Raw genomic sequence first — 71,480 nt, 5'->3', positions numbered from 1 at the left:
TATTTAATATTATCTATGTCTTTAAAGATTTCAAACTACATTACTCTCCTTACAATTCAACCAACCAGAGTGTGCCAGATAGGACCATTAAAGTGAGGTAGGGATTTGACACGCAAACCGAAACGGGCACTTGAATGGACAGAAAGTGAGGCTTCGTTTGTTATCGACCTCGTGATTCAGTGAAAAGAATGCACGCCTCCAAACGGTGCTTCATTGAAAATTGTGTTGTGTGCTCGATACACGCATCGTCTCTTCGGTTTCATATGTAACATAAATAGTGAATACCCTTGTCTTGTCTTGCCTTGTCTTGTCTTGCCTTGCCTTGCCTTACCCTTACCTTGCCTGTTTGTTTAGACATTGTGTCGCCAGTTGTTTTGTTAGTTTATTTTTCCCCCTCATGGGAAGTGTTTTGTTTGAGTTTTTGTTTGAGTTATGGTGTCTTGTTTTCCCCATTGTGGATTGTTAATGTTTTCATTTGAATACATCTGTCTTTTGTTAACCCCCTTCAGTCCGGTCTGCATCTGGGATCTTCCTCACACAAACCGTGACAGAATACTATTTAGGATGGATAGCATGTGAATTAGGACACAGCAATAGTGAGCCAAGCAACAAAAGAATCAACACAAATTCAAAATAAGAGTCCTTGACAGAACAGGGGAGATGACATGGCTTATTTCAGGGACTAAATTAAACTGGTAGCATACACAGAATTTTTTTTTTTATAGGCACATATCATTGTTGGTTTGCACCATGCTTGCAAAGATTTACAAAGAGACTAAAAGGACCACAAAGCATCTTTTCACAATATAAAAAATATTTTGATAGCCTTTATTTGAGAAAAATTACATTTTGTTTGGGTTGTAAAATATTGTTGGGCACATGGTTATATTTAAAGCGACGCTATGTGACATACTGTCTGTGCTTAAAGGGTAAATAACCCCAAAATAAAAAATCTTTCACCCTCACCTTCTTTAACTTTATCGGTCAGTAAAGCTACCATGGGTTGTTTTGCTGTGTATATTGTAAATGCAGATATCGGATAGGTGTCACTTTCAAACAATAATGTAAAAATAGGAATTGGTCATCAAGATCTGCAGTTTAAACACGGTATTAGTATCTATGTCGTTTTACTAATTTTTGGACAAAGACTGCAAAACTCTAAAACCTATTGAGAGAGTTTTTGTCTTAGGCCTACAACAAACACATTAGACACAACATTTAAAACTAACAGCATTTATATTTAATTTGGAAAAAAATCATATAAAATGTTGTATATAATAAACAAATAAATAATACAAACAGAGCAATTAAAAATACACTGTTCATTATTTACAGATTCATATGGTTCATTGTCTCCACCTATATAAAATCTCTGATTAAGATTTTATGACATGAAATAAATATGTCACATTTATTGCAATTATGTCAGTTGATTTTGTACATTTAATCTATGTTGCTAGATTATGGCTTTAGGAGTGAAACAGTCTCAAATAATATTTTATGCAATGTCAGATGTCATAAAATAGTCAGAATACATTAAAAACATATTTTTATATTTCATAATGGCAGTTGTGATGCATACTAGGAATTGGAAAATGAAACTACCTGGGTGTGTGATTCATTGTTGAGAAGTTGCCAAACCAGTGGAAACATTTACTCTGAAAACCACACCACATTTTTTAGCTACAGAGAAAAGTGTGTCTAAACATCATAGCAAAGTAAGAAAGCTGTTTGTTAATTTTGTATGGCATCATGACAAAACAAGTTCTATTGTACAGTACAATGTCGGATGATACAGTATTTATTTTTGGATTTTATATGATGTTGGCTCTGGTAGAAAAGCAGAGAATCTGTGTTCAGACTCTTCACACATTGAAGAAAACACCACTTCTGTATACTGAAAGAACAATGGAGGAAGCAATATTAACATTTGTTCATGTTATATCAAAACAGTGCTACTGTATATAAATATGCACAGTTCTGAACTTAGAAAAAAACGTTAAGTTTATGAAAACTTGAAATACCAGTGTACAGCTCTTTAGCTCTTCAAGTTGTTTTAATGGTGTGAATCTAGTCGTCTGTAAATCTGCATTTTGAAAATGTTCTCGAGTGTAGTGACATGTACTGCCTACCAGAGAAAAGTATGTTAATATTTCTGCTTACAGAGCAAAAATAATGTAGAAATAACATTATTATAACATCTTATGAGCTTACCAATGGCTACAAAGACCAGAACACCAGTCAGCACACCTGATATAATGATAATAGTCACCCATTGTGTGTGATTCTGTTCAGTATACTTCACCACAGTATGATTCCGCTGAATATAACTCACTATTGTGTGATTCTGACACTCTGTGAACTCAGTTAGTTGAGTTGGTTCTGTAAAAAACAATGAACACATTTACAAAGTCAAACATCTTTTTATAACATTAACTAGTGAATATAAATATAATCACCTGATCGGCGAAGGTAAGCTTACCGATAACATATATTCTGATGCCGTCGCTAAATATTGGGTATATGCCTGTGTTCATACAGAAATAAACTCCTAATTCATCCTTGGTGACACTGTTTATTATGAGATGTTTAGATTGCAGTGAATATTTGTGTCTGAGTGTCATATTGTAGTAAAAAGGTGTTTGAGAAGTTGAGAAAGAGCGCAGTATCGTCACAGGAGGATTCGGTAGATTCAGTAATAACCAATAAACCTCATCAAATTCATCTAGATCACAGTTTATGGTCACACGCTGTCCCAACTCTGTTATTTGATGTGTTAAAGTCTGTACATTTTGATAGCAGGTGAATAGACCTATAAAATACATGCATCGAAATTAAATGATGATTATTAATTCATTGTTACTCAATACAAAACATGCAGTAAACTTACAGATTAGAAGCGGCATCATGTTGGTGTCTTGGTTAAACTGCTTTAACGTGATGGACACTTTTTGATAAAGGTGTTGCATCTGACATGCAACTGTTCATGAACGACCTTTAAAACTAAGAGAGGGGCATTTGGCTCAAACCACCGGAGGAAGTCCATCTCACCACATTCAAGTTGTGTTTTGATCACTTGCAACATTATTCTCATAAAGCTTGTAAAATCAATGGCTCACAGTGTTTAAGTGTTAAGTACTTCATCTGTACTTTACTTGAGTCTTTATATTTCAGCAGACTTTTACTTTTACTTCACTACATTTCCTGAACAAAATGTATACTTTTACTCGGAAACATTTCCCCTAGGCATGTTCGTTAAAACAAAATAAAAGCATAGAAACAGAACTGAAATAGACAAGTCGGCAATCTGGTCACCATGACAATGCTTAACTAATCATTGGTTAAAGCTCAATGTGAAGGTGCAAAAAGGTGCTCTCTGCAATTCATTTCAACACAAGGTTTTAATGTGCTGCTGCTTTTAAAGATAAACAGCAGCTTTTCCAGTTTCAATGAATTATCAAATGACTGCGTTGTTACTGTGAGGGAAAAGGAAGGAAAGAAAGAAGTAAGGCACAGACAGATTTGTTCTAAATTTTCTTCAAAGTTGTTCTCTTAGAGGGATAATATTGGGGTTGGAGGGAAATATCCTTTTATAAAGTTATAAGTTGTGAAGATGTGGTTTCTCTGTATTTTGATAGTTTAGCAATTTGGAAACGTGTTATTCCAGATGAAACACTAAGCCTGAGTACATTTCTATGTAAGCACCTTCTTTATTCTAAAAATATAAACACATTTGCTTTAACTTAAATTATTAAATTACAGCTGGGGTGGTAAAATTACTGCCATCCAGCACTGGTTTGTTGAAAATAAACAACATTTTTAAACTTCTTGTTGAATATTGAGTAATTATTTCTTTTTTCACCGTTTTGGTATAAATAAGTGTTCACCCCACTTGGTATTAAAAAAAGAAAGTATATGATGAAAGAAACCTATAATAAGTAGCTATTTTTTAACATATTAAACATATTTTCCTATAAACTAAATGATCTTATACTGGATTTATAACCATCTTTAAACCATATTTTTACATTTGTAGGTAACGTCAAAAACACGCACCATATTTGCTTCTAAATGCCTCGTGAGAACTCGTAATCCAAGATCACGCGATCACAAACGGAACTCAATTCCTTGAAGTGACCATGGCATGTACCCTTAGCACACAGACTTTTGAAAGGGTCCTTCGCGAAGGGATTCAGATGTACACTTTTGTTTGGAACGCCCCTACAAATAACGTCCCCTTCGCAAAGGACCCTTCAAGGGTGCATAAATGCCTCTTGGAAAATGCCCTCCTCTAGTTAGTGTAGTTATTACTAAAAAGTATTTGATAAAAAGTATTATTCATTATGTTGATTGAAAACTAATTTGGATGACATTTATATGGCTATTTGGGACACACTCACAGACTATTTCTTCTTTTTTATTTGTCCAATTATAACTGCTTAGTAATGAATTATGATGCATTTGTATATAAGTTATTATTGATTGATAAATGCTTTACAAAGGGAATCGTAATGCAAAGTGTTGCATTATTGCATTGTTGTTTCCTGTCAGGAGTTTTCACGTTCTGTGGACAGGGTCCTGACAGTATCATGTCTTTTGTGCTTGTTCTGTTTTGTGTGGAAGCCCATAGTCCTTGTTTGTTATGATGGCCACATGCTATCCTGCGGTGTTTGGAACCTCCCCTCGTTTCCTCGATTAGCTTCCCGCAAGTGGTCATTAAAGCCTTTGTGTGTATTTTTAGCTTGAAATGTTTATATTGTGTACAAAAAGGAACAACACTATGAGTTTCAGTGCTGTCTCAATGACGGTCCTACTAATACTGAGAACTGAGACTTCAATTTTCTTTCTAAAGAGTAAGTATGTACTGCCCAAAATGCGTTAAATTCTTGGCTAAGTATCTTAGTGAGTTGTTTACACTAGACAATTGAACACTTCTGGATTAACCAGGTCCAAAAATGGGGAGAACATGGAAAGACAGGTTAAGAGACTGAAGTTTTAGCCATATAACACGCTCTTTTTAAACTCAATGAAAAAGTCCTACTTACTGTAAATACAGCGTAATTTTATGCATTGAATTTAAAAATATAAAACATGTCCCTATTTAGAGTCCCACCTGTGAATCTCAGCCATTTCCACCATTGGTAATAATATAATGTATACTTTACCCTGTCAATCAAACCAAGTCAATATACCTAAAACAGGTTTTCCTCACTCCTGATGAAAAATATCATGAAAATTGCAGCAGATGATTTCTCACATGTTCTCATCCCAGGTATATATATATACTGGATGTATTATCAACCTGTGATTGGATGGCACAGTGCTTGACTGTGATTCGTCCAATCGTGGAAAAACCTTGGAGCAGTGTAACATGTTGATGTGAAGGGTAAACAGCGAAACACATATACCCTAAAGCAGTGGTCACCAACCTTTTCAAGCCAAAGATCCCTGACCTCAGCCGTAAGTAAAGGCAAGATCTACCTATCGAAGAATATAAAGTAAAAGACAGTCCAAATTGTACTTTCAACTTGAGGCTTTTTATTTATTATTCTAATTTTATTTGAATAACATTCATTGTTCTTTTTTTTTAAACTTTAACGCTGATGCAAACCAAGAAAATGCTGTATCAGTGTAGCAACACTGTAACACTTGCAGTATTCCGATCATATGAAGTGGCACTGAACTGAAAAAAGTGCCTCTCAGTAGTAACGTGAGTCAATAAACATTTTATAACTAATCTGTACTAATAAAATTCTAACAACAATCACAGTTAAGTGCAGCTTACAGTGTGTCCCATCTTAAGCAACAATCACTTTTAACAATGCCATCAGAAGTAAAAAAAAAAAAATTCAGTGTGATGGCTGTGACTGAATACTGTCTGTTAGTTCTCTAAAGTTTGGCTCATAGCTGGAGACAGCCAGTTTTAGGCAGTCTTTGAGGTGCCTGTCAGTGAGGCGGCTCCTGTACTTTGATTTGATTATTTTCATCTGTGAAAACGCCATTTCACAGAGGTAAGTTGACCCAAAGTAGGCACTCACTTTTAGTGCAGATGTAGTGAGGAGGGGAAACTTCTCCCTGCTGACAAGCCCCCAAAAGTCACTGTCCCTTGATCTGGCTTTCAGCTCGATGTTATTTTGCAAATCAACTATCTCCATGTCAACTCCACTTGACAAAGAAAATACTAGCTGGAATTTGGCTGCAAACTGTTCTATATCAATGAGCATGAATGGGTTTGAGACAAATGCAGCAATGCATTCCATTTCGTTCAACTCACCAAAACGCTGATTGAACTCTGTAGCAACTTTGTCCAGGTGAGCACAGTAGTTCTCAGGATGAAAAACATCTTTGTCATTAATGCTCTGTGACATTTTTTCCAGGTTGGGAAAGTGTGTTAGCCTCCCATTCTTTAGATGTGTAATCCAAACACCGAGCTTAGACTTAAAAGCATTCACTGCACTGATCATATGGGCCAGATGTCTGTCTTTTCCCTGGAGCTCGTTGTTGAGTGTATTTAGTTTTTCAGTCAAGTCTGTCATAAACCCCAGGTCCAGCAGCCACGCATCATCTGACAGTTCATGGTGCTCCTCGTTTCTTGCAGACAGAAAAGTCTTTATCTCAGGCAGTAAGTTAACAAACCGCTGCAGCACTTTCCCGCGGCTCAGCCACCTTATATCAGCATGAAGTAGTAGGTCTCCGTACGCTGCATCGAGCTCATCCAGTAACGCCTTGAATAAGCGATGCTGAAGTGCTTTTGCTCTTATCGAGTTTATCAGTTTGACCACCCGTGACATTACGTGAGAAAAGTCCACGACTTTCCCTACCAAGGCCTGCTGATGAATCACACAATGGTAATTCTTGAAGTCGGGAAAATCAGGGTCATTACGGCACAGTGCTATAAAACCAGAGCGCACACCACGCATCGCCGGTGCTCCGTCGGTGGTAATTGCTACCAGTTTATGAATAGGGATATTGCTGTCTCTTACATATTTTTTAAACTCATTGTAAAAATCTTCCCCTCGCGTTCTCTCCTTTAGGTGCAAAAGAGTGAGGAAGTCCTCTTTCGTTGTAAAATCCTGGAAAGCCATTCTGACAAAAACAACAAGCTGAGCTGTATCCACTGCATCCAGAGATTCGTCGAACTGTAGTGAAAAACATTCACAGAGTGATAAGTCCTTTAACACCTGTCGATCAACGTCCTCTGACAGTGACTCGACCCTCCTTGTCACTGATGCTGGACCGAGCGGTACATCGCGGAGTGTGGCTTTTATGTCGTCTTTGTTTTTGAAATCCTTAAAAACAGTGTCTGCGGTAATGGCCATTGCTTCCTTGATTAATTCGCCATCTGTGAAAGGTTTTTTTTTTTTAGCCAGCAAATAACTTACACGAAACGATGCTTCAGTAGCAGCCTTATTTTGAACAGCAGATTTTGTAAAAAGTGATTGCTGTGCCTTCAACTCCGATTTCAGCTCGTGAACTTTCCTTGCACGGATCGCGCTCTTTGGCGGGTAGCTGTCTTTAAATTTTTGGTGGTTGGTATTGTGGTGCCGCTCTAGATTTCCTCTTTTGCAAAATGCTTGTTTTTGGTGGCACAACATACACACGCACTTTTCTTTTATCAAGGTAAAAAGGAATTCCTCTTCCCATTCTGGATGGAAATTGTACGTTTTTGCCCTCTTTCGTGGAGCCTCTGCCATGACTGGTCACGTCGCGGGTACGGGCTTTTTCTTCTTCTTTTGGTTTAATGTCGGTCTATCACCACGGAGAGCTCTTTACTGACTTTTGCAACAGTTACGTGCTCGTCTCTCATTGGTCACTTTATTTAAAATAAACGCAGCAGTTGCATAAATAAATATCAGTTACTGATGCTTGCAAAATAATTTTTAATCGGGCATGATGTATTTGCTGTACTTATTTCTCTTTGATTCTCGAGATCTACCGGGATAGTGATAAAGATCTACCAGTCGATCGCGATCGACGGGATGGCGACCACTGCCCTAAAGGACAATAAAGGATCCAAAATGATGTTTTTTCATTTAAATATCACATCTGAAAAATTTCACTTAACATGCTTCAGTGAAACATAGTGCATTGATAAAAATTGCAGATATTTGCCATGTAAAAAAGCATATTTACAGAACTTTTACAGAATTCACATTAATTAGTCAATATGATTATGATTGTTAATCCTTTTTATTTTCCTACAGCATGTCTTATTTTACCATATCACAGGGGTTCCCAACCCTTGTCCTTGGGGCACCCCTCCCAGAATATTTTAGATTGTCTCTCTTTATAAAATACCTGATTTGACTCCATCTGTTGGAGTGGATGTGTGCTCCATTATAGGGCACTCCCAACTGCACCTGAACTGTTCACATTGTACTACATTTCCCATACACCACAGTCACTATGCTTAATCGCTCACAGGTTCACTGTGCTCTCTGACTCAGGCAAAATGGCCACTCCTGAGCCTCACATGCTCTCTGCCTCAGAAAAGATGGCCACTGCAGAGCGTTTCAAGTTTCCTGTGCTCTATGGCTCTGCTCTGGCTCTCTGTCTATGAATGTTCTCTGCCTGGCCTGATTTTTGCCTGGTTTTCAGGACACTGTTTATTAAAGCTGCATTTAGATCCTCGTGTATCAGAGCAATATCACACTTCATACACATATTATGTTGTAATACTGATGGAATAGCTACAAGAAGGTGTGTGCCATCATAGATGCTGTTGAAGGCAATGTGTCTACAGATTTAGGAGCTGACTTATTTACACAACCTACACTTATAAGGGGAATTATCACATCATTTACTCTCCAACCTGTTTTTATTCTTGTTTTAAGCTTACACTTATGTCATACTGAATGTGTTCTTCACATTGTGCATCTTCAGTGTTCATGTTTGTTTTACGTATCCCTCTTTTGACTATCCTATTTGCCTGCCCTGGTTTTGCCTGTCTTGCCTTTAGTCCCCAATCTCATACTTCTGTCACACTCGCACTGTTTGTGGATGTCTGAGCTTGGTTTACTTATTTATTTTCTTTATTGCAACCAGGTTGTCAACTTTGACTCATCCTGAGGGGTCCATTAAAAGTTGAAGCTGTTGGTTACAGCTTTTGTGGGTTTTTCATAAAGATGTTGTGTTATTTTTAAGGAATTTTAATGTAAGTTTCCTCAAGACTTAGACCATATCCTTTCTTTTTGAATGTTCTGTTTAGCTTCATTATTTTAAGGGGGCATGCCAGTTTTAAGGGATGTTCTGGAGGTCCTGGATTTTCACTTGGATGGTCACTTGTTCTAAAAAAAACTCATCAGGAACATGAACAGTATTTGATCTGGTGAGGACTACATTCAGCAGCTTAGAAACACCTGGTACAGAGGACTTGTGTGAATCAAACAACATTTTCTTTAAAGAAATCAAGAGGAGAGCATATTTTCTTCACCAGTCAGGAACAGGAGAACCGTATCAAAAGGTAAAAATTGAAATCAGTGTTTATGTCTCTAGTTTTATATAAAGTAATTATGTGTAGCCTACTATTCAAGCATTACTACTATGGTATGGTTCTGAAATTATACTGATGATGATGATAAGACTTTTAAGCTGTCATAGAATATGATGCCGTCAGCGGATGCGTGTCATCACCACGCCACGAGTCTGTAACCTGACGCACTTCGCCATCGTTTCTTCAAAGCAGAATACATTTACTAAATTTTGTAATCAGCTTACCAAGTTACTTTATTTGGGTGGTTTCAATTATAAGCTAAACCAAGATGTCTAAAAGGTATGTTCAATATCATCAACATCATATAATCAGTCGTCTAAATGGACAACGGCATGCGTTCACCTGTAGCTAGCACCTGTCGTTAGAATCTATTTATTTTCTTACAAAATAGGCATCATTAAGTGACAATAAGAGTATATTTTAGACTAAAGTAGTATGGTACAGTCTACCCTAGAAAATGTATTGGTCAGGATACGTTTTTTAAACGTTTGTTTGGTTACTTGTTAGCATTAGCTGGTGTAGGCCTTGAGAACGATAGGTGCACAACGTGAATTTTTTTTTCTTCGTTTCCTATTATATACTGATAAACACCATTTATTTAGAATTAATGTATCAATGAAAAGAAGTTTAAAAAATGAATGTGTACTTTTAAGATGTCAAGCATTACAGAAATGCTGTACAAAATATATTTTTGGCAAAATATAAGAGAATAAGAATATTGTCAAAATACTGCTTCATGCTGTAAAATAATGTTGCTAATTGTTCATGAAAGTTACTGCATGAAGTAATGTTTATAAATGAGACCTTTATTGTAAAGTGACATTGATGTTGAGTGATGGGGGTTTGGCTCACAGTCAGAGTTTCAATCTCTTGGCTATGTGAAGGCCAATCTTCTTTCACATCGGTGTCACCTTGTGCATAGGAAAGTCTGGAGCACGAAAAAGGTCTTCAGCAAACTCTTAGAAGCATATCCTCTCAGGTGTTTTTATATGCAGTAGGATTAAGATTCATCTTCACTGAAATTAGGAGGCTAAAACCACCTGGTTAACTAGAGTAGGAGGAGCATTTTACACTGACACTGTTGTGTATTTCTCAAAATGTGAAAATATTATGGAAGAGTCACCCACCAGACTGATGTCCTTCATGTCCTTCTTTTTCTTTTATTTCGACAGTTGGTACATCATCTGGGTACTCCTGACATTAACTAGAGGTGAGCAATAAACAAACAAACACTGTATAATTAATGCCAAAAGTACAATGACAAACTGTGTTTGCACTTATTTGCAGGTTCTCCAGTTTCCCCAAAAAATCCCATTAAAGAAGTTGAAGGTTTTGTTGGAGAACCACTCGTCTTGCCTTTTTCTTTCAATGGCAACATATCTGAAGTGATTGCTGTACACTGGAGATGTAATGACAAAGTTAATGTATGACATCCATGCCAATGGAACGGAAACAGTTGGACCAGAGTACAAGGAGAGAGTTGCAAGTTTCCCTTTGGAGTATAAGAATGGAAATTTCTCCATCCTAATCAAAAATCTTCAAAAGACAGATGCAGGAAAATGTCAAATTTTGATCACTGGATCGCAAGATTCTGCAACCATTAAGCTTTCGGTTAAGGGTGAGTAAAAGAATAGGCAAGTCTTTCAAGAAAATGAATGTTTAAATGTTTGCTGTATATTGTTTAGAATTGTAATGTTGCTATTGATTGATCAAGCCAAACTAGTGTTAAGTAATGTTTTATCTAATTTCATTTGTTGTTTTAACAGATAGACCCAAAGGAAATGAACAAACTGAACCAAAATCAAGCTCTTCTGGAAATGACCTTTCTGCTGCTCTGTTTGTAGTTTGGATAATTCTTCCCTCTGGTATTTTTGTAAGTGCTATTTATAATGTTTTAAACCGTTTTTTGTTATAGCCTAATAATCTGCTATTTGCAGCGATGAGATGTTTGTATAAGAACAATATTGGGTCAGTAATTGTTCTGTTGTCAGTATGTACTCTATTTAGCTGCATTAGAATGTATTAATGCAGGCTGAAATGCAATAGGTGGTGTTATAATGACCTTTGGGAAGTATTGTTTTGTGCATGTGAATCAATTCTTGACAGCATCTCTTAATGTATTAATAATGTTATTTGTGCCTCATTCTGTCGAGTGTGATTCTGACACTGAGGATATGACTGTTACTGCAAACTTACTTGTATTACTATTTTGTGCACATTTACATAACAACCAAAAATATAACAATATAAATATCATTTGGTAAGTTATCAGTTATCTTCCTACTTGTATATTCAGGACATCATTTGCTTTTATTAAGATATCTTTAGGAATGTTCTGAATATTTCTTTGTTAATGATTTATTAAAGTACAAAGCTATTATTTGGTTTGGGGATGAGCGCAGTATCTCTGTAAGGGAATCTGATCGTTTCAGTAAAATCCTATAAACGTCCTCTTCATCTAGATCACAGTCATATTTGTCCCAAATTTGTGAGTAGATCTAAATTCTGCAGCCCGACACAACAAATGAACACATTAATTCACTATACGTGTCACGATCAGCAGTCGGAGTGCCCTGCAGATCCACAAAAAGGGCATCTCCCCATCACCCGGACTGCCATTACGCACTACACTTCCCATAATCCATTGTTGTACTCATGATGTTGATCATTCTCACCTGTGCACCTGTTCCACTCTGTGGATTTAAACCCTGTTGTCACATTTAATCAGTTTGAAGTCTTGCATGTGTTACCTCTGTATTTCTGAGCAGTCTTGTCATGTTGTATTACACAGTTATGATTATTGGATTGCATTTTGTCGTGTGAACCTCTGCTGGCTGCCTTTACCTTTGCTTGTTATCTCGTTCATGATTGTTTGCTGTCTGTACAGTATTGTATACAGTATACAGTATACAGTATTGCCTGTACTGTTTTGGATATTAAAGCTGCACTTAGATCTTCAACCCTTCGAGTCTCTGAGCAGTTTTTTACTGTAATTAACATGTACAAAACATCTGCCAAGTGTAACAATTAATATAAAATATATTCAAATAAAAACTCAAAACAACTGAAAAATACCACCAGTAAATGATTCTAAAATTTTACAAATATATAATAATCATAACATTTAATAAACAGAACTGAACTTGAATGATCATTGTGTAGTTTGGTTGTGATGAGTGTGTTTACTCGGTGCTCGAGTAAAGTGTGGAAAAGCGTAACGATATGATCCTTTTACTGTCTCAGATGTGATCGCTGTAAGGATGGACAAAACAAACATGTCCCTCATTTGAGTTTGTGACACGGCATACTGCAGGAATGATGCTACAAATTCATCTTTGTCATCAAGGGAATAAATTAAATTATTATTACATTATTTTAATTTGTAATAATATTTAGCAGTATTTCAACTTGTTGCCATTATCAAAAGACTATGTTTCAAAATATAGCAGTGGCAAATATAGCTCAAGTTTTGCTTGAATAATTCTTGAATAAATTAAACTTATTAATTACTTAACTTAGTTGAAATAAAACTTCAATCATAATGAGTGGTTGCTTTTGTTTTTTCATTTTATAAATCAGTTTTATTATTTGAAATTTCTTTACAAAGTATGTATGAATCAGAAAGAGCTTTATTGCCAAGTTGTCATGAAAACTCATGGTTAGAACCCAAGTGCAGGCAGAGGCTGAAGGAAGGAGGTAAAGGGCAAAGCCGGTTCCGGGTTGGAGGCCTCAGAGGAAGACCCTGAGGAAGTTCTCCTCCCCCGCTTGCCACGGAGACCAGTCGGTGGTGGTGAAGCTGCTGCGGTTGAGGCGGAGGGCACGGTGATGCCCACAACCCCGACCTGCAGGGTACGACCCTCTGGAATAGCAGCCAGCGGAGATGGATAGCAGGATTGTACTGGGACCCTGGACTCGGACCTGTTCGTGGCATACCGCCACACGACATCGAAGTCCAGCGGTCTCAGCATCCTCATCTCCGCCGGCGACAGAGGTTCCTGGATGCCGCAGAGGAGGTGGTCTTTGGGGAGGCGGAGCTAGCGGTGTTATTCAGCCGCGGCCTCAGGGATCCTCTGTCGCCGGCGGAGATGAGGATGCTGAGACCGCTGGACTTCGATGTCGTGTGGCGGTATGCCACGAACAGGTCCGAGTCCAGGGTCCCAGTACAATCCTGCTATCCATCTCTGCTGGCTGCTATTCCAGAGGGTCGTACCCTGCAGGTCGGGGTTGTGGGCATCACCGTGCCCTCCGCCTCAACCGCAGCAGCTTCACCACCACCGACTGGTCTCCGTGGCAAGCGGGGGAGGAGAACTTCCTCAGGGTCTTCCTCTGAGGCCTCCAACCCGGAACCGGCTTTGCCCTTTACCTCCTTCCTTCAGCCGACCACCAGACGGGTGGCTCGGCTGAAAAAGAAGAGGCAGCGGAGGTCAGCCGGGAACCAGTTGGCCCCGAGTCCTGTGGTCCCGAGTCCTGTGGTCCCGAGTCCTGTGGTCCCGAGTCCTGTGGTCCCGAGTCCTGTGGTCCCGAGTCCTGTGGTCCCGAGTCCTGTGGTCCCGAGTCCTGTGGTCCCGAGTCCTGTTCTACCCAGTCCGGAGCTACCCAGTCCGGAGCTACCCAGTCCGGAGACCCCGAGTCCGGAGCTTTCCAGCCCCAAATATTTTTTGGGGGGGCGCTGTGGGAAGGTGACGGTCCGTCCGGCACCGAGCCCGGCCCAGCAGCCGCCGGAGGTCGCTGCCCAGTCGCCGGAGGTCGCTGCCCAGCCGCCAGAGGTCGCTGCCCAGCCGCCAGAGGTCGCTGCCCAGCCGCCAGAGGTCGCTGCCCAGCCGCCGTCAGAGAGCGCTGCCCAGCCGCCGTCAGAGAGCGCTGCCCAGCCGCCGTCAGAGAGCGCTGCCCAGCCGCCGTCAGAGAGCGCTGCCCAGCCGCCATCAGAGAGGGCTGCCCAGCCGCCGTCAAGTCCGGCTGCCCAGCCGCCGTCAAGTCCGGCTGCCCAGCCGCCGTCAAGTCCGGCTGCCCAGCCGCCGTCAAGTCCGGCTGCCCAGCCGCCGTCAAGTCCGGCTGCCCAGCCGCCGTCAAGTCCGGCTGCCCAGCCGCCGTCAAGTCCGGCTGCCCAGCCGCCGTCAAGTCCGGCTGCCCAGCCGCCGTCAAGTCCGGCTGCCCAGCCGCCGTCAAGTCCGGCTGCCCAGCCGCCGTCAGCACCAAGCCCTGTCCAGCCGACGATCCAGTCGGCCTTCCAGCCCTGGTCCAGCCCGGCATTCCAGCCGAGGACTAGCCCTGCAGTCCTGCAGGGGACTAGGACAGTTCCCCCCAGGACTACCCCTGTCAAGCCTCCTGGGGCTCCGCGCCCTGGCGCGTCCTCCAGGGCTGGGACTTCCCCGCCCGGCCCTGCCCCTTCTGGACTTCCTGTGTTTTCTTGTTTTCCCCCGCCCCCCCCTCCCATGTCTGTTATTTTTGTTATCTCACCCCAACCCTTTTGTTATCATATCTTGTATGCCCCTTGTCATGTTCACCTTGTCTGTCTGGTTTTTGTCTGTTTCCCAGTCAGTCTTGTCTCGTTAGTTACCCCTTGATGAACACCTGGAGGTGCTCATTAAAGGGGGGGCTTATGTCATGATTCCACTATCATGTCATGTTTATTCTTGTTGTTTGAGTGGAGTCATGGCATAACCTATGGTTTTGTGTGAGATTGAGTGATCTTTCTCGTGTCTTGTCATTGTTCCCTACATCTCGTCCCTCGTCAGCTTTCCCTGAGTGCTAATCCCCAGCACCTGTTGCTCGTTTCGATCCTCTGTTGTTTCCCCTATAAAGAGTCCTCATGTTTCTTTGTCTCGTTGCTCGTGCATTGTATGTGTTTATGCTGTTTGATGTCATGCTCTGTAAGCTGTATGCTGTTCGTGTTCCTGTTCCCCGTATCTAGTAAGTCTTAGTTTAGTGTTTGTATCCCAGTGTTTGTTTGCGTAGTTTAGTTAGTCAGTGTTTCCTGTCAAAGTTTATATTTCTTCCTGTCTGTTTTCCCCCTCGTGGGTTTTGTTTTGCTTGTTTAGTTTTGTTCATGTTTTATGTTTAATAAAACACCCTTGTTACATCAATACCGTCTGTGTCTGCCTGCACTTGGGTTCTCAAGCCATGTCTCACCTTGAGAGTCATGACACAAGTATGATGACACACTAGGATAATGTATGAATATTTATAGTGTATATATTGTAGCATACAGAAAGAACAAGTCTTTGCATTTGCCATGTTAGACCAGCAGATGTCCTCTGTGTGCCAAGTGTCAGCTTTATCAACGGCCATTTCACAACAGAAAGTTACATAGCACATAGCACATTTACAAAGAACAGTAAAACATAGCAATCCCTTTGATACTAATTTGGCTTTTTTTAAACAATGGTGTAAATGAAAGCACAGGGAACAAAATGTTGATAAATTACAATTGACCAATTGAATAATTTTCTCTCACTAGAATACATTTACATATTCAATTGTCCACCTTTAGGAGTTTTTCCATTCCATTCCATTTTCTACCGCTTATCCGAACAACCCGGGTCACGGGGAGCCTGTGCCTATCTCAGGAGTCATCGGGCATCAAGGCAGGATACACCCTGGATGGAGTGCCAACCCATCGCAGGGCACACACACTCACTCATTCACTCACGCACTCACACCCTACGGACAATTTATTCCAGAGATGCCAATCAACCTACCATGCATGTCTTTGGACCAGGGGAGGAAACCGGAGTACCCGGAGGAAACCCCCGAGGCACGGGGAGAACATGCAAACTCCACACACACAAGTCGGAAGCGGGAAACGAACCCCCAACCCTGGAGGTGTGAGGCGAACATGCTAACCACTAAGCCACCGTGCTCCACCTTTAGGAGTATGTTAAGGTAATAAGGTAAAGACCCTTGAATATGATGCAGCATTAGCTCTATCCACTTAACTGGTTAGGTCATTCTGCATTCTTCAAGATCTAATGACTCTGCTGGTCACCTTCAGTTCTTGTTCTGGTTTTGCTGGACTTCTGGGTCTCTGTATACACCACAACCCCCTTCCCTGAAGCTCCGCCTTGGCTCCAATTGTGTCTGTCGCCCCAATTTTCCAAGCATCCGTCTTAGGCACAACCCCATTTGTACTCATCCCTGTACTTTCCACTACACCACTGTTTAGCACGTTTGTGTGAAGATGTAAGGTTGTCTCGATTCTCTTTTGGTTGGAGTGGAAAGGGGAAGTGCCATAGAGGCTTTCAAACAAAGATTTTGTGGGACCTCCCTTCAAACTCATTATCGTGTGTGGTGGGCTATTTTTGCCGGAAAAGTCCAGGGTCACTTTTCAGGCTGTTGTTCACAAATCTGATATAAATACAGCTGATAATGCCATCTTTGACTTTTGTGATAAACATCACGGGATCTACTTTGACGTAGGAGCTAGAAGTGATGTCTATGGGGAATGTTTTCAAACCTTCCCTTTGCCAATTTGTTTCGAGGGGCAAGTGGAAGGTGAAGAGTCATGCATTAGAATTGACATCGACTTTGCCTTAGACTCCCAGGGTGTCATTGCTGTTTTTTTGACCTCTACATATATTCGTCTGGGTCTCCATCCTTGCCAGTTGACCCCCTATGGCTCTGGTAGGGAATTTCATCTGAGCTCCACCTCGGCTCTTCCCTACATTGTCTCTGTCCATTCTGTTTTTGATTTCTACCTGGTCATCATTTGTGATAAGGAAATGTTTTACATATTACCTAACTTGTATATCTAAGATGAAAATGAAATTATTTTAAAGGTTAAAAATGCTGTATTTGAAATTGCATGTGAGCATCCTTACAAAAATGTGCACAAAAAAATGTGCTTTTTATTTAAATGAGACATCAAATGTAAAATGTGATACGGTATATTTTTACATAGGAAGTATATTTGTGTGTTATCATAGACTACCAAATCCATTACATTTCACATTTACATTTAGTCATTTAAGAAGACGCTTTTATCCAAAGCAACTTACAGAGAGTTCAGGGAGCAATAAGCAAAATGTCATACAGGAGCAATAATACAGAAGGTGCTAATACAAAGTTACTAGTTTCAACTACGTTGTTTTAACCTAGTTTCAAAACATAGGAAGCTTGTGTTTTTTTGCTTCAGAGCGTTGTAGAGTCCATCTTTAATGCTGCATGGTGGGAAGCTGGATTTATTACGTTCATACACAGAACAGAAGAATACAATACATAAGTGTTCAAATACGTCAACAGCATGAGGGTTCTCCAGATTCAACTCTGTAAGTTTATTACATGTTCTTAATATTTTATAGTTTAGTTTATTTCTTTGCATTTGGCAGATGTTTTACTCAACCCATGTGTAATGAATGTGTTTCCTTCTTGTTTTTCATTCTAGATATAATAATCTGGTGTCAAGCTGCAGAGGCTTTATATCAACTGACTGATTTGGGACAGAATGTGACTATAAACTGTGATCTGGATGATGAGGACGTTTTTTGGGTTTTACAGAAACAATCAGATTCTCCTACAGTGATATTACGCTCATTCTCAAACCCAACAACAGCTTTTTACTTCAATGAAACATTAAAAAATAAATATTCAGTACAATCTAAACATCGTCTGGTCATATATAACGTCACTGTAGAGGAGTTAGGAGTTTATTACTGTATGAACAAAGATACACCTCCAAAACTCAGTCACAGCACACGACTGAACGTCATCGGTAAGTACAGTCATATTTATATTCAACACGTTTTAAAAATGTATTTAGACTTGAGAAATTACTGATCAGTGGTTTTTCTGGACAGAACGATTGACAGCAATAGTTTTATTTACAGCTTATACTGTATACACATTTTTGTTATGGAGTCAAATAACCTCGTGTATCATTTCTCAGAGTATCAGAATCAGACAGCAGTGAACTTTATCCATCAGAATGAGACACAATGGCACATTATCATCATTATATCTGCTCTGATGAATGCTGTTCTGATCATTGTGACTTTTGGTGAGTTATTGTTCTTGGACCTATAGATCAAATTAAATTAACAGTAATTCGGCTCTTTGGCTCTAAGACTAATACAGTAGTATAACAATGTATCTAATACTCTTTCCTCCAGTAGGTAAATGTTACTTTGGAAAAAACATGAAACTTAATGATTCAGTAGCACTGCAGACAAAATATATAAATCTAGAACAATCTGAAGAATGGAGCCAAGCACAGGTACAATGTTAATAACATTAGTATTATACATATGCATACATACTGTACTAGTATTGTATGTAATGAGTAATGAATATTTAACATCCTTATGATTCTCAGTACACTGCGGTGAGATTTTCCACATGTGAAGAGTCTGGACACACTCAAGTCAACTGAACCACTGCCCTTTTCATCTCTTAACACAGGATTTTAGTTATTCAGTGTTGCTTATAAAACCATGTGTCACAAATAAACCAATGATAAAGAAAACATTTGTATGATACAATTAAAAATGAAGTTTATTTGAATGCCCTGCATTGACAATTTTTGCGTCTTTCTCTGGATCTAAAAATCTGATTGCAGATTTAAATATGTATTTACCCACATAGTTAAATACAATCACTTGAAACATATAAATAAGTAGTTAACACACAAACATTTGTATTTGGTTGGAGGAATAAGAATGTTTCTTTAGAAAGATGTTTGAAGAAGAAATTTATTTTGCTTTCTGTTTGTATCTTATGGTGTCATATGAAATATTTTCATGTATAAACCTTTTTTTATTTACTCTACTACATCTTCTATTTCCAAAAATAAACATTAACAAAATAAAGAGAGAAGGTCTTCGCTAATGTCTAATACTGAATGAGGACAAACAATGAATATCCTCATTAACTATAGAACTCATGTTTAAACCCCGGCAGCAAAACTGTTTCCATTTGAGGTTTACAAAACTGAGAGATGCGATACATTCTTGTTTAAAGGTTTGAGAAAAACACTGAGCTCAGTTCATGGTTAAACCGCCGGTCTAGTCAAAGGTTAAAGAGTGAACAAATAACTGGAACACATTTGGTTGAACATTCTAGTTTAACCACATTTGATTTATTTCTTTAACAACAAAAATACAAGCATGATCATCTGTTGTTACAATTGAAAGTAGAGAGCAATATTGGATACTTAAAACAATGTTTATTTTGACCAAATGGCTCAGAAATACTTAAGTCATTGAAAACATATTTTCCAAAATAATTTGGTTTGAATTTAATCTGTTTATTGTCTGGTGAGAAGCAGCAGTTAAGCAGAAGTTAGCTGTTTAATGAGATTTCAGAGAAAAATCCGTTACTGGTTTCTAATACTGTACTGAAAAAAAATTCAATCAACCGTATTCCTGAGTTTATCATTTTGGCAAGACGTGTCTCGTTGGTCTGGGAGGGCTGGATTTTTTACACAGCTTTGAAAACCACTGTCACAAACTGAAAGAGCACGAGGAGATCTGTATTAACATTGCAGTTTTCCTTCAAGCTAAATGAACTTTTCACATCAAATCCAACGAACAGACGATTGCTGGTTCAGCAAGAACTCTTATTACAGTAGTGAATTGTTGTAATGATATTAAAAGTTTTACCTCTGATTGATCTTGAGACTGTTCTGTAACTTGTGTCAGATCAGTTTCACTCATTTGTTCTGAGCTATTTCCAAACCTGGTCCGACATCCATTTGCAAAAGCACAAGCACTTAATAATCCTGAATGATACAGTGAATTTAGATCAGAGTCAGATCCATGCAGTAACATGAGCTGCTTTATCAAATATAGTTCAAATTACGGTAGTTAAAAATGTATATATATTGGAAATTGGTGATGCCACAGTAATCCCATTTTCAGTTAATAAACAACAAACATACTAATTATTGGTGCATAAACAATGATACATTAACATTTACCAACATATAAGAAAGAAAACTGTGTCACGCTCAAACAATGGCAACTAATACAAGATAGGAATTAGTCTTCTTTTAAAAATACATTGTTTAAATGACCTCTTTACATTAAATAATTAAAATATCAATTGACTATAAAGCGATCTCACCTGTGATGCTCAGAACAGAATTCAGAAGACCAGATATGAGACTGAAAGGGTTTAGTACAGAGTTTGGGTTTTGTATTCCATCTGTTAATTCAGGTAGTTGAGTTGGTTCGTAAAGAAAGTTTGTGCAGTTTGTTAGCAGACAGTAATGGCTGTCATTTTAACATAATCTGAATATAATAACTGACTTGAAGAACTGAGATCAATGTTGCTTCCATATTCATTTATTATTATTCACCTGAGAATCAAACAGCAATAAACTTTATTAAATGAATTCATTGCATCTGGTGATTTTGATATTTCAACACACACAGAACAAAAATGCTATCAGGTTTTGAGGTTTGCTTCATGTATATACATTCATTGCGTATATTAACTATAACCTAGTTAAAGAAATCTCTGAACGACAAATTTGAAATCCAAAAATGAAAATCAAAACTGATCCTTTTTATAAATCTAATACATATATCAAATGACACTAACAAAATATGTTTTTAGGAATGGTCTAACTGACGAGGTATTTGTCTGATGCTTAAACGGTGTACATTTTCTATCATTCTTATTTGTTTGACATAGATCAAAGTGTTTACACATTTACACATGCTATTAAAGGGATAATTTACTCAAAAATAAGAAATAAGTTATTATTGTTAATTCATGTCGCATAAAACCTGTATATGACTCATTCTTCAGTGGAACGGTAAAAAAAATTGGTTTTGAGGACCAATGCTGTTCAGTTACCACCATTCTTTTTTTTTTCTTTTTTTGCCAAACATTCACATCTCCATTTTCAAACCCTTGAAATAATAATTATGTATATAAGAAAAATAAAATAATATACATAAAGCAAAAATAAGAATACAATATAATACAGTCCAACACATTGCCTCACAGTTAATTTGACGATTCTTTAAAATATTTCCTTTTGTGTTCTGCAGAAGAAAGAAAGACACACAGGTTTGAAAAGAAAGGAGGATGATCAGAAAATGAAATAATTTGTATTCTTGTGTAAACTATGCCTTTAAACACAAGTAAGAGTTAATTTAATTAAAATACTATATATACTTTTTACTGTATAACATAAAGGTAAACTTCACAGCAAATTCAAGTATGTCAGAGTTATATGTTTAGAAAAACATAAGGTGAAATACAGCGGTTCAGTTAACTTGACCAACTTGTCCAAACTCTTCACAATGATGAAAAGCTCACTGCAGTGTACTGAAAGAATACAAGATAAACCAGTATTAGCATTTATGAATCCGCATTACATCTGAAAAAAAGTGATATATAGAGATCATTATTTGCGGAACAATATTGTGTTTCGCATTCAGTAATTTACCAATGTAGAGCTCATTGTCTCTTCAAGTTATGTTTGTTGTATTCTTGCATCTTTAGGCGTTTGATTTTTTGCACAGTGATAACATCCACTAGCTAGAGAAGAGTAATATATTATTTTCTAAAGATTAAGCCAGATTACTTGATATTAAATATTTAATGAACTATTTAACAACTCACCAATGACCACAATGACCAGAACACCATGTAACAGAGCAGATATGACAATAATAATCATCCAGTGTGTCTCATCCTGTTCAATGAACTTCAACACTGTATGATTCTGCTGAACATAATTCACTTCTATCTGACTGTCACATGATTCCTCTGTAAATAAATGAAATGAATAATGTCAAAATAATGACTGTTATTGTGAAAATATTTATATTGTGTTAAATAGGAGCTTACTTTTTATCTTTAGTCTGATTCCACTGCTGAATTTTGGAGGTGTATGTTTCTTCATACAGTAATAAACTCCTAATTCATTAACAGTGATGTTATTTATAAACAGATGAGTTTTATTTTGTACTGAATATTTCTGTCTGAATGTTGTGTTGAAGAATAAAGATGGTTTTGATAAAGTGCGTAATATCATCACAGGAGGATCTGGTACTTTCAGTAATAACCAATAAATGTCTCCTTCATCCAGATCACAGTTTATAGTCACATTTTGTCCCAAATCAGTTAGTTGATCTAAAGTCTCTGCAGCTTGACACCATATGAAGAGATCTATGACATAACATCAAAAATCACAATAAAACAAGTATTACAATCATTTTCCATGCTCGTTCATACTTACAGATAAGAAGCTGGGTGATCTTCATGTTTCTCAATTGAGTAAAATGCTTAAACATCATAGAATCTTCTTTATTTCACAATAACAGTGAGATGCAACTGTGTTTCAAACCAATGAAGTTACTTTTCACCCAAACCTATGAGAGGAAGTCCAGCTACAGGCAAACTGACAGACCACACTGAACACTACCAGCACATGATCATGTTTTGGGGTTTGTGTTTTCTTCTCAGATCTATGTAGCAGTCCAACAATTATAGACATGTGTTCACAAAAACTCAGGTTTAGTTTGGTATAATTTGCAAACCATTATTTGCAAAATTCTGCAAACTCAAAACACAAATTAAAATCATTCAACATTGCTTTTTATAAAAGGACCCATCATCAAATTGGTAAGTTGTGGAGCACAAAAGACACGTGGAAAGCATAGAACATTTTAAAATAACTATGTAAACTAGAAATAAAATTCATATTGAATATATTTTGTATATTGCTATTGAGTATTTTGAAATAATATTACAATGGTTTGTAAATAAAATGTACATCCTACTTCCTGCATTCATTTTCCCAAACATACGCTGAAAGTGCTCAACAGATCCTGACTTCCTCTTTTCTCGGTTGTTATCAATTCAAGCCACTCTATTGTGATGGATAAACATTGTCTTTCTGTCTCTAAAAAAACTCATAAATGACCATGTATGTCCTACGGTGTCCACAGAGATAGTCTGGCCAATGTAAAACAAGTAGGTTTGGCGCCATCTATTGGACAAAGATATGAACTGAGTGTTTAAAAAAAATATTGTTTGTAGGGGGTGGGTTGTGCCCTTTTAGCCGTGTTTAATGTGGTGGTGAACAGCAAGGAAAAGTACTAAATACACATCGTAAAATAACCTCCAGCAGCCGCCTGCAGTTCGCGTTCAGCCTTGCCAACCTCGTCTTCGTTTCCCAAGCCACACGTGCAAACAAATAACCCAATAATTCAAAGAAAGCAGGTCAATTGCTCCAAGGATCTGCGGGTGTCGGAGGTGCCACCTCTACACTATGCTTTTGTCCCCTGAATTGGATATTACAAACAATAAACAAACAAACAAACAAACAAGTATTAACCCTGTATAATAAATGCCAAAAGTAAAATGCCAAACTGTGTTTGCACTTATTTGCAGGTTTTCCAGTCCTGTCAAAATATCAAGGTTTTGTTGAAGAATCTATTACATTATATTTTCCTTTCAAAGGCAATATGTCTGAAGTGACTTCTGTATACTGTAGACATGACAGTAGCAATTATACTGACAAGTTTGTGTATGAGATTACCAATGGCACGGAAAACGCTGGTCCAGAGTACCAGGGAAGAGCTAGTTTGTCTTGGGATAATGAGAAGAGAACTTTCTTCCTCAAAATCGAAAAGCTTCAAAAAGCAGATGAAGGAAAATATAAATGTTTTTCATCGGATGCAAACTGTCTGCAGAACTCTCTTGTCCAAACAGAGATCTTTCTGTTAATGGTGAGTAAAGGAAAAGACACGTCTTTGAAGAAAATTATTGTTTAAATGTTTGCTGTTTATTTTTTAGAATTGAATATTGTCAATGATTGATAAAGCCAAAGTAATGATAAGTACTGTTTAATCTAATTTCATTTGTTTTTTTTAAAAGATGAAGAAACTGAACCAAAATCAAGCTCTTCTGGAAATGACCTTTCTGTTGCTCTGTTTGTTGCTGGGATAATTCTTGCCTTTGGTATTTATTGTATGTTCTATTTATACTGTTTTAAACCATTTATGGCTTATTGTTATAACCTAATAATCAGCTATTTGCAGCAATTAAACTTTTACATAAGGACAATATTGGGTCAATAATTGTTCTGTTGTCAGTATGTACTCTATTAAGCAGCATTAGAAGGTATTAATGCGGTTGAAATGCAATAGTTGGTACTAAAATTACATTTGGCAGGTATTGTTTTGTGCTTGTGAATCAATTCTTGACAGCATTTCTTAATGTCACATTCTTAATGTTATTTGTGCCTGATTCTGTCGAGTGTGATTCTGATACTGAGAATATGACTGTTACTGCAAACTTACTTGTATTACTATTTTGTCCACATTTACATAACAACCAAAAATGTATCATTCCTAAAGATATCTTAATAAAAGCAAATGATGTCCTGAATATACAAGTAGGAAGATAACTGATAACTTACCAAATTATGTTTTTATTGTTCTGAATATTTCTTTGTAAATGTTTCATTTAATTACAAAGCTATTATTTGGTTTGGGGATGAGCGCAGTATCCCTGCAAGAGAATCTGATCATTTTAGTAAAATTATAACATATGGACTTACTAAAATGTATACATGCATAATACGTGTCACGATCACCAGTCGGAGTGCCTTGCAGATCCACAAAAAGGGCACTTCCCCATCACCCGGACTGCCATTACGCACTACACTTCCCATAATCCATTGTTGGACTCATTATGTTGATCACTATCACCTGTGCACCTGTTCCACTCTGTGGATTTAAACCCCGTTGTCATATTTCATATATATATCAAATATATCAGTGTGAAGTCTTGCATGTGTTACCTCTGTATTTCTGAGCAGTCTTGTCATGTTGTATTACACAGTTATGATTATTGGATAGGATTTTGTCGTGTGAACCTCTGCTGCCTGCCTTCACCTTTTCTTGTTATCTCGGTTGTTTGCTCTCTGCCCTGAGTATTGCCTGTACTGTTTTGGATATTAAAGCTGCACTTAGATCTTAAACCCTTTGAGTCTCTGAGCAGTTTGTAACCGTAATTAACATGTACAAATATCTGCCAAATGCCACAATTAATATAAAATATATTAAAATAAAAACTCAAAACAACTAAAAGATACCACCGGTAAAACATTTTTTTTACAAACACATAATAATCATAACATTTGATATACAGAACTGAACTTGAATAATCATCATGTTGTTTGCTTGTGATGACGTTTAAATGTCATTTATTCTCTCTGTGTCACATGTATGAGTGTGTTTACTTGGTGCGCGAGTAAAGTGTGGAAAAACGTAATGATATGATGCTTTTACTGTCTCAGATGTGATCGCTGTAAGGATGGATAAAGTCAAATATGTCCCTTGTGACGAGGCATACTGCAGAAATGATGCTACAAATTCATCTTTGTCATCAAGGGAATAAATTACATTATTAAAATATACTACAATAGAATAATTATTTTAATTTGTAATAATATTTTGCAGTATTTCAATTTTTTGCCATTATCAATAGACTATGTTTCAAAATATATAAAATTCCATGTATTGTATTTGGATAGCTCAAATTTTGCTTGAATAATTCTTGAATAAATTAAATGTATTATATACTTAACTTAGTTAAACAAATTGCTTGAAATAAAACTTCAATCATAATGAGTGGTTGCTTTTGTTTTTTATTTTATAAATCATTTTATTATTTGAAATTTCATCATACAGCATAAATGAATCAGAAAGAGCTTTATTGGCAAGTATGATTACACACCAGGATAATGTATGAATATGTACCATATATATATATATAATGTAGCATACAGAAAGAACAAGTCTTTGCATTTGCCCATGTTAGACCAGCAGATGTCCTCTGTGTGCCAAGTGTCAGCTTTATCAACAGCCATTTCACAACAGAAAGTTACAGGACCAGTGAAACATAGAAATCCCTCTGATACTAATTTGGCTTTTTTTAATAATGGTGTAAATGAAAGCACAGGGAACAAAATGTTGATATATTACAATTGACCAATTGAATAATTTTCTCTCACTAGAATACATTTACATATTCAATTGTCCACCTTTAGGAGTATGTTAAGGTAAGAAGGTAAAGACCCTTGAATATGACGCACCGTTAGCTCTATCCACTTTACTGGTTAGGCCATTCTGCATTCTTCAAGATCTAATGACTCTGCTGGTCACCTTCAGTTCTTGTTCTGGTTTTGCTGGACTTCTGGGTCTCTGTATACACCACAACCCCCTTCCCTGAAGCTCCGCCTTATTTCCAATTGTTTCTGTCGCCCCAATTTTCCAAGCATCGGTCTTAGGCACAACCCCATTTGCACTCATCCCTGTACTTTCCCCTACCCCTCTGTTTAGCACGTTTGTGTGAAGATGTAGGGTTGTCTCGATTGTCTCGATGTCTCGATGCTGCATGGTGGGAAGCAGGATTTATTATGTTCATACACAGAACAGAAGAATACAATATATAAGTGTTCAAATAAGTCAACAGCATGAGGGTTCTCCAGATTCAACTCTGTAAGTTTATTACATGTTCTTAATATTTTATAGTTTAGTGCATTTCTTTGCATTTGGCAGATGTTTTACTCAACCCATGTGTAATGAATGTTTGTCCTTCTTGTTTTTCATTCTAGATATATTAATCTGGTGTCAAGCTGCAGAGGCTTTATATAAACGACTGATTTGGGACAGAATGTGACTATAAACTGTGATCTGGATGATGAGGACGTTTATTGGGTTTTACAGAAACAATCAGATTCTCCAACAGTGATACTGCGCTCATTCTCAAACCCAACAACAGCTTTTTACTTCAATGAACATTGAAAAATAAATATTCAGTACAATCTAAACATCGTCTGGTCATATATAACGTCACTGTAGATGAGTAAGGAGTTTATTACTGTATGAACAAAGATACACCTCCAAAACTCAGTCACAGCACACGACTGAACGTCATCGTAAGTACAGTCATATTTATATTCAACACGTTTTAAAAAGTTATTTAGACTTGAAAATTACTGATCAGTGGTTTTTCTGGACAGAATGATTGACAGCAATAGTTTTATTTACAGCTTATACTGTATACACATTTTTGTTATGGAGTCAAATAACCTTGTGTATCATTTCTCAGAGTATCAGAATCAGACAGCAGTGAGCTGTATTCATCAGAATGAGACACAATGGCACATTATCATCATTTTATCTGCTCTGATGAATGCAGTTCTGATCATTGGGACTTTTGGTGAGTTATTGTTCTTGGACCTAGATCAAATTAAATGAACAGTAATTCGCTCTTTGGCTCTAAGACTAATACAGTAGTATAACAATGTATCTATTACTCTTTCCTCCAGTATGTAAATGTTACTTTGGAAAAAACATGAAACTTAATGATTCAGTAGCACTGCAGACTAAATATATAAATCTAGAACAATCTGAAGAATGGAGCCAAGCACAGGTACAATGTTAATAACATTAGTATTATACATATGCATACATACTGTACTAGTATTGTATGTAATGAGTAATGAATATTAACATCCTTATGATTCTCAGTACACTGCGGTGAGATTTTCCACATGTGAAGAGTCTGGACACACTCAAGTCAACTGAACCACTGCCCTTTTCATCTCTTAACACAGTATTTTAGTTGTTCAGTGTTGCTTATAAAACCACGTGTCACAAATAAACCAATGATAAAGAAAACATTTGTATGATACAAGTAAAAATGAAGTTCATTTGAATGCCCTGCATTGACATTTGGTCTTCTGGATCTAAAAATCTGATTGCAGATTTAAATATGTATTTACCCACATAGTTAAATACAATCACTTGAAACATATAAATAAGTAGTTAACACACAAACATTTGTATTTGGTTGGAGGAATAAGAATGTTTCTTTAGAAAGATGTTTGAAGAGAATTTATTTTGCTTTCTGTTTGTATCTTATGGTGTCATATGAAATATTTTCATGTATAAACCTTTTTTTATTCACTCTACTACATCTTCTATTTCCAAAAATAAACATCATCAAAATCAAGAGAGAAGGTCTTCGCTAATGTCTAATACTGAATGAGGACAAACAATGAATATCCTCATTAACTATAGAACTCATGTTTAAACCCCGGCAGCAAAACTGTTTCCATTTGAGGTTTACAAAACTGAGAGATGCGATACATTCTTGTTTAAAGGTTTGAGAAAAACACTGAGCTCAGTTCATGGTTAAACCGCCGGTCTAGTCAAAGGTTAAAGAGTGAACAAATAACTGGAACACGTTTGGTTGAACATTCTAGTTTAAACACATTTGTTTTATTCCTTTAACAACAAAAATACAAGCATGATCATCTGTTGTTACAATTGAAAGTAGAGAACAACATTGGATACTTAAAACAATTTATTTTGACCAAATGGCTCAGAAATACTTAAGTCATTGAAAACATATTTTCCAAAATAATTTGGTTTGAATTTAATCTGTTTAATGTCTGATGAGAAGCAGCAGTTAAGCAGAAGTTAGCTGTTTAATGAGATTTCAGAGTAGCAGTGATATTAAAAGTGCTATATGAATTTGTGAGGTTATAATCCATAACTGGTTTCTAATACTGTACTGAAAAAAAAAATCAACCGTATTCCTGAGTTTATCATTTTGGCAAGACGTGTCTCGTTGGTCTGGTAGGGCTGGATTTTTTACACAGCTTTGAAAACCACTGTCACAAACTGAAAGAGCAAGAGGAGATCTGTATTAACATTGCAGTTTTCCTTCAAGCTAAATGAACTTTTCACATCAAATCCAACGAACAGACGATTGCGGTTCAGCAAGAACTCTTATTACAGTAGTGAATTGTTGTAATGATATTAAAAGTTTTACCTCTGATTGATCTTGAGAATGTTCTGTAACTTGTGTCAGATCAGTTTCACTCATTTGTTCTGAGCTATTTCCAAACCTGGTCCGACATCCATTTGCAAAAGCACAAGCACTTAATAATCCTGAATGATACAGTGAATTTAGATCAGAGTCAGATCCATGCAGTAACATGAGCTGCTTTATCAAATATAGTTCAAATTACAGTAGTTAAAATGTATATTGGAAATTGGTGATGCCACAGTTCAGGCATTTCACCACTTTAATCCCATTTTCAGATAATAAACAACATATATATATATATATATATATATATATATATATATATATACTAATTATTGGTACATTAACAATGATACATTAACTTTTAACAACATATAAGAAAGAAAACCTTGTCACGCTCAGGGAATCTCTACTCAGACAAGTAAAGAATTCTTCTTCTTTTAAAAATACATTTTTTAAATTAACTTAAATAATAACTTAAATAACTTAAATCGTTAAAATATAATTTGACTATAGAGCGATCTCACCCGTGATGATCAGAACAGCATACAGAAGACCAGATATGAGACTGAAAGGGTTTTTCACAGAGTTTGGTTTTTGTGTTCCATCTGTGTGTGCATTTGTGCACTCTGTTAATTCAGGTAGTTGAGTTGGTTCTGTAAAGAAAGTTTGTGCAGTTTGTTAGCAGACAGTAATGGCTGGCATTCTAACATAATCTGAATATAATAACTGACTTGAAGAACTGAGATCAATGTTGCTTCCATATTCATTTCTCCGTGGAGTAAATTCTCTTAACGGATCTAAGACAGGTTAATAAGTAACTGTGAGTAACTGAGGAATATAGTAAAGTTATTTTTTATTACACTATTCAAGAAATATGTTTAAAACTCTGTATGATCAAAAGTACATACCAATGATGTTCAGTCTTGTGCTGTGACTGAGTTTTGGAGGTGTATCTGTGTTCACACAGTAATAAACTCCTAACTCATGTACAGTGATGTTATATATGACCAGACGATGTTTAGATTGTACTGAATATTTGTTTTTCAATGTTTTATTAAAGTAATGGGTTGACTTTGAGAATGAGCGCAGTATCACTGTAGGAGAATCTGATTGTTTCTGTAAAACCCAATAAACGTCCTCATCATCCAGATCACAGTTTATAGTCACATTCTGTCCCAAATCAGTCAGTTGATAAAAAGCCTCTGCAGCTTGACACCACATGAGTACATCTATAAATGACAATAAAAAACATTAAAAGATGACCACCTTAAAAGCACAGTATAACCAAAAGTTTAAAGTTCACAAAATATATGTAAAAAATATTCATGAAATGAGATATCTCACAAAACTGTAGCTGAACAATCCTCATGTTATTACTGTGATGATCTGTTTCACATCACAAAGTGTTTAAGAAAACTGCTGCAGACCTCTGACAGGAAAGAGCTGTTCCTTTAGAGCAGCATGTTTAATAATATTCAGGAAACAACAACGACGTCAACAAGACAAGTATTAAGCATGTTAATAACGGGTAAAACATTTTTAGGGAATAGGAGAATAAAAGTGGACATGAAGGGAAACAGTTGCATGCCTCTCATTTTTTAAATGTAAAATAGAGACTGACAGTTCATTTATTCGACACATTTCACATGTTTCACCTAGGAATCAAACAACAGTAAACTGCTAACAAACTGTGAGGCGCGGGAACATTATTAAAATAATTCATTGCATCTGGTGATTATGATATTTCAACACACACAGCACATCAATGCTATCAGGGTTTGAGGTTTGGTCAATGTACATTCAGTGCACATATTAACAATAACCTAGTTAAATAATTAATATAGGATTTCACAAAGAGTATCTCCACGACAAATTTGAAAACTAAATAGGAAAATCAAAACTGAACCTTTATATACATCTAATACATATATCACATGACACTAACAAAATATGTTTGTTTATGTATGGAATGGTCTAATTTACAAGGTATATGTCTAATGCTTAAAGCGGTGTAAATCACCACCATTTTAAAAGCTGTTTTTTCTTTCATTTTTATTTGTTTGATCTAAATTAAAGTGTTTACACATTTACACAATCATTATCAAGTACATTATGCTATTAAAGGGATAACTTACTCAAAAGTAAGAAAAAAATATTATCGTTAATTCAACATCATGTCGCTTAAAACCTGTTTATGACTCATTATTCAGTGGAACACAAAATAATTTATTTTTATTTCATTTTGTTTTTTGCCCATCATTTACATCTCCATTTTTCCAACCCTTGAAATAATAATAATATATATATATATACAAATATATATATATATATCAGAAAAATAAACAATAAAATAATATAAGTAAAATAAAACATATTAACACAATATGATACAGTCCAATACATTGCCTTACAGTTAAATTGACCATTCTTTAAAATATTTTATTTTGTGCTCTAAATAAGAATGAAAGTCATAACATGAAGGTGATCAACTAATGAAATAATTTGTATTCTGGGGTTAACTATGCCTTGAAACACAGGTAAGTGTGAAAGGATTTAAAATGGGATATGTACTGTATAGCATAAAGGTAATCTTTACAGCAAATTCAAGTATGTCATGAGTGAGTTATATGTTTAGAAAGGCAGCGGTTCAGTTGACTTGACCAACTTGTTCAAACTCTTCACAATGATGAAAAGCTCACTGCAGTGTACTGAAAGAATACAAGATAAACCAGTATTAGCATTTATGAATCCGCATTACATCGGAACATATTAAAAGTGATATATAGAGATTATTTGCAGAACAATATTAGTGTTTCCCATACAGTTATTTACCAATGTATAGCTCATCGTCTCTTCAAGTTGTTCTACATGCTGAGTTTGTTGTAATCTTGCATTTTTAGGCGTTTGATTTTTTGCACAGTAATAACATCCAATAGCTAGAGAAGAGTAACATATTATTTTCTAAAGATTATGCCAGATTACTTGATGTTAAATATTTTATGAACTATTTAACAACTCACCCATGACCACAATGACAAGAACACCGAGTAATAGAGCAGATATGACAATAATAATCATCCAGTGTGTCTGATCCTGTTCAATGAACTTCAACACTGTATGATTCTGATGAACATAATTCACTTCTATCTGACTGTCACATGATTCCTCTGTAAATAAATGAAATTAATTATGTCAAAATAATGATGGTTATTGTGAAAATATTTATATTATGTTAAATAGGAACTTACGATTTATATCTAGTCTGATGCCACTGCTGAATTTTGGAGGTGTATCTGTCTTCATACAGTAATAAACTCCTAATTCATTAACAGTGATGTTATTTATGAACAGATGAGTTTTATTTTGTACTGAATATTTCTGTCTGAATGTTGTGTTGAAGAATAAAGATGTTGTTGATAAAGTGCGTAATATCATCACAGGAGGATCTGGTACTTTCAGTAATAACCAATAAATGTCTCCTTCATCCAGATCACAGTTTATAGTCACATTTTGTCCCAAATCAGTTAGTTGATCTAAAGTCTCTGCAGCTTGACACCATATGAAGAGATCTATGACATAACATCAAAAATCACAATAAAACAAGTATTACAATCATTTTCCATGCGGTCGTTCATACTTACAGATGAGAAGCTGGGTGATCTTCATGTTTCTCAATTGAGTAAAATGCTTAAACATCATAGAATCTTCTTTATTTCACAATAACAGTGAGATGCAACTGTGTTTCAAACCAATGAAGTTACTTTTCACCCAAACCTATGAGAGGAAGTCCAGCTACAGGCAAACTGACAGACCACATTGAACAATACCAGCACATGATCATGTTTTGGGGTTTGTGTTTTCTTCTCAGATCTATGTTGCAGTCCAACAATTATAGACACGTGTTCACAAAAGCTCAGGTTTAGTTTGGTATAAGCTCTGCAAAATCAAGACACAAAATCCTTTCAACATAACTTTATTATGTTTATTATGTTGTATTAAGGACCCATCATCAAATCAATAATTTGGGGAGCACAAAAGACATTTGGAAAGCTTAGAACCTTTTAAAATAACTACGTAAAACTAGAAATAGAATACATAAAATGTACATTTTAGGTTATTGTTATTGAGTATATTGACATAACATTACAATAGTTTGTACATAAAATGTCCATCCTATTTCATGCATTGTCAACAAGTCAACACGTCCTGACTTCCTTTTTTCTCGGTTGAAAGTCGTCTCTAAGAAAACTCAGGTGTATATAAATGACCATTTATGGCCTAGGCAAGTGTTCCTTAAATCTTACCCTGGAGGGCCGGAGCACTGCAGAGTTTAGCTTCAACCCTGATCAAACTTGCATCCCTGTGATTTTCAAGTGATACTGAACAACTTGATCAGCTTCCTCAGAGCTAAACTCTGCAGTGCTCTGGCCCTCCAGGGTAAGATTTGAGGAACCCTGGCTTAGGCCCTAGGATGTCCACAGAGGCAATCTGGTCCACGTTGAACAAGTTTGTGTGACGCCATCTACTGGACAAAAAGATGAACTGAGTGTTTGAAAAATACATTGTTTTTAATGGGTGGGTTGTGCGCAATTGGGCTTGTTTGATGTGGTGGTGAACAGCAAGGAAAAGTACTAAATGCACATCATTAAATAACCATGAAATAATGCATTGTTCAGAATGCAAAAGTAATCATCACATGGAGCAGTAAATGTATGCTGTGTCTTTTGTAATTGATGTCAGATGTCAAAAGAATCAGATCAAACCTGTCACCAATCAAACCAATCTTTCTCTTACAAGAAACTATAACCAAATTGAAGTCATGGCAACATGGTCAGGTTGTTTGACACACCTTCACATTTAAATACCATAAGCAAAACTAAAGCAAACTGGGAAGATAACACAACCCTTTGTGGTGTGAGAAACTCCAATCCACATAGATATTCGTACTACTTGTCTAAATGACAAATTATATGTTTTGTGAAACTCTTGTTTTGTCTCTTCAGTTCAGGCTTAGGGATTGCTGTGGTAGTTTTAATAAAGAGTTTAGGAATGTTGCATGCTATTTTATAAATGGTAGGTTTATCCTGACACAACCCTATCATTCATGAGAAACAAACTGTGTGTTCTGTCTTTTCTTATGCGAGTGGGCAGTTCTCAATAAACAGCTAAGTGAAGGCTACTTAACATTATTCAGACAATATAGTCTCAGTCTCAAATGGAACACATAGTCTCTTCACTGCCATTCACATGCATATCACATTTAAAACTGGAGATCATTTTTTAGTAAACTATAATCTGCTTAACTGGATTAAAACGATGCCCATAAGCAAGACAGAGGGGTTTCAGTCAATCTTTCTGAATAGTCATGTTATAAAAATATGAAATATTAGCTTTTTATTGAACATCTGTCCATTTTATATGTTCAAACAACACAGCAGGAGATAGAACTCGAAAGCACACCTTTATTTCAGCGCAAACCATTTAGTCAGCACAGCATTGCAACACAAAAAGGTGAAAGGAAATCTACAAGACTTGTCAAACAGGAGACACATGAACAAATAAAGTAAATATATATATATTTATATATATATATATACACACAAATAAATAAATAATATAATGTTAATAATAAATAAACAAACAATTGTTTAGTTCAACTAAAGTGAAAAACTATTGACAATCTGTAAATAGTTTGGTGTATAAAATAAAATAAGATCATTATAATTTAAATAAATAAACATAAATAAATAAACAAATAATTGTTGTAGTGTGACCAAAGAGCAAATTTACTTTAAATTTAAAATTTCCTTACAACAACAACTCCTTAAAACCCCTGGTTAACAAAAACATCTAATGTACTGTAGTTAGAAAATTTGCCATATTAAATCAAAATTACTGTATACACAGCCTTGTATTCAAAAAGTAAAATCATCTCATTGTCACTTTTCTTAAAGATGTTTTTTTTTTCAAAGTGCATGTTGGCAAAATACAAAAGTACCTTACACAAACTACTGTAGCCTCATATCAGTTGAAGCTTTCGTTTCATATGACGTAAACAGATCATTATACATGGTCTAGCTGGTTAGATGTGTCAAAGACGTAACACGATGTGTTACTGCTCTATAGCTAAACAATATTATATACTATAGCTAAAAGAGCTATTACAATAATAATATATGTTCTGTGGTCCATAAAAATGACCTATAGTCCTGATCAGGTAGAAGTTGGTCAAGCAATGGCTCACTGCAGCTATTATTAAAGCACAAGCTTGTCAACGATTCACATTCACAGAATCAAATGCAGAGAGGAATAATCATAGATAACAATGGAATTAAAAGTGCTACTATTTCATCTGCTTTTATGTCAACTCCGTGGTTCATTCTTTCAGATTTTTCTTCGCTTTTGGTTCTTGTTTCACGTGGTTTTACTGAAACACAAAAATGTTGCTGATTAATAGGGTGCAGTTTAGAACAACATTAGGAAATTAGAAGAAAATTATAACTCTTTGAAGTTTACAGCATTTATTTCATCATACCTTTAACACTAAGATCTGTGCATTCCTGGTAATTTGTGTCAATAATGTAACAGCAGTATGTTCCTGCATCAGTGAGTCGAAGATTCTCAATTTTGAGGGAGAAGTTGCCTTTTACAAATTCGTGAGAAAATGCCTGAACTCTGCCCGTGTATTCCTGGTGCTGCTCCCTAGCCGACCCTCTGCCTTCTTGTATGTCATAAACATTCTTGATGTCATTATATCTCCAATGTGCCGTCAGGTCTTGCAATTTTTTATTGTAGTGACAGGACAACACTGCAGAACTTCCAACAAAACCCTCAACTGTTTTCTGTAGAGACACTGAAAAACAGAATGAAATAGAATACGTGATTTTATTCATCAGGAACTCATTGAATTGTAAAAGTATGACATAAATGGAAAGGATGTTTAAATAATCAGTAGGCATGGGCCAAATACCGGTTTCAAGGTATACCAAGTTTTAAAAGAGTTAAGGTTGATTGTGATATTGTTTCTAAGGAATGAGCTATGTTTACAAAAAAATAAATAAATCATGTAATTCGTTGTTTGGAGTTTATGTCTAATTTATAAGACAGCTAGTTTTTTGAAAGAATATTATAATTTTAAGGCTTTATTTTTGCCTGACACAAATGTTCTATATGTTGGTTCGAAATGAAATGTGTTGTGTCCAGTTGAAATGCAGAATTTGGAAATTTGGAAATAACACATTTTAGTCTTTTAATAGCAAAACCGCATTGTCGTGAAACCATGGTATTTTTGATTAAGGTTATTATTCCATCATACCGGCCCTTGCGTATGAGTTTTTGGTGATGTCAGCTTAAAAGAAAGGGCCCTTTCAGAGTTGTTGAAAGTGCATTTAGGTAAAAAAAAGTAAATAGAGCCATTTCACTGTGTGTTCCACAGAAAAGTCATGCATGAAAGCAACTAAATGGTGTCAGGGGTATGGTAGAAGAACCCAACCGCAGTAAAACAAGAACATATAAATATAAACTTTAAAGAAACAACTTACCATAAGGGGGCAAAATAAGAAAACAGGATAACTTACTACTTAAACTTCATAGACAAGACTAAATAGAAATGACATCAAGATATGGGGCTAGGAAATCAAACTGGCAAGGTAATCCAACAAGATGATGAAACAAGCAATTGACAAGGCAACATAGCAAAACAAGCAACCACAGGACAGCAAACACAAGGGCATTTAATAGGGAGACTAACAAAGGATAAATAACAAGGGACCGGTGACGGGAATGAAACAATGATGGAAGGCTAAACAAGGAAACGAGAGGAACTGGGCCAAAAACAAGACCGGAGAGAGCGCATATTATGTCATGACAACAATACAATGTTCTCTCCACGCAAAACATGAGGCTCTGTCATGATCCTGCCACTAGACCATGAAAGACATGACAAGAGTCACAATCAAAGGCAAACAAGAAATGACAATGAAAGGGTTGGGTGAGACAATAAAAATAACAAACATGGGAGGGGGTGGGGTAACAAAAGAGTCCATGAGGGTAAGTCCAAAGAGGTTGGGGCTAGGTGGGGGAGTCTTAGTCCAGTGAGAAGCCTCGGGAGCGCGGAGTCCGAGGAGACTCGACTGGTAATCCACAAGACGATGAAATAAGATAACGACAAGGCAACATAGAAAAAGTTTCACTTTCATATATTGTATAAGTAATTCAGATGCTTACCATCATCAATAAACAGCAAAATGTAACAAATGCTCAACCAACTGCAAAACAAACACAATAGATTGGCATGCAATAACTATACAACCGCTACACAATATTCCATTATAATATATTTAGCAAAGCTCAAAGCAAACATGAGTAAATGTCCATGCACAACTCATCCTACTATTGCTAGTGCATCCATACCATGTCCAAATGTCTATGACATGATCTCGCTGCAATGTAAATAATGGATATGGATTTCCCACACAATTTCACGTCCATATTACGTATTAATGAAACAGGTTGAGACAGGTGATAGCTGACGCAGTCCCCGCCGCATCTTTTTCCATTACGTCACTGACACCTGGGCAGCTTCACTGGAAATTGAGACTATATATATATTGCTCGACAATATTGCCTTCAAATGTATCCTCGCATCAGTTTAATGTTTTTTTTATGTTAGACTGACATACGAAACAGAGACTTGATGTAAGTATAAGCTGTTTGTTTGAGTCATAACAAGGTCAGATTGTTGTCGAGGACAAAATGTGGAAAAAATAACACGCAGTGATGATGCACAAGGCCAACGTTATTTATTATTTATATTTTCCTCTGGTCTGAAAACATTGGTTAACGTAACTGAATATGATCAACCTTAAACAATTTAAAAAAGAGAGATTTACACGACATATTTAGTATATTACTAGCATGGTAAAATCTTCTTTATTTTACAGGTAAACAAGCGCAGCTGTCAAAACTTATTTACGTCACAGTTAGCCAGAACAGCTTATCTAAAGCTGACTAGAATAAAAGTGCCTACTGTTATTTCGCAAACGGAGAATTTACAACATACCTTTTCATCACGGTCTTCTTATTAATAATCATGTAGACAGTTTCTATTATAGTATCTATTACAGACAATTGAGCCTATTCGCTGCCACCGAATTTGGAGCTGCTTGCTACGACGGTAAAATTTGCAATGCAAAGCCATACGCATGCGCCGTCTACATTGTAACCATTATCCTTTGTGTAAAAACTATTGTTTTGCTGCTTTTAATATCACAATTGTACTGTTGCAGTGCAGCCAATAAAACAAAATAAAAATGAAAAAATATATTCGGACGGTCTGGACTCCAAGAGTAACGTTATTCACTGTAATAAATAATTATCATGTCAACAGCATAGATAAGAAGATGCAAGCCTGCCATCTGCAAACTAAAGATAGTAGACCTTTCCTCACAACTATTTTGCGATTTTAACCAACTTGTTTCAAGGTAATTTTAAAGTAATAATAAGCCTATTCCCCAAAAGGTTATGCCTATATATTTTCTACAGCAGGTGTGTCGTTTACATTGTCACTATGGTTACTAGTTACATATTACACTAGTGCCTCACGCCTACTAGTGTCCAAATATGTGTTTATAAAGTATCTTTCTTTTATATTTGCTCTGTGCTCGTGAGTTTATTTGAGCTTTCTTTTGTCATAATGTAAACAAATGACCATTAAACGAATCATTTTCACACAAATATAAAATAGCTGATTGTAATTATGGTATATGGAATTGCTCATATTTTATGATGGTTTTATATTATGCGTAATTTATGGGAGTTAAGTTATTTATTTTTTTGGACTATGACGTTTTTTATATCTAAACAAAGAATTTAGAAAAAATTGTTTAACTTGTACGCAAGATGGCGATATATGGAATTACCTACCGCCACAGAGAGGAAGAAGAAGAAAAGACGGAAGTAAAAAGCGGCATATAAACAAAGATGCTCACGCATTATTGCACATACTGACAGTGTGCTGAACACAATGATATATTTGCGCCTTTATCAGCCCGATGATTGATATTTATAACCACACATAGACGTGTGTGTCGCAGTCAGGCGTGTGCTGTACTGTAAGTATACAATCTGTGAATGTTTATATTATTATAAATATGATAGAGTAAGAGCAGTGCAGCACCCAGTGCTATAAGATTAAACAGCCTGACAGTGAAAGATCTCGTCGATGGCTTTGCAACTGAAATAGTGAGCTGATCTCGGCAGTATCTGGACATTTTGGGATTGTATTGTAGCAGTAGTGACTGTCATATTGACATACAAACGTTTATAACAACATTTAAAAAAATCACAGTTTAATACGACGAGATTAGTTGATCATGTTAACCGTACTAAATTATTTGTATATATTTTATAGTTGTATTCTAATCTGATATGAATAAGCCTGATGAGGTACACTAGTTATGGAGTGTATTTATAGCTAAAATACGTTCAATGTCTTTTTTTGTTGAGGACCTCTTGCATTTTTTTGTGTGTCCAAAATCTACTGCCGTGTATACGTTTATAAAGTCTGAATATGTGTGTTTTATTATTTGTATTAGCTTGATTCTTCAAAATAAATATAAAAAATACACAATGCATGGTACAGCTGTTTTGCTTCAGAACATTTATAATAATAAGCAATAACAAAAGTTTAACAAGACCTTTGGATGCAAAAAATGTATGTAGTAATATTACCATGTGCTGAATAAGCACAACAACACAGGTATGGATGTAAAAAGGTAACCATGCAAAAATAACCATGCAAAATAAAACAATATGGGGCAGTTTAACAGTCAGGGATTATTTTAAACCAGAATCAGGCTTTAGTTACATTAGGATATTTACGTCATTATTAAAAACATAATTCACAAAAAAAACATTACTGGTATACATCTTGAGACAAGACAATTACACTGATATATTATAAGATATGTCCTAAATTGTTTTTCGATCAAGATAAATAAGTCTGGGACTAGGCTTAAATCATGTCCAGGAAACCGCCCCTTTGTGTTCTTCTTAATTTTAAAAGTTATAATGTCTTATACAGATATCATCCTAACTATGCATTAAATAATATTTTTGCACTGCCCTTGTTTCAAACCTGCATGTTCTGCATGCAATCTTCTGCAGAAGAGAAAAAAATATTTTGTAATGGTTTGTGTTTGTCATTTTATATCAATAAACGTTCATGTACTTTTATCAGATGGCATTACCATTCAGAATCCCAAAGAAGAAGCAACCATCAGACGCATGCAGTCTTGATATGCAGTCGCCACTGTCTCGACTGCAGGACAGCAGCTCACCCAAGGTAAAAATGCCATACTGAGTTTCACTGATGTCCTCGTGCACTAGCAAGCAAAAATGTTCATTTCATCTTGCCTGGAGAAGGGGATGAGCTGTTTAAAGTCTAGTTTTATCAAAGCAATGTCTACTTTCTACTTGTTGAAATGTCTCATTCGTTTCTCATGTGTTTCTCTAAACAGATGCAGTGGGATTCTGTCACTCATAATGGAAGAGCAAGTCATAAATTCAGTTTTACCAATGGGAAAACATTTTCAAAACATAGTCAGAGTAGTGAAACTATAAGGTAAGTCAAATTTCTCAGTGTCTTCATCTCTGGTGTTGGTTTGATAGGCGAGTTTTGAAATCACCACTAGATGGAGCTGTTTGTTCAGTTTAAATCATGTGCTAAGGAAAGCATCACTGTTACTTTACCTTTGCTCAATTATAGGCTTAGGGATTGAACAACCCCAGACAGATTTTACCAGTGTGACAAATCAGATTGATCTATACTGAAGTACACACACCATATTTAGGTAACCAAATTTTATAGAGACCTGAAAGGCTCTTTTTAAATAAGACCTGAAAAAACCCACTTAAATATCGCACCCAACAATGTTAAAATTTGAAATTTACTTTAAAAATGTCAGCATTTCAGTTTGTAAGAAAGGTAAATTTAGTTGTGTTTGTTTGGATCCCATTTGATGTGAAGTCTGGGTAGTGTACTATATTTTGTGACTCATGTCAGAGCCCACTGTCTTCAAAAAATATTTTGTTTGCCTGTTTTATGATGCCTTAAATATATTTATTATTTTATCTGACAGTTTTCAGGAAGTTTACATTCAACTATTCACTTTTATCAGATTAAAAACATGATCAGGTTTTTGATCATTTGATAATCCATTGACATTGTATTTGTATTTGAATCTACATCATCTTTTTTCTCAGGTCGCCTGAACCACTCACCTGCTCTACTCGAGCTCTCAAAGGAACTGTACGTGGAAAAATCAGTTTTACGCTAAACAAACAGCCGATTAAAATCAGCCCCTCTAGAGTCAACAGGACGCCCCACAAAGTGTCTGAAACTGGTAGTTCAAGGGCCAAATGTCAGACCCCCACCCCAGGCAGAGATTTCACTGCAAACAACAGGTGAGACGTAGATGTCAACATACGCTGAAACATTTTGATTTCCCTTATCATTTTGTTTATTCATTTTATTGTTTGTATAAATAGAAAAATTATGTCATGTCTGTCATTTATTCACTCCCATGTCATTGAAAACCTGTCTATGACTTTTCTTTCAGTGGAACACAAAAGAAGATATTTTAAGAAATGTCCTTGTGGTTTTGTGTTCAGACAATTGAAGTCAGTGGCGGTCAGTGTTGTTTGGTTGCCAACATTCTTAAAAATATCTTCTTTTGAGTTCTCCAGAAGAAAGAAATTCATACAGGTTTGAAATGACACGAGGAATCGTGAATGATGTAAGAATTTTATTTTTGGGTGCACAGTCCCTTTAAGTAGTGTAGGAGCTTCAGTAGAAGAGGTAGTAACCTCAGTTTCTATTAACTTTTACTGAATGGAAAAGAAAACCGAAATGACATTTGTTAAAGAAAAAACATTATACAGGCTTGAAACTACATGAAGGTGACAGAATTAAACAGAAGTGTTGTTTTTGGATATAAAAATCATATTTAAGTCTTTTTCAACACCAGCTTTTCACCTTGGACTTTTGAATGTGCCAAGTTTAAGCATCTAGCGGATTTTATAACATGTACTGTACTGTTTGTGTGTCAGATGGAGACCCAAGAGAGCGTCAGACACTTTGTGCCGTGATGAGAACCACATGGGCGACTTTGAAAGCCCCTCGTTCAAGATTCGTAGAGGTATGTCCATGCCAGATCTCAGCTATGTGTCTGACACGTTATATAAGCAAAGCTAACTCACTTTATTTACCAACAACTCGGAAATGAGATTAGAGGCACTTTGTGAGACCCTTCCCATCCAAAACACCAATTAACATGCTAGCAAGCACTCAAAACACATTAGCAACCACACAATGATGCCCTAGCCACCCAGAATACCCTAGAAACGTCGTAGCAACATGTTAAAAAGCCCCAAAATATCCCGAGCAACTGCATAGCAACATTCTTACAACCCAGAACAGCCAAAAAAACACATAGTGACATGCTAGTAAGTAAAAACACATTTGCAACCACATAGAAACTACCTTAAACACCCTATAAATCCTATATCAACATGCTAACAAGCTCTCTACCCATCCAAAACACCCTAGCAATTGCACATGAACATGACAGCAAGCCCAAAAACACCCCAGAAACCACATAGTGATGGTCTATTCACCCAGAATACCATAGAAACCACATAGCAACATGCTAGCAAACACCATAGCATCTGCACAGCAACATCCTAACCACCCAGAGGACCCTAAAAACAAATGCTAACAAGCTCTAAAATCACCTTTACAACTGCATAGCAACACCCTTCCCATCCAGAACACCCTAGCAACCGAACGTCAGCATTCAAACACGCACTCAAAACAACTTAGCAACCACACAAGCTATATCCGAAATCGTATACTGTGACAGTATGTACTGAATTTGAATAAGTACCTGCCTATTGACCGTTTAAACACTATGTTCTATATATTATGAGTGGGAGTAGTAGTATACTGCATCCGCCATGTTTTATTGTTATGTGACCCATATGCTCTTTGACCTATGATGTATACTGAGGTTTCAGACCTACTATTCGTGACCTACGCTCATACTTGTGTATATATACTAAATAGTATAGAAAAAGGCAATTTTGGACGCAGGGATAGAGATGCCCTAACCACCCAGAACACCCTAGAAACCACATGGGATCACTCCAAAACAACTAAGCAACTGCCCAGCAACATCCCAACCACCTGGAACACCTTTAAAATCACAAAGCAACAACTTTTTTTTGGACATTTGCTTGCTAAGACAGTTGTGTGTATTGTGTACAGTTTTAGTACTGTGGTGGCACCCTTTGTACAGGGAAACACCACTCAGAGTTTCTTTAGATTTTATTAAAATGTTAATTTGATGGAAGTTAGAGTTTTGGCGACACGACACAAATGTTCCTGCATAATCGAGAAAGGGTCTTGGGTGTCTTCCTAATAAGTTGGATCATTAAACTAAACAAGCAGTTAAAGTAAACTGTAAACTTTGGCTGGGATATCTGATGCAGATTATCTAGAAGCTAATGAGGGAAAAAGTCTTATTTTAGGCCACGTCGTCTCTAACAAAGCACCTTAATGATCAGAGCGTCAATTCCTTTTGTCTTTCTCTCCACAACCCCTTCGGGCGGTATGTTTTAACGTCTCACAGCTGTCTCCTGTGACCCGCCTTCACTCCCTGCTCTACATAATATTGGACGGCATCTGAGTTTTCCTGGCGTAGGACGGCTGATAAATAAACAAATGCTTAACTTTATGGATCTGTTAAAACGGTCCTCCATGCTCTTATTCTCGAAAGCCCTCTTGCACTGTGTCCACTTCTGTCTCCGGGGAATACTACTAACCCCGTTTCATGGCTAATGTGACCTCCATCAAGGTGGAGAAATGATACTCGGTCAGCGAGGTCGTTTTATATGGGCCGGGGACTGAATAAAGAGGAAAAACAGTTGATAGAAGGTTATGTGCTGCTCGTAAAAATGGTACGTTTCTGTTTTTTTAAACAAAGTTCTACGTCATTCCGTTCTGTCAGATTCAGGGGAAACGGAGACGAGCGAGTTTTTCCGTGAGGAAGAGGACATTGAGGGAACACAGGGGCCTTCTCGAGTGACGGAGACACAGCGGCCGTCCAATGTGAAAGATGGGCACATTTCAAAGACTGATCGCAGGTTCAAGTCCACAGGTTGTGTTTCTCCGGTCGAGGTGAGGAGATGTTCAGGTTTAACACTAAATGTGTTTTTAAAACAGATGCCAACTAGGTCCAGCATTTTTGATCATTTTAACAAAAATACTTCCTTCTTTTTTTATATACTGTATGAAGAACACAAATGTTGTCCTATACCATATTATAACTAAATAAACAGAGACTCAAAAATAATTCACAATTAATTTGTTCCTTATTTATTCCATCACCTTTCTCTGTGAGATTTCTTTAAGGTTTCACATTTTTAACAATAAGCAGATAATATATTATGTTTCAGTCCAGATTTAATGAATTATGATTAGCAAAACATATTCAGAGTGCTTATTGTTTATGGTTCTGTAGATGTTATACATTTATAGCATACGCACAACAGCGCCCCCTACTGTATAAATGTGAAGTCATAGAAAACTTGAAAAAATCTACAAATAAGTGAAAGCATTGTGTCATAAATGAAAAAAAATGTCATTGTCGGATAAAGAGTTAATACTAAAGAAACCGTGCAATATATTTCAAAAGATGCAATGTTTCAAACAGTTTGTTATCGTTTCTTCTTGTCATCATATTTCAGAGCACAACAAAGAAAGGGAAGAACGTAAGTGTTTCCAATGAAGAGTCCACGTTCAAACTGTCCAATCTCGAGTCTCGCTCAGAACGTCACGTTCAGGAAGAGCAACCAGGTCTGAGGACTTCTGGAGAGAAAGCTGCTCTCCCTGTGCCTGTCAGAAAAGACCCACTGGTTTCACCTTCAAGCTCCAAGAGTGAAGACCCCTTTAAGTCTTTTTATGAGAACAGATTAAGCAGGAGACCCCGGCTTTTCGACAAGACCTACAAGAGAGCAAAGCCCAGCTCCACAGAGCCGAGTATGTGTGACTTGTTCTGTTTCTCTCTTGCTTTAATTCTCTCTTTCATACCGTTGGTCTTCCACCACTTCTCCTATACGTTTTTTTGCAAAGCATTGCTCATTTCTAGGCGTTTTACATACATTTTTACACGTAGTTCAAAGTATAAGCAATAGTATCAGTTAGACAAAACTAAAAACGGGCTGCGTTACACTTCCACCAAAAATCTAGATTAAGAAATCCAGATTAAGTGTGAATGTAAGGGAAGAGCGAAATTGAATCATCCCAGCAGGTGAGACAGGAGACTGCGCATCTGTCACATTGTTTAGAGAGGCGGGGTCTATTCTGAGCTGTTGTTAGTGAAGGGTGACCTCATAAAGATTAATGTCTTTAAATGTGAAGCCTGCAGAATAACGCCGTTCACACTCGTCTAGATTACTGCAATCCTGACCTCAAACGCTGGGTAAAGCCCCTTAAACCCGTGTCTGCTGAAGAGAGAAAGATGCACCTTCTATCTCCTCATCACACACCCGAGACATGTTCAGGAGAGCAGTTTTATTGTCCTTTAACATTTAAACCCTTTAGTTGACGGTGACTGCACGGGATGGGCATTCTTTCATAAAGACATTCAATGGTATGGTTCGAAAAGATAGGAAATGTAGCATAATCGGAGCGTACATCTCTCCAATTTGAACCATTTACTGTTGCAAAAAGAGAGCAGATGGTATTGAATGTGTTATTGACGGTTTTATGGGTTGGAAAGGAAAAGAATAGAAGGAAGTGGATGGATGGAAATCAAGAGTAGTAAATAAAGAGATGATTACACATGTCCCTGTGTCCCATTCAAAGCCCATTATGGTACCCAACCAAGACTTTAAGTACAGAGACAGAGTCCAAAATGAATGTTCTCCAAGTCCCAAATGTCAGTAAAGATGTAGTCTTTTGAATAGGCAATTGAATTCAAAGGCACTTATAGTTAAAGTTGCAGACAGTTGAGATTCACAAAATGTCCCAAATTTTATTAAACCACTTCGCCTTGATTTTGAACAGAGTGACAGACGACCTTTCTAAAGCACAAATATTCATTGTCTTTTAATTAATATGAGGTCACAATTCCGTGCGCAATAGATATAATAGAATTAGCACATGTAAACTGTTTACCAAAGGAAACGTGTTGCAGCTCATGCGTCTTCTAACATTTACCTCAGTGGAAAGTTTACCATCAGATGTTTGGTGTATCTACTGTAACTTTGTATTGTTTTTTGTTCCCCAGAACGCCACGTTTGAATATGAGGGATTTTTCGCACATCCTCAGGTAACCATTGTGAGGTTAACTGAGGATGCTTCGAGAAACTGAGCTTTCAGTGTTAACAACTTTTTTATTACCTTTCGGCTTGAAACTATAAACAGCTTTGCTTATTCAGCCCGCCAGTATTTTTTTAGCTGCTAATATGGCTTTAATAGTGATATATTCATAATAATAAACCTATTGAAATATTTTTAACTATTAGCGCCATATTAGCTAAAAGCTCCGTTGAGGAATGATGGTTAAAACAAAAATTCTGTCCCTCGGTTCATTGAAAGCTTGTATTTGCCTCTTTCTTTTACGATACACAAAAGAAGATATTTTGAGAAATGTTTCAGTGGTTTTGCCTTCATACAGTGGGATCCAGTGTTGTTTGGTTACCGACATTCTTCAAAACATCTTCGTTTGTGTTCTGCAGAAGAAAGAAAGTCCTACAGGTTTGAAATGACATGAGGGATCATGACCGATTCATTCAGATTTGTTTTCGGGCGAACTATTCCTTTCAACATATGAGCTCTATGATGAAATTGCAGGGACAGAAATGATGAAAGGGTTAAGTACAGTATATCTCTTTATTCTCAGTCGTGCTGTCTAGCGATGAGGACGGATCGGACGATGTGAACGACACGCCTGGAAGCTCGCGAGAGCAGCCGGACTTAGGGCCCGTCGGCGATACCCAGGTAACTTTTGAAAGTCTTTGTGTATTCAAGAACCCTTCTTAATTCTCCATTCGAGGAAGTCCCGAGATTTCACAGAGACAACATATTTAGACTGGTCTTCAAGTAAACCATCCGTTTGAAGTCTAGATTTGTTCAGTCTGGTCGGGGAGTTTCGAATTTATCTGTTTACAAATATTCATTCAAACTCTTTAAACATTTTTACCATTGTCAGAATTGTTAGTACCCTTCAACCGATCCTCATCCCCGCATGTTCAATTTTGCAGCGGACGAACAAATCAGTTATGGCACCTCGGTATGAGAAGGTTCATTTGGCGTGACATTCGAAGCGCAACATATTGGATTTGCCCTCGATTTCAAACTTGAAGCATCATCGAGAGAAAGCTATGGCTCTGGATCACAGGGCAGGAACGTTTGATGTGGATTAAGACAATACGACTCAGGTGTTTGTCAATACTCGCTGGCGTGCCTACCCGCAGTTGACATGTGGCCGAAATGAGAAACTCATTTTCAGGGCTGCTGTGTTTCTTAACATTTTTCTCTCTCTCGTAACTCGGGGAGAAGTGGATTTTGTTTATTTTAATTCCGTCCGAGGAAAATGGAAACCACAAACTCGGACAAGTGCGGGTCACTGTAGGTTGAATCCGCACATGACTGAAAAGCGCATTGAGATGAATCTGATACTCAGATAAGCCTGATTGGGACGAATTGGGTTACTTGTGTCCGGAGGCTTTCGTTGCCGGTTTGGCAAGGTTTTTTAAAACATTTCAAACTTGCATATGAAATGTTGAGAGAAATTTTTGGCTTTTCACAAGTGATGATGTAGCCGATCGGTCTTGTGGTCAGTGGGGTTGTTTTTTGTCTCTGAGTTTTCCTTTGCGTCTATGCTTCAGACAGGGAAACAAAAGAGCCCGAAGGCGAACACAGGAAGCCAGAAGACAGCAAGCAAAGTAGAAGTGCCTTCCATCATGGAGCTGCCCTTCTCCACTCTCCATTACGATACAGGAGAGGCAGAGTCCAATGGGACTGTTGTGGTAAGAGAATGTGTGTGTGATCATGTGTAGTTGGACAAAATGTACTGTACCGTGATAGGTTTCTGTTTCTATGATATCACAACGGATGGCCCCGCCCACCGTGACAACTTATTGGTCGAAATCCTGCTCCAGGATTTCGTACGAGGATATCAGAATGAATAAAATCATATTTCAGTTTGGAGATTTTGGTTTTGGAATCAAGTGTTACTTCGTGTGAATCTGATTTTATACTAATTCCAGGTTTGATTCACATCACTTATTTGTTTAGTTTATGAATAAAATTATCTTCGGTTAGTGTTCATCCTGTTTTAAATACATAAAATCATTTGTTTTTATTATTTGTTTTATTGTTTTTGGATTACATTTCCAGAAAAATAATCTGTCAATACCGTAATGTGCAATTTTGATCATACAGGTACGTTGAAGCCCTACACCGCACAAAAGCCTTTAAAAAATAAATAAATTAAATGCACTGAATATACAATAAAATGTTAATATATTTATATTCATATAAATTAAAAACAAAATAAATTGTTGTATTATAACCAAACACAGATCCGAAGTTAACTCTGTCTAAATGACCTACATTATACAGTAATCGTAATATGATCAAATCCATGAAACAATAATAATTGTATTATAGAAATTATGTTGATTAAAAACTTCCAAAAGAAATCAAAACTGCGATATATTTTAGCGTCTTTAAAGTTGCAGCTTTTGACTAGAATTCACAAAATCGTGCTTTGTCATCCAACTTCTTGAGGCTTCACCCTCAACATGAATCTCACAGCTATACAATATCTATTCTGTACTCATTGGCTGCTTTTTCTTCATTTTTAATGGTCGAAATCATCCTCTAAAAATTTATTTTTTGAATACAATTTTAGTTTTCATCAATCATCGGTTTCACAGACAAGGCCTTAGACTGGTCCCAGACTAAAATGAATTTTGAGCTGTCTTAACCGAAAATAACTTTCCCTGACATATCTTAAAATATGTCTTAATTATTATTATTTTTCTACAGCATTTTAATAAAAGCGACTTAAATAGCCTCAATAACCCAAGGCATAGTCCTGGCTTAGGCTAAGCCTTGTTTATGAAACCGGGCCTCAAACATCCACATTCAGAGGAAATAATTTGTATAACTATGAGAAGCAATTTAGTCAAGTATTTAAAAACATGTGAACGGTTGTTTTTTCTATCAACCTGTTCATGTTAATCCACTTACGTGTGTCCTTTCGTAAACGAAGGACACATTAAATAAGTCCTCTCTGTTCTCGCAGATCTGAATTATTTTCCAGCACATGCGTCCAGCTCATTCACTCTGCGCACTGGCCAATAATGCATTTCTATATCTGTTGTTGTTGTGTGTTTTTTGTAATAAGGGACATCTGTTATTCCAGTATTTTAATTGGCCGTTCCTGCTACAAACCGCAAAACAACAGCCAGCCAAAATCAGACTGCAGATGTGATTTAGAGACCGTTTGTAGAAAGCGAATGTTCACTTGCCAGAAAATTCCAGCTGTTCCTCAAACACGCTGCAAAGTGGCGGAGACCTGTCGCAGTCGCGTGTTCATTAGCACAACAACAACCGTCTGTTACCTAAACTGGCTCCGACCGTGGAATACGGCGACGTTTATCACCGCTGGTCCATAAATGCTTCAAAAGCATATTGCGTTGATTTAATGTTGGGGTTTTCTTAAAAAATATAAGTTCACCCAAAAATGGAAATTATATCATTTGCTCACTTTCATGTTGTTTGAAACCCTTGAGTTTTGGGGAGAACAGGATAACTTCTGAAGACTTTACCTGCTTGCTCTTTTACAATGACAGTGAATGGGGAGTGGAGCTTTCAGGCTTCATAAAGGATTTAATAGCACTATTAAGTATCACGTGTGGTCTGTGTGCTTGAAATATAATGCGCAATTCAAACCACTTTTATGTGTTCAAAATAGAACATAAACGAAGAACTTTTTGCCTTTTTGTAGCTATAGTCCCCATTTACTTCCATTGCCTGGAAATATTATATTCTATATTATACATACATCCTTTATATGGGTTCAGAACAAGATGTGGGTGAGAAAAATCATGAACGTATTCAAATTTTTGGTTGCACAGTGACTTTAGTTAATAGTTATTTGTTGGGAGATGTTTGATAAAAATTGGGAGTTCGTAGCTTCAAGGCAACTGGTTTTATTGTGTCGGGCGTTTGTAATCTTTATCAGGATAAGCAGGGACATCCTCTGAGTGTGTGTGTGAGTTTATTGACCATTGTTTTATGTGACTGTGTACTTATTTGCTGTTCCAGCTGTGCCGATATAACAGCACTGTTTTATTTGTGCGGTCTGTCCAACCTCTCGCATGCACTTTGTAGTCTGAAGTTTAAGAGACTGCCAGTTCTTTGTAATCCTGTCCATGTTTGGCTTTTCTCTTAATGTGATGTCTCTCTTTTATAGATCACAGATGACGGCATCTCAATACCACTGAAAGGTATTTACAAGTAAACTCTCTTTGGTTAAGGTCACCTTGCTGGTAATTTGGTAAATGTTGTTTGTGTGACTTGAAATACATTGTCAACAAGCCAATGTGTGTTAAAACATTAACTTGCAAGGGTTACGTGCAGTATGTGTGGATGGAGAACAGGTGTGTGTGCGATTGTGTTTGTAAGCTTTAGACATTAAAGGATTACATCATTCAGTCTGTTACTCTGTTGGGGGACTGCAGTGAAAACTAGACTTAATATTATAGGGTGATTTGTACCATAGTATTTGACAGCGGTTATTAAAGGGACAGTTCACCCAAAAATGAAAATTCTGTCATAATTTAGTCACGCTCATGTTACACAAAGAAAGATATTTGGAAGAATTTTCAGTTCCGGGACTTCTTTGACTACCACAGTAGGAAGAATTAAATGGTATTTAAAGGAGCCCGAGAACTCTTTGTTTTCCTAAATTCTTCAAAATATCTCATTATGTGTTTAACAGAACAAAAAAATACACACTTTTCCCTCCCTACTATGGTAGTGGATGATGTCCCAGACATGAAAGTCCAAATATCCTTCTCTGTGTTCATTGGAACAATGTTTTTTTTTACAGGTTTGAAACCAATTTTTTATTTTTGGTTGAACTATCCCTTTAAAAGGAAAGAAAGTTTAACTTTAATAGTCATTTTCTTCATCTATAAAACATCTATGCATGTATTACCAACCATCATGTTAAATGTTACACTTTAACAAATGCAACTAGCTTAACAAGATGACCATAAAATATTTGTATGTACATTTTGTAACACATTTGTTTATCTATCAGATTGCTGGTTGTTGTTGTGCTGCCCCCTGTGGTGATAGTGTAATTGCACACAGCTCACTCATTGGATCAGACTGAAGTTCTTTGACCCTTTACCCTGTTTTGTCAGGCGACTGCTCTCCCTCAACTGTCTCTGACCCTCTCTCTTTCTCTCTCTCTCAGCATTAAGGCGGCTCAGATTATAGTGTTATTTATATGTGCGAGACGGTGGAGGTGGAGAAAACGTGTTTGCTTGACTTCAGTCACCCCTCCATTACCGAGTGTGTTTACGCGCGTGTGTGTGTGTGTGCGTAAGATGCTTATGCTGGTTTCAGACAGACCAATCTCTAGTCATAGCTTTCGATGGCCTTTCTATGTAAGCTGTACAGTGGAGAGAAAATGCTGAGATAATATAGCCGTGCATCACAAACAAAATAAATAAGAATTTGATCGAGCTGTGAACAGCTTTTAAAGGAATAATTCACAAAAAAATTGAATCACATTCTTCATGATAATGTACATCATGCAATTACAATTAATGGGAATTGAATCTTTGGAGATTATGAAAGAATATAAAAACATTATACGTTTTACATTACAAAAGAATAACGATTTGCAAATGACACATTAAACCATATTTACTTATGCGATCCATAACTCCATAACTTAAAAATAGACCAAAAACTGTTACCGAGCAAGTACACTAAAAATCAGTATACTTACCTTATTCCGATTTACAACAGTGAGTTTATAATAGTGATGTATACAGTATTTTGTAAATAAATAAGACATAAACATAAGTACTTAAAGCAACCTGAATTTTTCTATTTTTCAGACAGAGGTGTCGATAGAGAGACAAAAGTTAACCAATGCGCCTTTGAATAGGCAAAATTAAACTAAATTCTGTTTCTTTCAGGTGCAGATGGTGATGATGACATTGCGCTCAGCGTGACATGCGCACAGCTACTCTTGTACGGTCTGTGGGATGGAGGACTGGCCCGAGACGGAAGTCTGTTTCCAGACACAGAGGAGCCCGCCCCCTCTCTCCTCTTCCTCATAGTGTCGGATGCTCAAGCACGGCTCATCCAGAAAGAACTGTCGGTCATACACTCGGTACACTCTTCAAGTGAGGCCTGCACTAGAGCATTCTTTCGTGTGACCTTTATGTTTAATACCAACCTTGTTAAAGTTGCACGGAGAAAGCAATCCCAGAATGCAATTTAATAAAGAAGTTAAACCAAGTTAGCCGACATTCCGTCTTTCATCCTCTTTGTATGACATGTGGGAGAGGGGTTGCCTCCACATGTGTACTGTCCGATGGCATTTTTTAACTCGATTGACAAATGGATAAAGAAAAGCATTTTGGCAAAACAACAAAGAAAAACTATTTGCAAATAGAGAGAGAAAAGCACTTTGCAAATGCGATTTAATATGTGCTTTTAAATGATTCATTAATGTACTTTATCTTTGTACGTTTTAGAACATCTATAATATAAAGAGTTTTCATTGTGTTTATTTATTCATAAAAAAAATTTGTTTTATTGATCAATTAAACAACATTTTAAAACAAGAATGTAAAAAACTATTTTTAATACATCTTTTAATATCTCAATTTAAAAAGTGATTTATTTGTATTCACTTTTTTATGTTTAATTGTCAAATTTATCCATCGGTTCTTCGTTTTATTTTAAAGTGGCACTCGTGGTCCTCCATAGGCGACATGCTAACTGCAAACTATTGAACTCAATTGAGTCTATTGTGTACACTTGAAAAATTAAGTCTAAGAAAATGTTATTTAATTTGTGGTTACTGTGGTTTTACAACAAATCCCATAGTTAAACTGTGTGTGTGTGTGTGTGGTTGGACCATTGGCCATTAAAGGATTTATTCCTTCAATCTGTTGTTAATACTGTTAAGGGTCTTGGAAGCGTATCTAAACAGGTGTTTGCACTCTTTTGTTTATTATGTGTATAAAGAGACCAACAACTTTTATATAGAATTATTTGTGGCCGCCTACTGAGCATTTATGCCATAAAGTTGATAAAAAGAAAAACATGGTTAAAATGATCTCTCTCTTTCTTTCTCACTATCTCAAGGTCAGGCCTGTCCTTTTGTCTTGCTGGTGTTGGCTGATCAGCTCGGAGATCTTCAAGCGGCCATGTTGGCTTCTCTCATGGACTTGATCGGTTTGAAACACGGTCAGAGCCCTTTGAGTAACGCCCTGTCCTGGCCCGATGGTCTAAATCGGCTTCATTGCCACCGGCAGGGCGTACATCTCCTTTCTCTGCTGGGACAAAACGTGGAAGATGGGCATGACACTGCATTGGTAGGTTATTTGGTATTTCAATCCAGCATTCCGTGTTGACAAACCTGCTGAATTCATCTTAAATGAATTTTACAACCAGAAATAAAACAAAATGTTTGTTTTTTACTTACCAAAGTATCAGACGGTGCTCATAAGATCTCAAGAAACACGCCAAGGAGACATAGATTTTCAAGGGAATAATGACTCATGTGGCGTCAGTAGAACACTTGGAAATGTAGCGCACGAGTCACACAGACCACCTTGATTTATTTATGATGCTTTCTGTCCTTGACAGCCCTGATTCCAGGATTTTGTGTTATACGATAAAAAGAACATCAGACGGATATGAGTAGAGGGTTTCACGTCATCCGTCCATCTATCCATCCATCTACAATGACATGGCCAGATACTGCCAGGAATTTGAGTGCAGACATGATAGAGGCACCAGAGAAATTATACGGCCTCATATAATAGCAAGAGTGAGGTTAGCCATGGTCCATAGAGCCTGTGCTGGTGTAGGTATGAAACCGAAGGAAAGTTGGCAGGTTTCAGGGTTAGTAGCTCAGTGATGGAAGTGGCCGCTCTGTCACTCTCTCCAGAGTGTTTATGAGATGGTTGGGGGATCGTGGCAGCTGTACTCCAGGGTACCAGAACTCCGGTACTGCGTGTGGGCGGCAGGCCCTCGTGGGGTACGGCACGTTTCTTTTTCACGTACGATGGTGCCAGCTGGCAGCGGTGGAATAAGGCCACCTCAGACGCTTTCGCCTTCGTTTCTTTTCTTCAGCGTTTTTACAAGCTGGCTCGGAGCTTAACAGTGATGAAGCGCCGCTATCCGGCTCTAGCGGGCGGCACGTGGCGTTTTTGTTCTCGTACTTTTGCTTCAACGACTTTTTAATTTCTTGATCATCTTTCGCGTTTGTGATCAAAAGCTGCGTTTTTTGTTGTATGCGACCTGTGTGAACAACTTTTGAATTCGCCCCCTAGTGGAAGTCGAAATTAACTTCTATGTATTTTAATATTTTCTTTATACTGCACTCGATTTAGTTTACAAAACATGATCTTCTAACTGTCCACACTGTCGTTTAAAAGTGATGAAGTCTGAGTAGTTTAAATACAGTATTTACTTTTTATTCAAAGTCACAAGGCTATAACGTTCGAATGACATTTAGTAAGATCTTATGATCTACGTTTTTACACTGTGATATGATATGTTGCTAAATAAGTTTGCTTTTAGTAAGATTCAGATCGCATCTAAATGTGTTTAGGATTGGGTTTGTTGACCTCGTGTGTTTTGCTCACCTGGTGTTTTTTTCTCAACAGAAGAGCGCAGGTGGGACTAGCAGTTGTCACGGAGAGCCAACGGTCAGGAGACCTCTCCGGAGTCACAGCCGAACGCAAAGCTTACCACGCAGGTACGGACGGAAACATTTGCCTTGGTTTTGTGTTCACATCAGGTCTAGCAGACGAAATCAGTCCATCTGATTGCAAATCAAGTGCATTGGAATGAGTAGTGCAACAGTGAACAATTTCTCAGCCTTAGAGTTATCACACTCGAATGGCTGTCATTGGGAAAAACATGTTTGTCGACCTTTAAAGTCTAATTGCTAGCAATGCTTTAGCTATAAGCTCAACAGTTGGAAGCTCTCCTCTTATGTTGCCCAATCCTTTTGAGTAAGAAAGGTTTTCATACCTCTGACATAGAACTTTCCATTGAGTTGCAGAGTTTCCATGCAAATCTAGATTTGATTTGTAAGGCATAATTGATACGTCACAATTCGCAAAGAGGATTACATTGTTGGAGCAGTTGTTAAAGCTGGAGCTGAAGTTATACATTTTCCACCAGACTGATCCAGTACCCACCTCCCCCCTCCAAGGGTGGCATTACCGTGACAACCGAGGACCTGGAGTGCCTTAAGGATGGCGAGTTTCTCAACGATGTCATCATCGACTTCTACCTCAAGTAGGTTCTCTGAACTACTAAGAAGCTGTCAGCTTGAATGATTTGATGTGTGTCGGTGGTGGACCAAATGATTCGGATTGGAACACATTGTACACAATACACATCTTTTTCTTCTCTCAGGTACCTGCTGTTGGAGACAGCCGACGAAGATGTTGCTGAAAGATCTCATATCTTTAGCAGTTTCTTCTACAAACAGCTCACTCGAAAAGACAGCAGCTGCCCGGAGGAAACTGGCAGAACGTAAGGAATCGATAGTAGAGATTTGCAATGTTGTTTTTTTGTTTGATTTTACACTTTGTTTATATAATTGCTGTCCCGATATCAGTGTGTCATTGTGTATTAGTATTATTATTATCCTAGCCAAAAGATTACACCATAATGATATTATTACAGTATCTATAGAATATATATTTTTTAAATGCTCCATCTCTATCAATTAAATTATCTGTAATCTTGTTTATTTTGTATTTACTTACTTGTGGGCAGTGAATCACATGCACAGTTTTTTTATATCAACATGGGGGGTGATTTTTTTTTATATTATTATCATATGTGTTGTATTAGCACAATTGCGATAAAAAAATGTATATCACGGTAACTGTCAGTGCTGGTATATTGTGACACCCCTATAGTGTATTTAAAAAAAAAACTTACAGGAAAATTAGAACTGTTGAAATTATTCAACCTCATGTACTTCCAATTTTGTGATTTTCTGCTATGGTAGGACAATTTTAGCGCAATAGTAGAAGCACTTTTAATGCCAAATACTGTGGTTTTACATGTACAAGTAAATAAATGTTATAAATGAACAAATTATATTCTTATTAAGAATGATATTAATGATAAGACTAACAGTAAAAAGAATATGAAAAACATAAAGAGACATTTAACCGTGAAATTTGTAGTTTGTACATACCAAAAGTAAGTTTAATTATTTGCGAGAATAGATTGCATACAAAGTTAATGCAAAGACGCGAAAAGACACGAATTCACACCTGGCGATGCGAATGACACAAAAAAGTCGATGCGGTTGCCGCAAACGCACAATATTTACCTTGATCGTGTCTTTCACGCAAACTGATCATTTTCAACATGAGCAAAACATTTGCACGCTTTTGGTGTGTACAAACCATAAGTATTATTCCATATAGAAACTAATGTCACTTCTCGATAATATTATATATATTATTAAGTCTAGAAGAGCACAATGGTCCTTTTACACAAGCCTGTGATGACGGGTTCATTAGACATCAGCAATTGACATCGGCTAAAATCATTTCTATTTTATTACATTTATATCATCATACTTTGTATATTATTACCTTTGCATCAAATTACAAAAAAGTTAACCCTGCGAGAATGTTTCTTATATAGCGTCTATGGAAGTCAGTAAATTAGACATCGTTCTCTTATTTGACTGCCTTCATCAGACTTTCTCTCTCTTTTTATTTTGTTAAAAGTAGTGAAAAAACTAACGATGAGTTTGCTATTCGAGCATATGAGAATACATAAATATATTTGTAGTAGTCTCCCATTCACCACTATAGAAGTTGACCCAACTATGATGACTTTCACTGCTGAGAACAACGGAAATGTGAAAAAGGTCCATTGGAAATCTTCTACATTGGTTTTGTACTTCTTGGGTTTGGAGCGGCACGGGAGTGAGACAATTATTTTTGTTTTGGGGGTGGTTTTATTTTCGCCATGCGTTTTATTTATAGTATTATCTTTTGTGTTTCGTGCTAATGGATGTTATCTTTTCACAGCGCCCAGCACAGACGGCATCACCGAGTGAGAACGTGGACGCGGCATGTGGACATCTTCAGCAAAGACTACCTCTTTATACCGGTTAATCAGGAGTAAGTGTCCATTTAGACTGAGCTACACACAGACTCACTAATGCATGCCGAAATTCACTTCCAAATTCTGGACACGTTGGCACCAGGTCAGTTTCTTTTCGGGGGAGCCGCCGGAATGAATCACCCATGAACTCCTCTGTGAGAACACGGAGACACAGTTTTTCCCCCTTACAGATTCTAAGAACACAAGGTCGGGGAAGACACAAAATGAGTCAGAAGGTCACCAGCCGAGTGTTCTTTCAATGTCAGAGCGTTTCGCAAATAGTTACGACATCCCGAGCGCACTTCACAGGCTGTCCTTGGGTTGTGTGGCCAACAGGAAAGAGGTAGTTCGGTTTAGATGTTCCGGCGTGTTTGGTTTCTGAGTGGAGCGGGAGATGTTGGATCCAGCTTTATAAATGAAAGAATAAATCAGTGCAATGAATTTAAGAGAGCGCGCGATGCCAGATTGCGAGAGAACGGGGAATCCAGACATGGTACTCTACGTTCTCCTAAAAAAAAGACGCAGAATCAGAACGCAAATGCTTACGTACATCTGGACACTTTCACACATGCGCTACAACATAGAACAACACAGCTGCTACACCAGATTGAGAATGTCACTTATTTCAAAAGAGAACATGGAGCTCTGGGATACTGTAAGCGGCCAAGGTAACAGATATATACAAGTGATTTGGGATGATGTATCGCAGAAACGTTCAGAAAGATTATAAATTCCTAGCTAAAACTTAGCAGGTTTCATTTATTTTTCATCAACAGTTTTAAAGGATCTGTTTGTTTGCATCATCACTGAAATGTTTATTCATTATGCTCATCTTTTAAATATTGTAATAAATATGTGTAGGTAAATATCTGTACCTATGTATATGAGTTTTATGCTATTGCTGCATTTGTTTATAAAGAGACTTTTTATACAATAATATAATTTGTTATTATAATTTATTATTATAAACAAATAATTTAAGCAGCTTCATGCTTCAAAAAGTTCTTCCTCTTTTGCTTTGTCCGTTAACCAGTTCTTCATTTTTCTTTTAATTCTGGTCCAGGGCTCACTGGTATCTCGTGGTGATCTGTTTTCCTGGTCTGGAACGGCCTGAGTGTGTAGAGTGGAGAGGTAAAGCCGCATCTTCGACCGGAGGCCAGACGGTAAATGTGAACTCTGCAGGAGAAAATCAAACAGGTGTGCTTTACACACACATAATAAGATAAACGACACACATTCTCTCACACACACGGTTCGTTATAAATATTGGCCATCCATAATAAACATGATTAGATTTGAAAAATTTACATTTCTGTCACATTAACTTCAGACAGTTATGTACTTTTATATTAGTGGCATAGGGGGAATGAGAGGTGAGACTCAAACTGGGAGGAAAGTGTTTATTGTTTTCTTGGTTAAAAATCTGTTATTGAACATTTCACACAAATACATTTAAAAGTGCTCTAGCAAGAACAATACTGTTGCAATATGGAAACAATAAAACACTTAAGCACTTTTTCATATGCAGAAACTACTTATTCAGCATTTCCATTTGTTTGAAAGTGTTTGTGTTGTATGTTTCTAGGAGGTTTACTTCAATCAAAAAGCAACAGTTTAAAACCCAGTGGGATGGGATCTAACAAACTACCGGTAATTCCCTGTTGACACACACACACACATTGGGTTTCCATTTTTTTATGCTTTTTCCATAAACATTATTTATCATTTTTATACTGTACAAACTGTATATTTAATCCCCTAACTCTACCCCCAAACCTAAACATCACACAAATCATTTTCAAATAATCATTTAGTTTGATTTTTAAGCATTTTGTCTCACGGGGAGCAAAAAACGTCCCAACAAGATGAAAAATTGCTGTTGTTACTCTTTTTGAGGGAACATTTGCTCCCCACACTGTAGGGTTTACCAGGACCACAAATGCAAACATGTTTATCTGAATGGGGACATGTATGTTTTTATATACAGCTAGTTGTAAATACTACTGAAGCCACACCAAATTCTAAAAGGTCCTGCATTTTTCCCTAAAGAACCCTGACACTTTATTTACTATATTTTGAAAACCCCAAAATGAGGTTTAGTTAAGTGAATAAAGTGTACAGTTAAGTAGTTGATCTATATGTGTTCTTTTATGTATATTTTGAGAGACTTTAATGGGTTTTATGTGTTTTAGGACTGCACAGTAAGCAACTGCACGCGAGAGAAAGTCTGCAGGAGGTAACAGACCTTCAAGTCATCAACAGCAGCTTCATCTAATAAATCATTGTTTTATCATATGCCACACAACCTTCTAGTCTCTTCTAAAAAATGATCAACAATAAATGTGCATTCTCCTTTTAATCTTGCTCTTGTGCAAAATACATAAGTTAAAGTAATGAAATGTGACAAATGGAGCAGACCACTATTTTGCAGGATAGCCCTAGAAACTGCAAATACAAAGTTAGCTTTTTTCCCAATGATTCACTAGCTAGACCGAACTCCGATTGTGTCATCTCATCTTCATGAATGTCTTTCTGTTGTTCTCTCTCTCTCTCTCTCTCTCTCTCTCTCTCTCTCTGGTTTAACCGCAGACCCTGTATTCTGGTAATGGACTCTTTAAAGCTCTCGTACCACCAACGGATCTACACGCTGTTACGCGAGTGAGTCATTGTTTATAACGTTCTTTGCCTTGTTATGTTCAGCTGTCTTTCTGTAAGTTGTCATGCGCTGTGATGTCAGAGATTTCGGTTTGCAATAGCACATGCCCTGCGATTTACCCTGACATGTTGGTCGTAATTGTCTCTTAGGTACCTGCAGGTAGAATGGGAGGTCCGGAAACAGACCCCTCGAGCGTTTAAGAATGAAAACATAGGCGGTTATCTCTGCAAGGTCCCACTACAAGACAACAGCAGTGATTGTGGCCTGTATCTGCTGCAGTATGTGGAGAGCTTTCTGCAGGTACTTGTTTACCAGGGTTCATTCATGTCCTGTACAGACAAACACTCCTCATTTACCAGAGTGCTATTGTTGCACCAGTGTACCGTACAACCATATAACACAAATAATATACAGACTTTTTTGAACAGAGCAGTGTTTATTTTAGTCACCTTATTGCTAAATGTCAGAGCACAGTCTTACCTTTGACTAGTAGAGAATCATTGACTCATCCAAGTTACTTGACATTTGCAGTGATCCATTCAATGAGATTTTCAGTAATGTGAGTCAGGTTGTTGTTTCAAACCTGTATGACTTTCTTCTTCCGCAGAACACAAAATAAGATATTTTGAAAAATGTTGTGTACTGGCACCCATTGACTTGCATTGGTTTTGTGTCCATACAATAGAAGTGAATGGGGGGGGTCGGTGCTGTATGGTTAGCAACTTTCTTCAAATTGTCGTCTTTTGTGAAGTCAATAATGACATCATTTTCATTTTTGGGTGAACTAACACTTTATTGTGCCAGAAATATGCAGTTTTCAGCATTTGCGTGTTTCAGAATGGTAGTTTAATTGGCCTTGCTGATATACAGTGTAGCTTTAACCATAGATACTGTATAACTAGATGCTGTATTAGCAGTTGTTTTTATGAGCAGCTACACGTAGGACGTCCGCCATATTGGAGTGGAGCGAGCCAGTTGGTGTTGCCAAGTTGCCAATCCCAGTGGTTTTCGCAGGAACGGCTGTGCCGTGTTGGAGCATTTTGCAAACCGTTAGTGACGCCAGTGGACCATTCCAAGATGGCAGAAATGTCTTTGTGCCTGGAGCGCCTTGAATGCGGCGTCCAGTTATATATATATATATATATCTATGGCTTTAAGATGTGATGATATCAGTGTAATGACCTGCTTGTGACTTTTAAAGCTTTATTGTGTCTTAAAAACAACAGTTTCTTACAAGTCGCTAAATACGACTACATACATGGTTGGGGACGTTAAACGTCAAATCTCACAAAAATGGGCACATATCCCCAAAACGTGGGTGGAAATTCATACATGGAGTTGAAATGCATCTTTCCCTGGTAATCGATTTTTAAATAAAGCTCAAGACGACTCTTCTTCTTTTACTCAGAATCCAGTGGTGCACTTTGAACTCCCGCTGCGATTGGACCATTGGTTTCCACGGAATCAGGTGCGCAGGAAGAGGGAGGAGCTACGGGAACTTGTGCTTCAGCTGTACCGCAGACAGGAGGGCGGGGCTTAGCAAAACGTCCAATGAATATGTATATTTTTACTAATTACTGCAACAGAGAATATATTTATAATTTAACTTTGTATTTATTTTTATTAAAATTTCTTTTAAAGTGCTTTGAACAAACGTTTAAACGTTAGGATACTTGAATAAAAAAGGAAACAAATATTCTGAATTGACTCCGAATTGCTTTTTTATTTTTTATTATTAATCACTTGTTAATCTGTCGGTTTTGTGTTTCATTTTGTGTCCAGTGGAAAAATGGCATTATAAAAAACACAATGTCATTTTTGCACTGTAGGATGTAAGAAATCTAAACGCTTTTCTTTGTGAATAAAACTACACAGGTTGTGCTGCATGCTTGTGCTTTGACCTTTCTGATCAAAACAAGGACCAGTAAGTTCTTGCAAAGGTACTTGGCTCATCAACAGCCCCTTATACTTTGTCCAAATTTTACGCAGCAGTTTTCCTCATTGACGTCTTATACCGGAGATGATGATGAGACTGAAATTCAGACCGAAAAAATCCCGGACAGCCACAGCTGCAACCAATAGTGCCATCACTAAACAAGCATTGCGTTCCCCGAGGGTTCAAGTTGTACTGGAATTCCCATAATGCTGTTATTTGCTCCATTAAAGAAAGAGCGAGCATAAAACCGGCGTTTTACAGAGACGACAGAAAACAAACACGACGGTTTTTGATGAAATCGAATCAAAGGAGCTCTCTGCTTCTCATCTGCTTGTATGAGTTGGCCCGTGCTCAGCTGGAGTGCACACGCACCCTTCTGAAATAATAATAAACATCGTAAACTTTATTTATCAAGGATTTTCTCAAAACTGGCATATATTTAAAATGCTTTTCAGTAATGGAAATCTGTAAAAGGGGAGAGTGATAAAAATAAATGTAAGTTTGAGACAAAAGACAAACATAACTCCAAAATTAAAGTGGGCCTCTGAAGGCATTATCGACCCCTGCTGGGATACCTTTAGCATAGAGTTGAAAGAAAGTTTTGAGGACCAGCGCTGAATGGTTTTTCATGTGTGCTTTTGTTTCCAAAGAAAATAAATGCAGGTTTAGACATATGTGATTAATTGAATGTATGACAAGGGACAGTTAATTTTTTTGCCGTTCAATGCAAAGCTTTTGTAGCTGTGCAATTCGGGGGCCAACCCTCAGCAGGGGTTTTAAGAGAACCAAAGCAGTATACTTCCAAAACAATATATGTTTTTTTCAAAAACAGAGTTTTACAGCATCGTAATTGTTTTTGAGCTGGTCGATGTTGTTGGCATGAGCCTGAATTTAATTTTCCTCATTGAAATGAGTTTGACTTTCAGATTATTCCTGAGAATAGTAATAGTTTGTGAGAATACATTCCTATTTTAAGCCTCTTTAAGGAAAACATATTTGTGAATATCTACCTGCGTGTCTCTCATATATAACGTACGACAACAAATCACGAGACTTTAGAACCAAAGAGATTCAAAATTAGCAAAGTCACCATATTTGATGTACAGATCTGTATATCTGAACAAAAAACTTTGATAGCAAAATAAATTGGAATATATTTTTCATTAACAAACATGTCATATACTAGATGTATAGATGTGTTTTGCCAAGATGAGCTTGTTCAGGAGCTCAACATTTTTTCTGGCATTTAAACTGAAGAAAGGAAGTCATAATAGGAAGGGTAAGTAATATATTTTATTATGATTATTATATATTTTTTTATTTGACTATTCCAACATTATACTTCGTCACACTTACTGAAGGTCTGACTGAGCCGGGGTGAGGAGTGGGATTTATAATCTTGGATTTCCCCTAATCAGCTCTGACAATGAAGTTGTCAAATCCCACGGATGTAACATTACACTATGGGGCAGTTTCCCGGACAGGGATTATTTTAAACCAGGACTAGGCCTTCGTTAAATTAGGACATCTAAATCGTTTTTAAAGACATCCTCAAAAAGAAACATTACTGGTGTGCATCTTGAGACAAAAACATTGCATTGTTATATTTTAAGATATGCCAGTGCAAATTGTTTTCGATCAAGACACCGCTTACATTTAAATTAGTCTGAGACTAGATTTAAACCATTTCCGGGAAACCGCCCCTGAATGGTCCTGGACTGGTTAATCTGGACTAGACACTGAGAATAAATCAAATTAACGTCTTTCAAACGATGAGATGTCAGACTGACTAGTTTTAGTCTCAGTAATTAAAAACAAGGAATTTTGTCAGCTCAGTGTTCACAAGAAGTCTGATTCAGTCCGATTCACTTTTATATTATATGAAACTCTATGATACTCTACTAATCCTTTTTAATATGGCAGTGTTGTTTTTTTATTACCTTTATAGGGTCAAACGTAAATTCTGTTGTCTTTTACTCGCCTTCATGTTCTTCCAAATCTGTGTGATTTGAATTCATACGTGGAACAAAAACACCAAAGATGTAGCATAAAAGTTTTCCATCCTAATTGAGCAAATAGTTGGACAATCTCGCAAAAGGAAACACAAAACCACCACAGCTTCAGAAAACTAACAATACTGCAGACAGGTTGTAATGTTGAACCCTCTTCACATTTGGGTGAACTGTTCCTTTAAGAAGTGCAAATGAACTCTTGGTTGGCTTTCTGCTAAATCATATTTGCCAACTGCTGTACATGTGAGAAAAAACGGTTTTGATGTCCGCTAGAGTAAAGCCTTATCTGACTCTGGATAGTCGCCCATTGCACTCCAACTGCTTACCATTTCATCCAATAAACAATGTCTAGCGTCGACAATTTAACCTTCTTGTAGTTTCACGTCACTGTCTGTTGCTAACTTTGTACTTGACTCTTAAAACTTTATGTCTGCTATCCAAGTGCAAAGACATCTCAATGTGATTCAATTCAAAGAGTCAAGGTGTTGGAATGCTGCCTCTGATGACCTAGTCCAACCCTTCCCTTTCTATTAAATCTTTTAATTCAGTGCACCAAATGATGCCCGGGCAAAGCTACCTAAACGCTTACACAAATTCCTGTCGAAGTAAGCAGTAACGGTAAGGAGATAGCAAACTGTGTATTAGGATAAGCACTTTTCAGTTTTGTTCTATACTCATAAATGTTTTTTACACAAATGCACAACAATCTTAAACAGTTTAGTTGAAGGCAAGGATATGGTATTTGGATTAATGTAGTGCATAATATACTTTTTGTACCTCAATTGCTGCCAAGGTCATGGGTTCAGTCCTCAGTACATTCCACTTTAAATCGGTTTGGATGACTATTCATTCATGTAACCTTAGCAAAGGTTTATTAATGAATATAGTCAAACTAAATACATTAAACTGACAACACAAATTTGACAGAAGAACAAAAAAAATCGTAGACTGTGTCAAATATAGTTCACAGGAGCACATGGAGAGAATGAAAAGCGAAAAGGAGAATGCAAAGCTGCATATATAACAGATGTCACGAAGGATTTGACCTGCCAGGTCTGTGTTATCTCCAACCCACCCAGCACGTCCACCACCTGACCCCCGTCAAATACCCTTTCCCATCAAATGACGGATTTGAGCTGTCCGTTAGGTCACTGTCCGCACCACCTGGCTATCTTCACGTTGACTTGTTGAAAGTACTTTGCGCAAATCCTTTCCACAATGGTACCCAATCTCTCTTTTATAACTGGATTCAGTTATATTGCTCAAAAGTGCATTGTATTGGGAACAAGAGTAAGCATGTTCATGAATATTTCAGTGTGGTACAAAAATAAACACCAATCGGAAACCTAAAGACACTTAATAATCTGACATATTCATGTTGTTTGTTTGCATTGTTCCTTGTGAGCTGAATGTCTTATCTATTCTGTTGTTTGACGTAATGCTTACAGCTTATTTATAGTTGGGTGGTACAATCACTATGTGGTTTATCTCAGTTACAAATCAAACTACATTAAACTCAATATACTGTAGGTTAGAAGAACAGCTGTGGTTTTATCTTCCAGCAACCACCAACAAATCGTTGACACCTCACCAAACATCTGGTTTCATTTGAGCTACGCTTGTTGTGCCGTCTGTTTATCTCCATGCCAGCCATGGTGGACCACATCCAAAACCCGATAAAGATGAAGTCCCTTTATGCCGTGTGTCCGTTCAATGTGGCAAACTTGCAAAAGGCCATTGAGTAGATAGAGATGTGACCCTACAAACCATTATTTTGAGTGTGTAATCTGAAAGTGTTATTTGCAACCTTCTTTAAGGCAATATAGTGCAAGGAAGCCATTGTCGCAATTAAACTCATCAAACGATCAGACTGTGAATTACAGGAAACTGCGTCTGAATCTGGACGTCGTAGCGTCCAGACGGATTCTAGAGGTGGGGGATAAGGGAGTATCACTGACTTCTCGACAGGCATCTTTGGAAGAATTAACAAATAGGATTAGCGAGCAGGAAAAATCTCCCCGAGAGCCATCTGCTAAAACGCACGGGGAGACGTCAGTTAAAAGCTACGTGATTGCATCCCTCCACAGCCAAGAAAGCATGTACGATTCACTCTAATTGAACTATAGGTGAGTTTTGGATCCCCAACATAGAAGAGATGCCCAAATTATTACCTGTAAATTGAAAACTTAAAATTTCTATAAGGAGTTCAAAAACGAGGATTGAAAATGCCTGCTGTACCATTGAAGCGGATTTTGTGGAGTTTGGTGGTGTTGGTTTTGACAGGACACATTTGCATTAATACAGGTATGTATCTAATGTATGCATAGACCTTGAAAGTTTTGGTGAGGCTTGCAACGTTTTGATTTTCTGTTTGGTTTTCTTCAGATGCGATTGACGAAAGTTACAAGGATTATTTGCGAAATGGAAATACTACGTTTGTGGACAGCAATAACTCGTTCGACACATTCAGGGGTAAAACGTTCGACCACGAGCCCAGAAAAGAGTGGAAAAGTGCCCTGTCCCGCCGAAAAAGGGACTTGCTGTTCCCCAGTGGAGTTAAACTTTGTTCACATGAAACTGTGCAGCAGGCGGTACAAAATCATCTAAACTACTTCCATCTAAGAGGTAAGAACATGATAGTTTGGCTTTAACTTGTTTTTGAGCAATTCTGGCGTAGTCTGCAAAAAGAAGTCATCTATGGTACAGATGGATGCTCTCTTAGAACGGTATGTGAGAGTTTCAAGAGAAATGAGCTCATACAGTTTAACTTTTCATCAATAATAATGAACCAAGCCAACCTGACCAGTTCCATTAACTTCGCAGTAACCGCACATATTTGACGCACAACTCCACGAATACACTGTGTCTTTGTCTATTTCACATACGGTCATGCACAAATACTCATGCGAGATGACTTTTCCACGCCGTGCTTTTTCTGTCACATATTAGCCTGTGAAGTTAGACGCAATCAGAGTATTATAGCCTAGAGGAGACCACCGCTGAGAACCACTTCTCGCCCTGTTTGCGATTACAAGACCCAGATGACCCTGGCAAATCTAATCATGACAACTCAAAGACCAAGTACTTTAGATTTGTGTAAAGGCATCTGTGACTAAATATTGAAACAGCATACTGTATTACAATGCAGCACACGCCACAATGGATCAAGGAGTCCAAGGCCACATTTAAAAATACTTGTATTTACATTTTTTTGCTTTTTTAGATTGTTTGACAGAAACCATGAGGTGTTATCTCATCATGATCTGAGGATGTTCCAAAGATTAGCTTGTTTGCCTAGACGTAAGGAAATTTGTCTAAAGAAGTTAACATGATCAATGTCACAAATGTGTTTACATTTGATTATTGGTACACATCATGTCTGTTTTCTAAAGGCTAACACCGATGTTAGATCAGATTAAAATTAGCTTAGAATGTTGGTGTTTTTAAGAGTATGTTGGAGTTTGCTGGATCAGTGTGATATTAGCTTGTGAAGGTAATTCACACTGATCCAACAAACATCAACAAAACCAAAGTTCTAGGCTTATTTCACATCCTTCAAGGCCAACAGGGGTTTTAAACTGATCCCTTGAATGTCAATAAACAAAACTAAGGGTGTGTTCACAAATGGCACGTTTGGTTCGAATATAGCTCTGTTAGTGTGGTTTATTTGTGTAAATGTGAACGCTGACATCTAAACCCCGGCGCGCACCATACAAGTGTCCAAGCCGGCTGAAAGATGGGCCTCAGTCGGCTTTCAAACGAACTCTGGCGTGATTAGATTGAAATTTGAATGCAACACGGACCAAAGCTATCTAAATGAACCAAAAAGGAGGAATTCCTCATGCTTCTTTAAACACTTTATGTGGTCTCCGCATGCTATCATAAATCATATTTGAACACATTTCCTATGCCAAGGTCATGGGTTCGATCCCAGGGGATTACAAATACTTAGAAACAAAATGTATAGGATAATGCAATTGTCGCTTTGGATAAAAGCGTCTGCCAAATGCATAAATGTAAATGTTAACATATACATTTAGCATTAATAACCCAGCACACACCATTGTTTGGGATGTCTGGTAAGATCAGTTACAAACATGCATCATGAAAGCTGTTCAAACACGTTGCTAATCTACCCATCAAATTAGGTTCGTCTCTTCAGGTTTGCTTTAAAGAATGCGAGTGTGAACACTAAGCGATCCAGGAATAAGTGCATTCAATTTTTTTAGTTTGGAGCAAAATAACCGAGAGAGCCGAACCATAAATATGAACACACCCTAAAAACTTTAGTTCCAGTTTTAAATGAAGGAATCAAAAATCTCTTTTGTATTGTGTTCTGTTTTGGACACCACTGAATGTATTATAAGAATCGTTCACTCAAAAAACTGTCACTGTCTATAAATGTCAAATCATTGATTTTGGCATACAACTTGAATTTATTTATTTTTCCTCACACAAACCTATCATATGGCTTTAGAAGACTTTTTGGACTTGACAGCTTAAAACTTGGACGCTTGACAAGATTGAACCTTTGCGTTGAAAACCGCAGCCAAGACATTTACCTACACAACTTATAAGTTCCATGAAAACAGAAACGTTATAAAGGCATCCAACAACATGAGGGTTAGTTAATAATGACAGTTTTTCAATGAACCTTCCATTACTCATAAGGAAAGTGTGTTTGTCAGGAGATCACTTTCGCTGTAGAAGTCTCAGGCGTCCATTTAGCCACTAACAGTGATGCTTAAAGTCAAATGCTGTTAGCACGCCTCGTTCTAATGTGGGAGGCTGCAGAATTCCCCAATTTTCCCTCTCACCCTCCTGAATTCCCCATCGCTACTGAATCCTGTCTCGAGACGTTGATCAGATCCTTCGCTCCGCCAGGAAAATTGGTGACCTCTGCTCTCCCACGCATTGGACTTCTGGTAGTCATCATGCAGTGTCAGTGTGCCGGGCAGATGGGGGTGGAACTCATCAAGTGCGGCCGCAAAACGTTCAGAAAGAGTTAAAATCCCCCATCTGCGCATTTAATTTTCCATTTGCAGGGTACATTGAGAAGGTATGCAGCACATAGCGAAATAGCAAATTTGGTTTGCAAACTAAGAAAAGAACGTCGGTCTGGAACAAGTGACGTATGTGCATAAGGATAAGAATGTTTCCATTATGTTACTTATTGCTTGCTTTATTTCTGCCTTTTCTAAGTCAAAGGGCTATCCGTTATAAGAGACGTCAGTTTCCACTAGCATGAGTTCATAGCTGGTGTTTTGGAAGATTTTTTTTACACATGATTATACAGAAGTTGACTGTATGCTCTCCTCGATTCTTCGTCTTCTCACCTACTGTCGGCATGTCAGAACATTTTTGAATTGATAATGTACAAGATGTTGACACTCAACAAAGCCTGGTCTTGACAAATTGTTCTAGATTTTGGGCTTCATTTTAAGAGCTTGAGTGAATGAATTTTCTGACTATAATATTTGTGTTTGAGCATATATGCATAAATACATGCCTCTATGTATAAGCACTGCACATGACATGGCCCTAAAATCATTTATATCATGCAATATTTGTAGAGGACAGGACGAAATCCAGATTCTCACAGCCACATTTAGGGGGAATGAATTTCGTTGCATTGGATTTGCAAATCAGGACTCATCACACATGCATACATAAAAACGTACTCCTTGGTACAAGTTATTGCAAGTTTGTCTCAATATAGAATGTAATCTGAGTTTAGTTGTAAACGGTTTAATATAATTTGTTTGCAAATGCCACTTAGCTTGACGTTTTGTTATCTAGAGCAAAACAATCGTCCATTTCCAAAAGTGTGGCTTAAGTGTCCAAACAGTTATTGGGCCACTGTATATTTACATTTGTGTGTGTACCTTAGTGTGCCAGGAGACGGTGTGGGAGGCTTTTAAGATCTTCTGGGATCGTTTGCCAGAGAAAGACGAATACCAGGTCTGGATAAGAAGATGTCAGAATGGTAGTATCAGTGTGTTAGACATCGGCAAGAGCTTTAGCCAGTCAGCTGAGCACCTCACACTGGTTGAAAAGGTGAGTAGGGAAATATCCTCCCAAATGCTACTGCACCAGTCATTGTCAAACTGATACTTATGAGTTAAAGGCCAGTTCACATCAAATATGCTGTAACTGTAACGATAAGTATACAACCATCTACACCAAAGGACAATTCCGTTTAGTATGTTTCACAATTTAAATGAATTTTGATTGGCTGTCATAATTTATCTATACTTGCACAAAGATTTTTTTTAAACTTCATCTTTATAGTTATTGACTTTGGTGTGAATGGGCCTTTAGGATAAAAAATGATATTTAAATAACTTCCTGTATTTATTCTCAGAGGGCAGGTATGGCTTCAGTGACAACAATAAGGTAAGAATATTTTACGCCATCATAATGTAATATCATATTACTTACTATCTGAAACCATCACTTATGCCATAGTACCACCACTTTAATATATCATTTCATTTTATCATTTTGAATTCACATACAATACGGAAACTAGCACCCATCAATATCAGTACAGTAACACATTGTTCTGTTTCGGAAGTAAATCAAATAAAAACTCTATATGTATCCTATTATAGTGCACCCACCAGCCTATGGCAGCCTGAATGCAGGTAGGACCCTCCAGCCTCAACTCCCAGGCTGCTTAAGGGCACAAAAAAACCCAAAAAATAGAATGTAGTCCTACTTAGCAGCCTAAATATAATACAACATAGTGTGTTACAACTGTAATGAAATCATCTGCAAATGTCCAGTGTGGATCTCAGTTATAGTATTATATAAGCGAACAACCTAAAACAATCAATTCTTTAAATCTTTTGCCAAATATACAATTTTTGTGAATGCACACTAGTGATTTGCAGACCAAATCACCAATTATAATTTAATAATGGACACATCCCCTTGCTTTAGTGCACAAAATGCTTACGAGGCAAAAACTATGCTTTTATGCTTAACACTGCTTTTAGTACATGCTAACGCTAGTTAGCTCTCAGCTAGCTTTAATGTCAGCGCTCTTTTTAGTGTATAAAAATGTATCTTTCCTGGCAAAAAGAGGGTTA

General features: G+C 37.2%; 2 protein-coding genes across 2 annotated transcripts; one reads left to right on the top strand and one right to left on the bottom strand.

Annotated features, from left to right (window-relative positions):
• Positions 1-34,738: 34,738 nt before the first annotated feature.
• si:dkey-222p3.1 (uncharacterized protein LOC100007529 homolog) lies at positions 34,739-38,841 on the bottom strand. The gene is made up of 4 exons (XM_056757923.1): positions 38,358-38,841; positions 37,523-37,563; positions 35,832-36,149; positions 34,739-35,723 (listed from the first exon to the last, which is right to left on the bottom strand). Exons 1-4 carry the CDS (start codon positions 38,387-38,389, stop codon positions 35,590-35,592), a joined length of 525 nt encoding a protein of 174 aa, XP_056613901.1. The 5' UTR covers positions 38,390-38,841; the 3' UTR covers positions 34,739-35,589.
• A 433-nt stretch (positions 38,842-39,274) lies between these two features.
• On the top strand, positions 39,275-62,141 carry senp7b (SUMO specific peptidase 7b). The gene is made up of 22 exons (XM_056759472.1): positions 39,275-39,408; positions 40,536-40,640; positions 40,816-40,919; positions 41,561-41,761; positions 42,407-42,495; positions 44,365-44,534; positions 45,104-45,395; positions 47,263-47,360; positions 48,251-48,391; positions 50,848-50,881; positions 52,592-52,801; positions 53,772-54,001; positions 55,301-55,392; positions 55,824-55,940; positions 56,061-56,180; positions 57,707-57,799; positions 58,846-58,979; positions 59,368-59,432; positions 59,975-60,018; positions 60,372-60,440; positions 60,588-60,738; positions 61,847-62,141. Exons 2-22 carry the CDS (start codon positions 40,536-40,538, stop codon positions 61,976-61,978), a joined length of 2,691 nt encoding a protein of 896 aa, XP_056615450.1. The 5' UTR covers positions 39,275-39,408; the 3' UTR covers positions 61,979-62,141.
• The last annotated feature ends 9,339 nt before the right edge of the window (positions 62,142-71,480 follow it).

This window comes from Triplophysa dalaica, chromosome 10, assembly GCF_015846415.1.
Source record: "Triplophysa dalaica isolate WHDGS20190420 chromosome 10, ASM1584641v1, whole genome shotgun sequence".
Classification (NCBI taxonomy): Eukaryota; Metazoa; Chordata; class Actinopteri; order Cypriniformes; family Nemacheilidae; genus Triplophysa; species Triplophysa dalaica.
The sequence above is the reverse complement of the archived record's forward strand: the minus strand, read 5'-3'. Positions and strand labels throughout refer to the sequence as shown.

What these genes read in the sequence shown, in the direction of transcription:
- senp7b (XM_056759472.1), top strand. Translation starts at nt 40,536, where the DNA reads ATGGCATTACCATTCAGAATCCCAAAGAAGAAGCAACCATCAGACGCA. An exon ending in GCCCAGCTCCACAGAGCCGA is followed by an intron (nt 45,396 to 47,262) that starts GTATGTGTGACT and finishes CTTTATTCTCAG; the next exon opens with TCGTGCTGTCTAGCGATGAG. An exon ending in ACGCAAAGCTTACCACGCAG is followed by an intron (nt 55,393 to 55,823) that starts GTACGGACGGAA and finishes ATTTTCCACCAG; the next exon opens with ACTGATCCAGTACCCACCTC.
- si:dkey-222p3.1 (XM_056757923.1), bottom strand. Translation starts at nt 38,389, where the DNA reads ATGATTATTAATAAGAAGACCGTGATGAAAAG. An exon ending in AAGAAGACCGTGATGAAAAG is followed by an intron (nt 37,564 to 38,357) that starts GTATGTTGTAAA and finishes TTTGTTTTGCAG; the next exon opens with TTGGTTGAGCATTTGTTACA. An exon ending in CACAGATCTTAGTGTTAAAG is followed by an intron (nt 35,724 to 35,831) that starts GTATGATGAAAT and finishes TTTGTGTTTCAG; the next exon opens with TAAAACCACGTGAAACAAGA.